Source organism: Nymphalis io, chromosome 7, assembly GCF_905147045.1.
Source record: "Nymphalis io chromosome 7, ilAglIoxx1.1, whole genome shotgun sequence".
Classification (NCBI taxonomy): Eukaryota; Metazoa; Arthropoda; class Insecta; order Lepidoptera; family Nymphalidae; genus Nymphalis; species Nymphalis io.
In genome coordinates, this window is record NC_065894.1 from 6,546,201 (window position 1) to 6,618,289 (window position 72,089).

Below are 72,089 nucleotides of genomic sequence, written 5' to 3' on the forward strand. Positions count from 1 at the left end.
TTCTTATAGAATTATCTTACGCCTTGCGACGCATAGTTGTGTTCGCGTCGCAATTCCAGTAACATGTAGCATTTACAGAATTATTATCGTATTTTTTTATTTCTTGCTACAAAATCTAGTGATTCATGTCTAATAAAAAATAACGTGAGACTCAACCAATTGCAATTTACTTAATAAACCCAGAATCAAATTCAAAGTAACAATTTTGAATTTACAAACAGACGCGCTTCAATTACTGTATATTATTATGTTGTGTTTTTTTACGAAATAAAATTCGATACACATCCGGGTTAAGCCGACGGAAATATAAATAATAAAAATACGCTATCACAACTGCAACCTACTTTTGGACGATAAGAGTAATTAATGAATAGTGTCGATGATAAGCTCTCTATTTATCCCTCGTATTATTGTTTATCTCCACGAAAGTAAAGATAAATAATACGTTGTTCTTGGAAAAGTATGGTACAATAAGTTTTGAATGAACTTTTGAATCTAAATAACAAATTAGTTTCATTCCAAAAGTTACTACATTTTTTTTGCCTAATATTATAGGTATTCATAAACAAAAGAAATAATTTTATAATTGTTTCAAATATTCATTATATGATTAATTATCTCATAAACCTTTGCTTTATCAGAAAAGCCGACGAGAAAATAGCTTTTATTGAGTAACTAAGAAATATATTAATTCGCATTGCAGAAATATTTCTAAAGACAATTGTTAAAGTTTCGTCTGCGATTCTGAGATTGCATAGAATGTTTGGGCCGCCTCACGATTATGCAATAGCCGTTGGCCGACTATTTCGCTGGAAAAAAAATCAAAAACACATTTGGCATGATGTAGGTTGAGCATCCACTAGCTACAACGCTATAAAACATTATATTTTACGTACAAAATGAGAACTGAATTAGTATTTTTTTGGCCTGACGGCTTTTTCCAATACGTAACCATAATAATAAATTATAAAGCGATTCCTTACTACGAATTAGTGTGCGATAAGGCTTATTGTTTCCACTCCCGCACGCGATTTATGTGACGGCTTGAATAGCCTACTACGGGTTTAACTTTACGAACATAACTTGTAGACGTTTTATTTTAAGACCATTCTGCGGGCACACTTTTTTGAGAGACCCTTTTGTTCTTAAATTATGTAACTCCGCATTTTGGGCGACTTGACAAAAAATTACTTGCAGCGATGATTGATAGTTTGTTTTGTTTTACGGGGTCGGGGTCCTATTATAGATAAAAGTTTGCGATTAAAATAATATTACATATTTTATATAATCTATTTTAATATTATTATTAAATGTGCACATGTCTTGTGATATAGGCTACTTGATACGTTTTGTTCCGATCGATGATGAAGTTTACTTGAGATATCGGAATTAAAAACAATGAAATGAAGCGTAGATAACGAAGCCACGTATTAAATTTAGTATGAATAAGAATTGTATGAAGAGGTTGATATAGAAAGCAAAAAACGGTTTGAAAAAGTGCACTTGACAAGATTAAAGAGGTCGTGGCTGTAGTACTGTAATGCAAATTATAATAATACATATAAAGTATTATTATTTAGTTCGTGTTGCGATTTGATTATTTTGTTTATTTTTGATCAATTTTGTTTTGTTATGACAAAGTACTTGAAGAAGATTCGCATATAATGGGAAACAAATAAAAATAGTTTTTGCTTGACACGTTGTACCTGCATTTTGTGATAGAATGTTGAACAGCTCGTTTATGTTCCAGCATCCCTACTCGTAAACTATTTACGTTGTGACCCGCATGTATATATCATTGTCAACCAAATGACGCACTCCTACATTTTGAAATTGTTTTATTTACAATATATCACGCAGGTAATAAATACAATTCTACAATGCCTCTTGGCACAACTTACTAAAAACAAAGAGAAAATCGGATTAAATATTATAATACTGACGAACAAATAAGCAATCATATAGCGATTATTATATCGATTTTCGTTTGTATAATGAAACCCGATTATTACACAATTTGATTATAACGAAGAACACTTTCAATTCACGCAATAAACTGTATTGGATATGATTATCTAGGGAAAATACTATCAACACGTTTTTCTAACTATAAAACAATTCGTTTCTTTGATTTCTTATTTTTTTATAAATGTAAGATAAGACGTTGCAAATTGACCATATGACTGTAACTACTGTAAGTGATCACCTCTGCCTTACACATTTGTATTCCACACATTACTAGTACGTCGGAGTCCGTGAGATTAAGTTGTAGTATTCTTTGTTTGTATTAAACAATTGATAAAAAAAAGGTTTAATAATCGAGTCTTAGTTATGCCAGTTACGTTTTGAAGATGCGATATGTTTAAAGATGTTTTGTTTGTGCTCTGTTTTAATAAATAACAATCTGTAATACCCTACGATGCGATTTATCATTACAAAAATATAGTTTATATTGAAATTTAATTTTTGTTTTTTATAATTTTTATATAGAAACATTTAAAACCGTTGATATATATGTATGATACCTAACAAACTATTGAAAGATGCGTTGATCACTGCAACTGGCTTCTGGGCTTCCTGTAGGTACTAGATATTTGTATAGTTAGATCATATTCGAGTTTATCACGGTCTAGGTAGTACTTGTCTTACTGTTAAGTTTAATGACCTTTGATATAGAGTATTTTTTCCTTGACTCGCTCGCTTTCCTGGATTTATGTGTCATGTAATTATTATTTTTTTTTTTATATTCGCCGGGAGGGCAAATGACTCTACTTCACCTGATGGTAAGTGGTAGTAGAGTCCAAACGCGACGACGGTTATTATTATTAATGTTATTTAGTGTTAATGCGCCATATGTATAATATTTTGAATCAAAATTACGTTTTTTATCATTTGTTTTAATACTCATTTTTGCAACACCTTTTATGTTATAAATAGGTATGTATATAATTTTCTACGTGCGAACTAAACTTAATCGACAATCAACGCCACATAAAATAATTACACGATCGTAACTGTTAGCTGTAAATGTAATGGTATCCATTTAATTATATTATCTAGATTATAGATAGGTTGAATATTACGTCATTGCTACGTTGTAGGTAGGAAGGGGCTATTACAGACATGCGTGCACGTTTGGCGACACGACGTCGGTTGTAAGAAACCGGTTACTGGTTTCCTCATGTGATCAACGTTATTGGAACTATTAGTGATTAGAGAACATAGTATTTATTGTTAACAACGGAGCTATAGATCTTCATAGTCCTCTCTTCTTCTTTAACATAAGATCATCATAAGATAGAAGAGGATAACTAAATCCTAGCTAGCTTTGGAGTTAAAACCTGTGTGAAGCGCTAATCGACTTGGTATATGCAGATTATCGATATAGACAGATGCGTGAAGTGGAAAATTCTAGTATAATTAACATGCGGTAAAGTGGTGTCTCTTGATGTAACGAGACGCTCTTTATTCAATATACACATTGATATATAGTAAATAGTTAATTGAAGACTGTTGATTATAAAAAATAGCTTTAATTAGAAAAAGCGGATGTAATGCTGACTGAGTATTCAAAAATGTGTTGACTTATTATCTCAATACCGTATAAAAAATATTATCGTAATATTTTTAATTTTTTAGGCCATTACTCGCTATTTTGAGGATGACTATTCTTTACTTTAAACGTTTACAAATTTCATATTCTATATATGTATTCTATATACTGCATTATTTTCCACATTTCATTGATCCGCTTAGAAGTATTTTAGTGTATACAACAAGAGCTTTTTATAACAATCTTTTGAGAAAATATTTTCTTATACAACTTTTATACCTGGGGGCTTTGTGCTGGCTGGTCCGGGTGGGTACCACCAGACGGGCCAGCACACTCATCAGATATGCTGCCGCTGCAGTGTAACTACAAGCACAAGGGACATGATATGGGTGGTGGTGACCACGTACCATCAGATGGCCCATTTGCTCGTCCGCATAACTATTACATATATATAAAAAAAAAAAAAATTTGGTATATGTATATGGACTGAATAACAAAGTGAACGATATTTATTTTTCTAAGTTTATTAGCACATTTTATTAATAAATTCACATCCTTTTAGGATATCGTTCCAGACATTTTTAATTACATCCGATTCGATAGCACAGAAAAATAGGTTAATGAGTAGTACTTTAATCACTTGTTTACAAAGGAAAACCGCGAACTAGTAATGAATAAAAATACTGTAAGTATTTTTTTCCTTAATGCCCTTTGGAGACGCTTATTAGTAAGTATTTTTTTAAATGTAAATATAATATGTAAATATAATCCATCATTTGAATCGTAATTAATCTTTTTTTTCTGCAAATTTTAATGGCTTTATATAAACTTGCTTTTGTAAAAAGTTACTCGTAATAATAACAGTATTTGAGCTCACTGCAATTACATTCAGAAAAGGAACAAATTTATTTTTACAAAATGTAAAATATAAATTTATTTTAAGCGCTTTTCAAACCTTACACACTAAACCTATTTGATTTGAGTATAAGCTAAAAACTTCCATTGTATTCGTGATAGCTATTACAGTGATGAATTATTTAAATTAATATAATCGTGATTGCCAGTTGTGGATTACAATGTCAATGGCGTAAATTTTATTTTTCCCTTCGTTTATTTAATTTATTGACTGGACTAAATTACTGGTGGTAGGACTTTGTGCAAGCTCGTCTGATAGGTACTACCCACTCATCAGATATTCTACCGCAAAAAAGCAGTACTTGGTATTGTTGTGTTCCGTTTTGAAGGGTGAGTGAGCCAGTGTAATTACAGGCACAAGGGACATAACATCTTAGTTCCCAAGGTTGGTGGCGTATTGGCTATGTAAGCGATGGTTAACATTTCTTACAATACCAATGGCTATGGGCGTTGGTGACCACTTACCATCAGGTGGTCCATATGCTCGTCCGCCTTCCCATTCTATAAAAAAAACTGTTAAAAAGTGCTTCTTCAATATACAAAATAGTACCTGGGAATTTAAAACAAAACTGCTGGGGATATTATAGTAGACAAACATAGGTGCATTCTGTGTTACCTCATTGTCATATTCCATTGGTTTTATGAGCTTCCTAGGAGTGTAACACGGCGATCCTACTTGTAGACTGCTGAAATAGTGGACTTTGTTCTTAATCCAGGGCCTCGGAATTTATAACCTTATAAACTAGTCATTATGCTAATGAGGCTGGCATTATATTTAATGGAAATAATTTAGGAGGAATAAGTATAAAATACTCAACATTTAATAGATAACGATTAAGATCATGAGATTTTCAAAGTTAAAATATTATTGATAACTAGTATATAAATTATATATATTATGGTACCTGAATGTTAAGCTAGTTTTATCATTATACTATTATTAATGAAAAACATAGGTAATAAAATAATACAAAACTTTTTTTAATATAGAAATATTTTACAAAAAAAATGATACGAAAGATTCATTTCAATTCATAGTTTGTTGTTTTTGTTTTGTTATGACGAAACGATTACGACTGTCTGTGCGTGCACGTGTAATTATATTCGGACACGTAAGCCTTTGTTTTTACATTGCTCTTATCACGCCTCTATTGCATTACGAACATATACTAGCAAAATAAATAAAAGCAAAGCTTAGGGTTCATTTTACATAAGATAAAAGTATAAAACATAAACATCAACAAATTTTTAATTTCACATTTTTTCACTAACGACGTTTAAAACTAAACACTTTTTTTTTAATCGTAAATGCTACACTAACTGTATTATAATTAAATATATTCAACAAGCATTTTTTTTTTTTTTTTTTTATAGAATAGGAAGGCGGACGAGCATATGGGCCACCTGATGGTAAGTGATCACCAACGCTCTTAGACATTGGCATTGTAAGAAATGTCAACCATCGCTTACATATCCAATGCGCCACCAACCTTGGGAACTAAGATTTTATGTCCCTTGTGCCTGTGATTACACTGGCTCACTCACCCTTCAAACCGGAACACAACAATATCAAGTATTGCTGTTTTGCGGTAGAATATCTGATGAGTGGGTGGTACCTACCCAGACGAGCTTGCACAAAGCCCTACCACCAGTAGCATTTATTATTATTATTAAAAAGTTCGATATTCAAAATAAAATTTAAAAACAAATATTTTTTACTTATAACTAGGTACCTTTTAAATATCGAACATCTGCTATGGAACCCGTAATTCTGTCTGTATTATTACACGATAAATAAATGCTATGTCGAAAATGTGTTTACAGGTCAATAATCAACAGTGTCCGTTTCAATGAATGCAGCATCGAAATCAATGTTTTGTATGGAGATTACGATACTTAGTTTTAATCAAGATTCTTTTGTACTTTATTATAAAAGAAAAAAAAGTCGCAAGACATATGGCAATGTATATGATAAAAAGGAAAGATAAATATTATTTCAATAATGTTGTGGTTACGATTATTATTGTATTGCTTATTTTATTAAATTTATAACGTTATATATATTAAACTGGTATATCTTTTAATTTTAACACGGATAATACTATTATGGCAAGGTCTCTTAATAACTAGAATATTCCTCGTAGTTCGAAATACAAGACCGTTTTACTGCATGCTAGCACGTTTACTTACTGTTCCTAGAATTTCAAATACATAGTTGTTACGATATTCTGTTTTCCATAGCATGAAATTGTAATTAAAATTCACAATGATAATTAAAAAAAAGCTTTAAAAATAAGCGAATAGTCAACGTACTTAACAATTATTTTAACATGTCCATAATTAAGGCAACTTTCGCATTATTGTGGATCGTGTTCGTCATTAAAATAATCGACATTATTATAAAAAAACCGAATTGTAATATCTATTAATCTATACATATTTTACTACTGGGTTTATTCTTCTTGGTTGAGAGTTTTTTCCACTACTCCAATTTGTAAATACATATGTGGTAGAATGCAGGTTGCATTTGTCGGAAGAAAAATGAACCATGTTTGCTGTTAACCGCCAAGCCCGAGATGAATTATAAATACAATTTAACCACATGAAACTCATTGGTGCTTGCCTCGATATGAATCCGCAACATTGATGAACATTTACATGTAACATATAAATATCGAATATATGTATCGATAAAAATCAAATTAATAATTGTAATTTATGTAAAGACAAGGCCTCTATTTAAAATGTGTATATGAATGTAACAAGAGTCATTCACAGTCACGTGTTTACTGCCAGAACCCGGCAGTGTTTCGAGGTGATCGGTGTGCAGCATAAAGGGTACCGACGCGGAATTAAAAGTGCTCTTCTGATTTCTGCCCTTTATCGAGTTAATGTTAAACAATAAATATCACAATTATATGTAACCAAGTCGGTAATAATTATTTCGTTTCTTGTTGAAAAAATAAAATTATTCAACGCATAAAACACTGTTAGAAGTTTGTTGCAGAGTAATTCAAAAGCGAGGGGGTTTTTTCAACTGTAAGAGGATTATTACTTATTGTGATAAAGCATGATCTTTTTCTTAAAAGAATATTAGATTTTTTTGTATTTCATCAAGGTATATAAAAAATATCGGGTTAAAAATAGCAATTTCTTGCAATTATTTAAGCAATTTTTCGTAAAGTTCAACTATATGGCACCAAGTTGCAATGATATCAACTTTATTATGAATGTCAATATTACTATGTAGCGCTATTTAGAAGATCCATTCGTTGCTACATAATTTTATTTACGTTTAGTTTTCTTAATACTTATAATAAAATAGTGTGATTTTTATAATTAGATATTTATGATTTATTTTAATTAATTACCACAAATGTTACAATATATTAATATACGTAGATTACCTCTTAACATTGCAAGGCAATTACAAAGTCTTATCATCCTTGTCATTGTTTTATTTTAAATTTATAAATATTTAAGCGTCTCAGTAGCACTTAAATATTATTAATTTAATATCACAAATAAAATAAATAAGTTTTAATTTTTTCTAATTATAATTTAAACATTTGAATTTTCGTATTTTTTTTTGTTTTTATTTCTTAAAAATGATAAAGAAATAAAAACGTTTATTGAACTGCAAATTTACGCAAATTAAATAAATTGTTATATTAAATTCTATTTCAGTCATGGTACAGAAAACTATTTCACTAGATGTCGCAACATGACTGAATTAATTTATATTCTTAAACGTAGTCTTCGTAATGAAATGTTGTAACTTTATAGCGCTAAACTGTAATGTAGGTAAATAAGCTATTTTGCAATCGTCGCCAACTTCCTGAAATAACAGTTTTGAGGTAAAAGTTTTGACGCAAATTTACGTACCGGAACTATAAGTAACCTTTATGTACTATTATTGGCTGAATTTTAATTAAAAATTCATCGTAATTTACATTTATCCGTTAAAAAAACTTACTAACAATTGAATAATAAATAATGCAAATTACGTTTATCAATTCTAATCACATACCTAAGTTTGAATGTTAGTGACGTGACTGTCATTGGATATAAATAAATATCATAAATAAATAAAATAAAAACGCCTAGTATTGTTTACGGATTTTTCATTTAGTTTTCACCAATAGATATTATAATTGCCAGTAAATATTAAGACATATGTACAAAGCAGCTGATTATAGAAATTGTCGAATTAAAATTATCATATAAGAGTTTTCTTAATGTTTTTTTTTTTATAGAATAGGAAGGTGGACGAGCATATGGGCCACCTGATGGTAAGTGGTCACCAAACGCCCTTGGCATTGTAAGAAATGTCAACCATCGCTTATAGCCAATGCGCCACCAACCTTGGGAACTAAGATTTTATGTCCCTTGTGCCTGTAATTACACTGGCTCACTCACCCTTCAAACCGGAACACAACAATATCAAGTATTGCTGTTTTGCGGTAGAATATCTGATGAGTGGGTGGTACCTACCCAGACGAGCTTGCACAAAGCCCTACCACCAGTAGTTGTCTACTCGGTAAAGTTTAAGTTCTGAAGGTGTATATGGTATATATTATTTAGCTATACTAAATAATTTTCAGTTAGGTACATATACTTTAGCAAATTATTTTAATAACTATTTCGTATTTTGAAGATCAAACGCACAAAAAGGTAATCTGCACAATAATTTAAGCGAATATAATGATGCATTTACTTATAAGCTTTTTACAATACTAATGTACACATATTGGTACGTTTTTCGTAAAATAATGTTGTTATATGTTTACGATACATTTTATGAATGACATTTACATTATGAGCGGGTTTTAACTGTACGGCTTCGCGACTGTTTCAGCTTCATTACATAAGTATTTGGAACAGTAAAAATTGTTTATCGCGTAACACATTGAGTTACATTCTGCAAAGCGTTCGTGATAAGCAACGTCCGCGCCCGCATTCGCGCCAAACACGTCTAATTATTTAACGATTGACTAATTATTATCAAACAGACTTACTAGTTGCTACAAATATAGTTAATAAAATAACTCAAACGTCGTAATAAAAATAACGTTACATTGAAGCTTTGGAATTGTATTCTATTGGTAGATATCGGCAATGGCAACTGGCAACAATTTTTTTTTAAGAATCGGTAGGTGAAGTAACATACGGGCCGCCTGATGATAAGAGGTCACCAACGCCCATAGACATTGTCATTGTAAGAAATGTTAGCCATCGCCAATGCGACACCAACCTTGGGAACTAACATATTATGTCCATTGTGCCTGTTACACTGGCTCACTGAACCTCCAAATCGGAATACAACAACACTAAGTACTGTTTTTTTGCGGTAGAATATCTGATGAGTGGGTGGTACCTACCCAGACGAGCTTGCACAAAGCCCTACCACTAAAGATAGGTCAAGACAGAGTAGCCAAATAAGCAGGACATATTGTGCACAAGTTTGTGCGCAAACACAGGTTCACTCTCTTTTCTCTCAATTTCATAATACGATGGGATGGCAATCAAAATGTCTACTGGAAAAAGTTCAGGCGCAAGACCAACGGCACACTTCCATTTTCCAGACTCAAGACTGGTACTGAGATTTTTCGTCAGAAAACCCTAATAACTCAAATCCTAAAATACATCACCTTTCAATGGTTATAGCAATGACACCTCAATTGTACAGTATATTAGTTAGTTTGAATTAACAATACCTAAACAGTACTTGTCAGAAATAACATAGCTAAGACTAATTAATTCAACATTTATAAGTAGAACGAAAATTAGTGTTAAATAAACCAACTTAAGCAGTAAAGTGTCCATCATGTTGATGTTTTTAGGCAGCCTTAACTTTACATTCAGGGACGTTAACCTCAGATATAATTCTTTTAACGAAGTCGTAAACATCATGGCTTAATATCATAAAGTAAATTTTTGATTTGATTCAGATTTTTTATGCTACCTTAGTATTATTTTTATTAAGTCGTGAGCCATACTAAATTAATGAAAAAAATACTAGAATACTGCTCATTAGTTGTAACCACTATACCACCGTCGGAGACATTAGAGAGATTTTAGGTTAGAGATCTTTGAGAATACCATAACATTCTTTAAAAAATAATAATCTAATAATACAAAATAATTTCTTAGCCAATCTCACCACAAATCAAATCCTTTGTGAAATGGTGCCTTCGTATATTTTGGCTTCATGTGCAAAAACACGAACTACAGATAAAGTGTCGTCTATAGATCTGAATCGGTAAAGTAGCTTTAAATTAGAAGCATCAAAGAAAAGAAAAGGAAAGGCGCGGGCGCCTGAAACAGCAATAGCGCCAACTTATGCAATAGAAACCCAAAGCATTGAAAATCGTCATCGGAATCAAGAGAACCGCGAAGCTTAATGCCGAGCAGGTTGGAATCAGTCTCTGCTCCATACATCAAGTCATGTAAGTAAATCAATTAGCAGAGCTGTTCTTGTAATACTACATAAGCAATCAATTGCAAATCAATTGCTTCGAAATTGAGCCTTACACAATGGGTATTTACATAATTTGTACATGTTAAACTACGGAAATACTACAATCTACGTAGTGGCATGTTCGCTAAAAATGGATATAAAATTTAACTGCACATTAACATAGGTCGTATAGTTGTAAACGTGCGCACCAATGTCACCTTTGTTGTCCTTCTATATGTGTTATTAAAAACATCATATAATATTAAAAGTATCTAAGTCAACAATGTTAAGTATCACTTTATTATGTAAATTTTTTTTATATTAGATCCGGGCACGCAGAAGTTGTCTGTGTTCAGAATTGATTATAGATAGAATCTGATTATTTTAACTCTGTACAATATTATACACTTATAATTATTAAAAGCAGTATTCATTTTATATATTTTTCATGTCGTCGTCATCGTTTTTTACTTCAGTTTTACTATATTCTAAGTTCTTCAATTGTTTATGTTCCAAAAATAAGTAAGAAACTCGTGCTAGCTCTCGTTAATTTATGATTCAAAAAAAATATTTAAATAATATTTTACCTTTGTTCATACGTCTACGTCTATACGTCTTTTGAAAAATACTGGCTATTGTCTCTATGTGCCTTAAGAGCATGGCATGACATGACATTAAACCATGAAAGTATCCTGTTTTCTATTACCTGACCATATTTACGACCTTTGTATTATTAAGTGAAATTATTAGTGTTATTTTTTTTCTTTTCTAGATAATTTTAATATCCTGTCATGATGTATTCGAGGTTTTAAAGTGTTATAAACTATAAAGTGGACTTAGGTATGTTGTAACTAAAATATAAGAGAAATTTTATAATATTGATTATAGCTATAACGTAGATAATAATATTCAATTCAGTTTTCGAAAACATTGCTAATATCCTAAATCAAACAAATATTATTAATGAATTTCTCTGATACTCTTATCTATTATAAGAGTTTTCCCTTTACTTAACAAGTATACAGAATATAAGTTATATTATAAAAAACACTAACCTACCTTAACTGAAAGATTCGAATAGATTTTAGATTTCTTATAAGCCCTTACTAACTAATTTACGATGACATAATAATACCTACATATTTTCGCACTTCATAATTGGTAAATAAAAATATATATGAGATATCAGCTTAGTCACAAACACAAATTGAATGGCATATTAATTGACTCGCAATAACCGAAGTCAATGTTTGGGCTTTCGAGTCAAATAGCTTGAATTACTCAAGGACTTGCTCTGTCTGGATACAATGCAATATTTCATACATTTACCCGTTTTGGTTCCGGACACAAAATTAGTTCTTGTAATAAACTAAGTGACCATTCATTTCTAACCAAGACAACCGTGCGATGGCAACTAAGGACGGTAATAGCATTCTGTACATTTGTTTACATGTAAGATGAAAGCCGAGATGGCCCAGTGGTAAGAACGCGTGAATCTTAGCCGATGATCGTGGGTTCAAACCCGGGCAAGCACCACTGAATTTTCATGTGATTTTTTCACCACTTAATTTGTGATTATAATTCATCTCGTGCTTTACGGTGAAGGAAAACATCGTGAGGAAACCTGCATGTGTCTAATTTCACTGAAATTCTGCCACATGTGAATTCTACCAACCCGCATTGGAGCAGCGTGGTGGAATAAGCTCCAAACCTTCTCATCAAAAAGAGGAGAGGAGGCCTTTAGCCCAGCAGTGGGACATTCACAGGCTGTTACGGTTACGGTTACGGTAAGATGCTTACCATCAACAGTCTAAGTGTCAACACTTATTCTTAATAATATTTCGTTTTATCCTTTTATTTCTCATTCGATAAACTAGATATTTATATTGTTTCTAAGCTAAAAGTTTAAAATTTACGTATCGAAATAGTTTATTACGAAATAATCAATTTATTATTGAATACTTTGAATATAAATTTAAATGTTTTAATTTCCTTTCATGTTGTTATTTTATTAGTAATCAGTATTTTGAACACAATGTGTAATATAACCAAGTGTCAATATAGGAGTAAGCACTACGTGACCGTTATTTGACACTGGCTTTGGATATAAATAACGTCGCGCAAACCTTAAATATATCCCAATGATTCCGCATAAATATATCATATATTTATTATCTGTATCATATTTTGCTAATAATTCTAATAAATTTGATAATGAATTTAAACCTATGGATAGGTACCTAATTGAATGACTTAGAAGGTTTTTAAAAAGACTAAATAAAAAATTAATTTGAATTTTAAGTTTTATAAATTGTAAATACACTCCTTGCACCGCTGAATATTCAAATGCCGAACGTGTTTTCAAATTAACTTATGGCTGGGCTGTAAAGAGTAATGGGCGGTTTTGATACCTGTGTGACTTGGATTAATTTCTGACACATTCATGAAAAAGTATATCATCTTGTTATCGCATGGTGGAAAAATCCTCGAATCGTTTTCTTAAAATCCTTTCAAACAACGTTTACAATGATGGTATCATTGTAAACGTTGTGATCATTGTTAAATCAATCTGTCTTAAATCCATAAGGAACTGCATGGCACAAGGAATTTAACTAAAATTTTACATTATTGTCAATTAAAAACTTAATACATTTTCCAAAAAGATTTAATAATCCTCTTGGAAATAATTGTTGTATGATGGTAATCCACATGTCCGTGACCAGAAAGGTGAAAACTAAATAAACCACGTGAAGGTAGTTAAATATTTGATTTAATATTATTTTTTTTACACATTTTGTGACGAAAATAATATTGACAAAGGGCAAGTCAAACCGATAACTTTTTGTAACATTGGGACAAAAAACAACTTGATATCATCCGTCCGTAGATAATATGCTTTACGTTTGATGTTTGCCAAATATATTAAATACAGTATTTTTGTGCATCATGTTTTTTTGCCATGGTATTTGACATAAAAACGCGTGCAAATAACAATACGAAACATGAATGTTTCACTTAAACGTTACATAATTATGAAAACGTTGCGTTGAAATTGAATCTTGAAGTTTTGGTCTCATTGCGTCTTCTCAGTGCGATCTTCAATTTAATAATAATGTTTTCATGCTTTTATGTTTAAATAAGGATCTCTAAAATTTCCTACAGTTTATATTTCAACTCGCGTTTCAGAATATTTCCCATGAGATGACATCGGACTCGCTGGCAATTTAGCTAAATAATAAGAAATACTATATTTTCTATTACGCAAATTAAATATTTCTACGTATAGTTGACGTCTATGTTTAATATAAATGTACAATACAACGATAAATAATTAAACTAAGAATTTAAGAAATTTTTAAACTATAATAAGTCATGAACAAGACCATGATATGCCTATAATAATAATTGTTCAACATGTCTTCATGAAACAAGATGTTTTTTTTATATTCTTTTTTTTTATAATTGTCACACAATTTTCGAGAATATTGCAAAACGGAGTGTTTTTATTTTTATTTTCTTCGTATGTTGTCATTTAACATGTAAATTAAATTAAGTTTTTCTTTGGAAATTAAAATATTGAATATGGCTGTCAATTATAACCATTTCGAGTTGTATTAATATCCAACAAATAGATGATATATTTATATTTAGGCATTATTCGAAAAAAAAAAAATTATATTTTTATTACTATCAAACATAATTTACGTGTACTAAATTTATAGATTAATACAATAAATGGTAGTATTTTAAACTTAATAATATAAAAAATAATTAGTTATAAAAAGTACTGTTAAAGTACTGTTAAATTGATGACGAAAATTGTCATAATATCTATTTTTCATTGAGCTACAGATAAGATTAGTTCGTTTTTTGTTCATTAATTAAAATCTATCAGAATAGTAATTAATAACTTCATTGTTATTGTTGTTATAGGAAAAGGATCCAATATTGTAATAGAACTTTTGTAATAAAACAAACCTTCGTATTTTTAAACAAAGATCGAGTAAAGATAGAACCATCAGCTTACTCCTGAATAGAACCTAGTTCCCGTAAGCTTGCTGCAATATAGCGCATTACACTAAAACCGTCAAACGGGTTTGCAAACAACGAATGCCATAATAAAAAGTTGCTCGAGGGACGCAGCGAACGATCTTTGTGCACTTAGTCATAAACGAAGCGGAAAAAAAATCAAAATAGGTTACATTTATTTATACTTAATAATATTATTTTATTTTTTAGATAATATTTGATTAATACAATAATATTATTTTATTTTTCAGAGAATATGCCAGAGGTTGTCAATGTTATTTTGTGAAAATTATTGTTATGTACTTTAAAATTTTTTCCTATGTGTTATGTAGACTGCTGAATAATTTTTATATAATCTGTATATAATTTCATAAAAACGTGTTTTAAGAAGTCAAAATAAACTTTTTAATTTGTTTTTTTGAGCGTTTGCAAAAGTAAAATAAATTGTAACAAATATGACAAGGGATTTTTAAATATATTTAAATATTATTTTTAATTAAATACATAATAATGTAATAAATGTTTATATACACGCTTCGTCTTTGCTTACCATCACAACCTTAGACAAGCGCGGGCGGAGGATACTCGATTGGTCGAACCAGCTCTAAAATTACAAGTTTTTGCGTTTGTGCACCGTTCTGGGAGTTTATTTTTTAGCACTTCCTCACCAAATTGTATGTGTCTATAAAAGTATAAAATAGCTGGCTTAACTTGTGCTATAGGCTATGTTATTAATATACCTTTAATTACATATATTTGCGTAGAAAAAGATATACTTAAGTGAAGTTTTTTTTTACACATAAGACATTTATCTTTTGCAACATTTAATGCAACCTATGTAGGTACGTACATACCTATAATGCACAGTATTATAGTCTTTAGGTATGTAATTGATACCTATACATTTACGAGAAGTTGAACGAGTAGATAACTAGTAGGTATTAATAGTTCATTAAGAATGTCGGAGTTGCGACCAAGTTGCTAGTTCGCATGATAATTATGTAAATGTATATAAATGTCCTTTTACTTAATTATGGAGGTTTTAATTTAAAAAAAAATAACAACCAAAGGAAGACTAAGATGAGGGACTTTTATCAGTTTTTATTATATGGCGGGCATACAACAACAAAACAGATCACCGAATATTGCCGACATAAGCCGAGCGTACCCGAGTTGAAAACGAATCTCGCTTCAAAACGTGATCGTGCTGTTTGATTTGAAAACAAAATCCACCCGCCCGCTGCCGGCTCACGAGTCACGGGCGAACCGAATTGCAGGCTCAGTGCGCGAGCAAGCGTGATACGGAATGAACGTGTGGTGCGTTTTGCGCGGACGTTGACACTGCGATTCATTTTTAACTTGCGACTTATGCAGCCAGAATTATAGACGTTTTGGAGTATAAAGTTGGACAAATAAAAAGTTTTTATTGTCTGAAGTTTACTTCGATGCAGTTCGCGCAGAGTTTTGACCAATATTTGTGAATTTCCGTATAGACGCGAAAAAAGTGAAGACATTTCGAAACAAAGGACTGTTTTGTACATTTTCGCATTAATTGCGAAATTGTGTTCAAAAAATTAAAAACTGGCTCAATTGTGAATATTAAAAAAAACATCGCCCTCAGCCAACTAGTTCGGAGTCAATCTGTGGTCACCGAACGAAAAAACAAAAACGCGTCGATTTAATAACATTTAATACACCAGTAGTATTTACAACGGTTTTCTAAAAATTCTTGTATCGTGAACTCTTCAAACTTGCTCAAATTATAGTGAGTCTGCCTTAAAATCGTGCATAAGTGAATTAATTGCACGTTAAATAACATAAAACAAGCACTAAAAACCTGGATCGTAACTAGTGTCGAGTTGATTCTACATAATGTCTACTGCCATAATGCATCAGTCTGCGCTGTACGACTTTGGTGATCTGTTCTTGAAGGTAAGCATAACTTATTTGCTTAATTAGTTCTCAAACCACCCACTAATAAAATAAATGGTTTTAAACGATGCTTTATAACTAAAAAAAATTTAAGGTCGCTAACCTTTATTTGACAACACAAAATAAATATTTATACAAAAATAAAAAAATACACTAAAAATAAATTGAATACCGTATCTCATTGAACGACTTATTCATTATTATGTTTTGAATCATCTTATGATTCAATATTTTATTATGTGTTATTTTTTTAGGTTATCACCAACATATACAAGTATCAAATTATAAAATAAAACTATGTCTTATATCTCTTTGATTACACACCTCTAATCCATTTATTTTACGTTATTTTTAAATATACGTAACACATATATTTCATATATTTGTCACAATAATTATTGCATGCTATAAACAACATTGTTATCGCGAACTTATATGTTCGTCTTATGGCATATGTTTCATTAGTATAAAGCGATTTATTGTAATTACTAAAATAATTTGTCAATTTCTTAGAAACGAAAGTTTTACAATATAATGTCAAGTTACAAGACAATAGAATATTTTTATTAAATACAACTTAAAGTTGTGTATGATCGACGTACTACGTATTAAAAAGAGTTAATTTGGAAGTACCTATTTAAAAAAAATACTAAGACTATTATGGATTTGTTTCTCTAAATTAAAAGCTAAGAAGACACCTTTATTAGGAGTTTAAAATTAAATGTCATTACGCTGTATTATATACCTCCATATTAATAATATATACAAAATTTGCTTATACATAACCTTCGACATTTGAGCTTGTAAAAGTAGGTATTCAACTAGCTGCATGTATACCTACATACAATAATAATAAAAAGTGGTGTTTAGTTACAATTAGATTTTTAAAGTTACTTTAAATTTCGGCATTGGTAATATATTAAAATCGTTTTATAATAAAGTAATGTTTAAAAATTACGATTAGCTAATTATGTCCAAGAATTTATTATTAATGAATTTTAAGTATCTTTAATTATTTGTGATAAACTATTCATGATAATGCGTATATTTAACTAGTTGAATATTTAATTTTCGTTTGACCTTGACAATAATATTACACATAACTAATATATAAATGTGTGTATTTCTGAAATCTGCCGTCATTTGTAGTTATGCAAAGATGTTATATACATTTTTCATGGCTTTTACGCTAATTAAAAAAACTGATATACAAAGCCGTTTAGCTGCGTATCACTTGTAAATATAGCTGATAGTTAAAAAAAGTTTATTTTCGACTCTGTGGCAAGTCCCGAAAAATACGATAAATAAATGGTTACGTTATATGTGATGATTATGAATCAAACCTATTTTGTTTGCTGCTGCTACTACTCGTTTCTTAGAGTAGTGGTGCATGTTTTAACTAACAGTACAGACAAGTAGTTATTTAAGAATATTATAAGTACGAAGCTGTACAAGGTAAGTTTCGCTCAAGCCTTTTACTGCAAAGATAGTTCCTACCGCCATAATTATAGTATACGTACGGAAAATCTGTTGAGTTCTTAGTGCGTGGTTTGCTGTTCCTGTAGTTACGACTTGTCTAATCTTATAAGCGAATGTAAAAGCCAGATTGAGAATCTAACTAAACTGGATATACAGTTTTTAGGTGTCATTTCCTTCGAAAAGTAAAAGTCAATCGTTTTTAATTGACTACGTCACTGTATCTGTACTATACACATCGTTTATTTTCGTTGTTTAGAGATAAAATAATATCAGGTAGTTCTTAAATTTGTTGTGGTGATATTTAAAATGATAAATTATACTATCTAATTGATTCACTGGTAGATTTTTAAAACGATATTTTCATTTTCTGATAGGTAATTCTTATTGTATTAAACAAAACTTACGTTACGAGTAGAGGCGGGTAACAGATTCAAACGAAAAAAAATTCCTTAGTTAATATATTAATCTTCTTATTTTTGTCTTAACCTATCTCGTTGTTATTGCTTGACAAATCCTTTTCAAATCTCAGCAGGGGTAGAGAGCAGACGCGGTTAAGTGGTGTGACTGGTGTGGCTCCCATTATATTCTATAACGTTCCACGAAACAGCTCTTATGTTGTTGTGTTTAAGATCATTATCGCTTAGCTGACTCGTTTTCGACCCTATACGTAGTGACGAAGCAAAACCGGTTCTAATGACTAATTCACATGGTTATAAATCGTTCGCTCTTTTCTACGCTACCTGCTCATGGGTTTTTGTGGTTTCTTTATATTGCGTATGCCACTTGTTGCTCGGGGCTGCCCTGTTTTGTATTCCGTTGAGCACATAATATAAGGGGTAGAGATGCAGGCCAACTTATGTATAAAATATAGGCACATGTTTTGAATATTCATAAACAAGTTTTTAAACATACTCACGCCGTCATCATTATTTATCTAATGTTAAACAAGCAAGAGTTTGTAGGTGTTTAAATAAGTTAATGTATCATTATCATGTTTATTTTATAAGTTATTTTTAACAAACTTAGGTATGTGATGTAAGTAAAAAAATAAGTGACATTCATTTTACAAAGTTTTTTTTTATTTATTCGTATTATAGACTTATATATACATATCAGCGTTCGTATCAATTAGGTATTGTGATGTGAACGCAAATGCAACTTAGAGAATGACTTACGATACAAATGAAATCGCAGTGGGAAATTTGAAAGGTGCATCGTTATTCTTTTATTTTTCTTTTCGATAGCAAAAAATCTTTTAAACCGTTGGGCTCGTAAATACACCTACAACCTTCATCTACCTGCAGCCTATTTACAAATACAACCGCTCAACATTCTAAAGTTTTTTCTTTTTGACACAAGATAAAGAGGCTTTTGTCCTACAATTCTCTTTTGTTCGAAAAGTGTATTGTTAGTTTCCAAATTTTTTATAGTATGGGGAAAATCGTTTGCAAGTGGGGTATTTTGTGAATATGTTACTTTCTGCGTGGCTCTTCGAACGTATAAAAAAGAAAATCGCTTATTGTATAGAGCAATTACGATTAAACATATATATGTATTTGTGTAAATGGAACATTTTAGTGTACATTTACATTAAAGCTTAATAGTATTCAAAATTTTAATAAAATGTGTATTTAACTATTGTAAACGGGGATCATTCAAATAATTTTGACACTATTTTATTTATATATAGTTATAGGGTTAGTTTCGTTCGTTGTTAGTTGGTCAGTAAGGCGTGTAATCATGTGCGGCGTCGGAGCGTACAATCGCGCTGTGCTCGCACGCAAAACGCACTGTAGCTGTCTATACTCTATAGTACTTGATAATTATTTCGAACCATGTTAGAAATAAATAATAGGGGGAAGTCAGGCGCATTATCAATGTTTTCGTCGAGATAAGTTTGTATTTTGCTTTGTTTAATAGCTGATACCGTGCACGTATAATAGTTGAGCATATTACGTGAATGAAACGTTCAAGTTTGAAATTAAATTCAAACTCAATAGAATCAACAAATCAACTTCAAAATCAATTAAATTCAATAGAATTTCGAGGAAAAAGGAAATACCTTCGGTTTATATAAGTGAGCTGTGGGTTTAGTATATAAATAATATTAACCGCGAGTTAATTACAAAGGCGGTGTTAGTTGTAATCGTTAGCGACGCGGTTAACTCTCCACGTACGTTTAGTAAAATTATAAAATCACACAAGTGTCTACCGAAATGAATTAACAAAACTTCACCAACAAGAACAGCTAATAGTTACATAACAGACTTGTAAATAATTATCATTCGCCATTTTGTTATTATTAGTCAAGATGTCCAGTTGGTAGTCCAGGTAACGCACGTGCTAACTAAGATATTCAAGTGCTTACATACGCGTTACTTGACAATATCTGCATGCAAGTAAATATAAGCTTTCTACACTTTTCGCAATCGAAACTCGAAAGGTTTCTCAAACAGCCTTTTCAGGCCTCAGTTGCCTACGTTTCTCAACACCTAGGCGTTGCAGAAACCTTCGAGTGCAACGCAAACAATAAGTGTCGATCGTGGGAGCTGAGGTAGCAGTTAGCGTTGTATACAATAACGACTCGGATTATTTCCTCGTACGCTGTGCTAGCGAAATAAGATTCCGCGTTTGTCTTAGACGCCATTTTCCTGACGATCTTATCCCATTCAGCTAAATTCACACCTTAACGATTTGATTTCCGCTTATACATAAATATAATTGTATTTTTTTTATCAAATACAGAAGCATCATTTTGTATTTAATTTCAAACCATACTCGTTTATCGCACTGTCTTTATCACGTTCACCTCTAGTTAGTTACGAAATAAAGCCACTGTAGTGGAAATACTTCTAACCGATTACGAGCGCTCGACGTTGCTTGATTACTTGATTAACGCCTCGAAACTTCAAGCGTATTTTACGTTATTAGTATGACTGATCAGGTAAACAGGCCATGCCTTAGAAGATAATTTTACGCGAGCGATTACTTGTACGAAAGCAAATACAATATTTTATCATAATCTTTCTTCAACGGCTCGTCAAGATGTTAAACCACGTCTCCTTTATTCCCTTTTAACCTAATGGCTTCGCATGAGGACACCACTCGACCTACATATGCATGTACTCTATGGTCAACATCAGTCAGCATTGCGCTTTCCTAACACGAATATTTGTTTAGTTTTTTAATAACTGGCTTGCCTTGAATACATTGCTTAATTTAAAGATGGCTTCGATACTTAGCTATTTGGCGATGAATCAAAGGTACCAAACTTCAGGTATCGCAATCACCGCAAAACCTAAAGAAACTATGGAATCTCAACTTACCATTAAAATAAATTAAAATTAAACAACGACAGCGAACTAATAGCATTTACAGCGTAGCAATATATTAAAGCGTATTTGTTTATTGAGAATTATGTATTAGTTATTTTATCTCACTGAATTATATCTTGAAAGTAATGTAGGTAAATATAAATTACATTGAATTGTAGCTGCAGGTTAAGCCTTGATTCTTGGCGTGAACTTATTCCCTTTAGACACGCATATTATTATGTTTATTTTATTTACATAAACGATTAACTATATTTGAATTATATTTGGGTTGAACTTCCTGTAGCAAATTAAGCATGTTGCGAAAAATATATATTCATTGATTTGAATTAATGTTTTTTTAAAATATTCATTTATCTTTAATAGAATGGTTCCTAACTTAACTAGAAAGTTTATTATAAGATCGAGATTGCCTTTTTAAAAATTTTACTACCTAGTTAATTCACAATGTCGAAAACATATTATTATAGCCATTTCGATGTTGCGATGGTCAAAAATAAATAGTGTTAAATATTGAAATTGTATCTGCTCGATTCATTTAATGGTTCGTGTTATTAAAAAGTTTTGTTTGATTCGCGATGCTCTGCTAATTGTTTCAGCAGAACAAATGCTAGGGTTCATTGCCGAGTAGGCGGTCGTCGGTATACTCGTTGGTATCGAAATAAACGTCTACTGTTGTTTATCAAAATTATACCTTAAATTATAATAAATAAGTATCAAAACTGCTTATATGATGTTTAAATATGTATACTAATTAGATTTTAGAGTAAAACGTACTTATACGAATTGGAATCATTCTAGATAACGAGTCATCACGTGTTACTAATTATTATCGCAACTTATTTACACGATTATCGTGCATATTTTATAATAAATGCATTAAAATATATTATAAGGGTTTTCAATTAAAATAAGTATCTTATTACGGGCAATAAGCTTTTGACTATATTCGACCACTAAGTATGTGTCAATCATAATTTTTATACTTATTTATAACCTTTGATTTTACTTTAATTCATTTTAATAAATATTGTCAATCTATCAAATTTTTGAAATAGTATTAGTACATCATATCGACGCGAGGATAACTAAAAATGAATGAGATAAATTAAGTAAATATTTATACATACGTAATAGAGACTGACATCTTTCAACTATTATTACTATCCAACGGCTTATTTATCTTAAGCAAACTCTCACCACTCTACATACTTTAATGTTTATTTACTTTTAGATTAGAAGTCATATAATTAGTTGTTTCGTATGAGTAACCAAACATTTAAATATATATATACCTAAATAGATAATGCCTATCTGAGGTCTTATGTTGAGTGTAGTGTATAAACAAAGAGTACCTACACTATCTTATCGCCTGGAAACATTATTAGTGTTGTTATTGAAACAATGTGTTATTACTAAACTTTCTTCGACGCATTTGCTCGTTATGTATAAATAAGTACCTAAAAATAATACATCACGTCAATTTCTTTATGAAATGTGTCATTATAATTTTTTGAAACTAAGATTCAAGCTAAGCGTTTCAATATATTTTTAAAAATAACTTTTTTTATAGACACATGCCATTTAAAAACAATTAAACTGAAGTATTATTTGATATAACCATCTAACTCACTTAATTGTTCTTGTCATTTATGAACAAACGCCCGACAGACGATCTACCATTAATAGGTTTATATACGAATTTCGGCATTAGGGTTACATAAACACATTTAATACATTTGAACTCGGACGTAACACTTAGCCTGTTCAGCTTCGTAGTCGACGTTGTGGGTTTGCTGCAGTTTTGGCACACATTGCGGTTGCGTCATTGAATCGAGCACAAGCGGCGCCGTGTAACACTTTTACCATAACCGCTGCGCCCGCGCACCTCTCCCCTTACCTGTATTAATCGCTTTACATAATTGCTTAAGAACATATCAACCTCACTTGCGTAACATAAAAAACATAGTATACGATTTCGGTTTCGAAGAGGGACGCCGTTTTTACTCCAGTTTATATATTTTGAATGCATATTAATTGTTAAGTTATGGCAATATAAACTCTTATCATATGAATTAATCGTACGCTTGTGACGTAAGTTTTGTGGAGTCGTTTTATTGCCATTATAATTAATGATTATAATAAAAACATATTTTGAGAATCATATTATAAACATTTTTTCATACATTTGTACGATGTAATTTTGCAAATATGATAAGTATGCCATGGTTAATTATGTATTTATTAAACTTTTAGACAAATTTGAATAAAAATAAAAATGATTAAAGTATATTATTATATTACATCACAATGAAGCGGTTAGTAGGACGGCCGGGATGTATTACAATTACAGCACAGTACTGCCGCAGTCCGCAAGTAGTTGAGTAGAGCGACATTCTCTCAGCTGAAACGGTTTTAACTTTCTTTTCTTGTTTCGTAATGACGCGGCCGAACGGAGAGGAGCTGCGGCGTCAGAATCAGCGCCGGCGCTATTTCACAACCTCCGCCTTATTGATTTTTAATCGACGATTTACTAAAACGTTTAAATAACTTAACCGCATTTCATGGCCAAGAAGGGAAACTTGATCGAATTTTATCTTATATGCTTACTTAACGATAATTAATTTGCGTTGCAATAGTTCATCGTTGAGGCAAGACTCATCTTGCAGTGTTAGCGCAGAATGCATCACACGTTGCGCACGATTCGCACGATTGCAGTTTGCATAAGAGTGTGTTACACAAACATGAAGCTATTACACTGATTTTAATCCACTCGTGCTGCAGGAAACAAACTTTCCAACCCTTTATAAAGATGAATCCAAACATTTCAACAAGTTTTTAAAATTTCTAGTAAAATAATCTCTCTATATACATAGTACTTCAAATGGCAAAGTAACTTGTTTCACATATACTTGAATTGAACTTCCTACATTTACCAGGTCAAAATTTACACCTGTTAAAATTCCCCTACCTGCCTACTCATCAATAGAGCCCTTCTTTACGACTCTGCTTTTAATATAATAATAATTTCGATAGAATTGGCTTTTGGCGTTCTACTTGCGTACAAATGAAGTTATGTGAATAATTAAACTGAACAAGTTGCTCATTAAGGTGCCCCCTTGTATGTACGTTTATGTAAATGGGGAGTTACCCCAATTTTAAAGTAAGCTGCGCAATTGGGCACCTGTAGAACAACCTCGCGAGTGTTGAATGTGTCATATAACTCGATACATTGTATTATAAACAACTAACGTATGTTTATTTATGAACTCGGGTTCTACTGACCTTACATCGTTTAGTCATTGCAATGACAATTTAAATGTCAAAAAACATTTTACACTAATTTTTCTAAAATCATGGTAATTGTGTTAAAATTACCGTATTCAATAGACGTGAATACGGTTATTTTAACACAATTAATTTATTAATTATTTTAATATTTTGTTCGTTATAAGTAATTCTAGCATTTTGTACTTAGTTCATTTATAGTGTTATTAAACACATGTATATTTCGGCACTACGTACGCTTTATTATAACGCTTTAGCGTTTTGCCTTATTACAGTCGTGCTTATATTGTGTTAAATTGCCGACAGTTTCTCATTGTTTAGATAGCTGTCAATTAATTGGGCGCAGTTGCATTTACGTTTATCACGTTGTTTATTACAATAGGCACTTAAGAGTACACGACACTTATCGGCAACAATCCTCATTGTTGATCTACGTCACGTCCTACGAACTAATTGCTATATTATATTCCGCAACGTCCATTAATCTATCGAATAAATATTTTACAAATATCAAATATCAAATTTGATAAGTTACTTCACCCAATTTTAAACTGTCTACGAAAATGATGATTAGTACATAAGATGAACGTATAATGCTAATGTTTTGATCGGTGAGCACGTTGTTACAAGCGCATTGGCCGCAGTGATAGTTCTCCGTTTATAGATAGTGTGTCAATAATGAAAGGAAAGTGGCACGCTGGCCGGTAGGTCAGTGTCGCGTTGCATAACCGCTGTCACACTCGACGTGCCAAATTGGGAACATATTTATCTGCACGTCCACTTCCTATTTAGTAGGACACCTGAACGTTTATCAACGCTGCGATCGCCTTATTCATACTTATTGTGTGCATTAGATCTATTCAATAAAGTCACACTTCAAGTGGTTTTATGAAATTGTTTAATTACATAACGAAGCATAATACTATTCACTGACATGAAGTAATAACGTCTCAATGTTAAAACATGGTAAAAACACTCCTGGATGTTTCACATTGGTTAAAGGTCGACTTTTCGTTTTACTCTATCTATTGTCATTTTATTTATATTAGGGCCAAAGCTCAGAGGACAGTTTTCTTCAAATGACGGAAGCGTAGACAGCGTGTAGGAAGAAGGCGTGGGTCTGTCATAAGACAGAGCCGTTGAACTCTACAAGGTCTTAAGTCTTCCTGAAACAAAGGTACTTCCTTAATAGTTAAAATAATTTAGTTTATGGACTTATTTTCCTTTTATAGCCTCTTAGAAACGTGTATATATTACTTGTAATTATTTAAGATTTTTTTTATAAAACGTGGTTGTTCTCGCTATCATCCGAGGCGTTGAACCTAACAAGTCTCACGATTACCTACTTCCTTCTTCGCAAACCGCGATATCGCTTCCCTGTGCTGGTTACGTGCGTGGTAACAAGTTGGTTATGAGAAAATTTCATCCTAATTTCCAAATTGTAATTAAATGTGATGACGTCTTGATTGAAAAATGACCGTTTGTGAGTAGAACATGGATAAAATAACTCTATAAATATTATTACGTAATTCTGTTAGCCTGTTACTTCTCCGATTCTTTTACCAAAGTTATCTAAGTATATATGCAACATACATATGTGATTGACGTAACGCAGACGTAATGTACAATTAATTTATTGAATGGCTGAGTAACCATCAATCAAAGTAATACTAATCATGATTACGCCTAAAATAGGTTTTTGTATCTAACATCCTTCGTCTCGCTCTCTGCAAAAACAATATAGGTTCTACTACCTATTTTAAAAAGCTTATTCTATTTTTACTTTGTGTATGCTCTACACAAGGGACACAGTAAATAATTTTTATAAGTGGATCTGTATAAAAACTGTAATAAATGCGTTTTGAAATCGCGGTCCAGTGCATCGTGCATCGATGCGCACGAGTGGACCGACCTACGCATTCAAGGACCCGTGAAATGCATGAAACATGCATGAATTATTGCCATGCAATTCTTTTTTGTTTTCGATTGCTAACATTTCTCTTAAACCTAGTCAACCTTTCTTACATCCCAATTAAATAGTTAAATCAATAATAAAAAGTATTTATTTTATCTGTACACGTTCTATTTTGGTAGTATTTAATATAAATACAATGAGAATGACATGACGAAGCGAATCTTAAGTCTTAAGTAAAATAAATAGTATGTATGTCGTACTTATCGTTCGTGTTACCTGTTACGGGGATCGTATACCCTTGGACGTCGGTGAGTGAGGAATCATAACCGTGACAAGTGGGGTGGTCTATGGCTTGTAAAAAGCCATGCTTCGATGCCTTGCAGCGATAATCATGGAAAATTTTAACGGATTTTTCTATTAAATACTGATAGAAAGGGAAATGTACGAGCAATACATACAATTAATGAAATTAAATTTGTTGTTTTAAATATTATCTGAAATAATATATGTTCTAAAAAAATCGCTACCCCGTGACGCAAGTTGATAAGCTATCCGAAACTAGTTCAGTTCAGAAGTTATCGCACTGACCCGCGACCTAGCTCGATAGTTTCCTCGAGCGCACGATCTGGTGCAGTTTGTTCAACTTATGTTTCGTCACAAGATTATTTACAACTAACTAGCTGCCGCGGCTTTGCTCGAGTACGAAATAGGTACAGTATCGCTTTTCAATATAAACAATCGCCGTCGCTGTACCTTAAGGCTTCTAATTAATTTAAATAACTCTAAACTCTTAAAATTATAATGATATTATTATACAATATAAAATTTATGAGATTCTATATAAAACGAACAAACAAATACTCTATTTTAAATATTTAATATTAGTATGAATAGTGGACGACTAATGGTAAAAATAATCGTCACGCATCCAAGTAAGTACTATAGTTAGACGCATTAAGTTTTTATAACATATTTTGCGAATTCGCATGCTTCTAATACTTGTTTTACGAGATTAAATTCCAAGGAATTGGAATTCAAGTGTGTAATATACATATATGTACGAGAATAGCATTACGTATTCATTGCGCGCGCGGTGATACAGTACAAAATATATGCTATTGTATCGCCAAAATTAGCCATTGTTATTTCATACACACTTTGAGTATATTACAAGGATTGTTTGCGCATATTTCATTGTGTAGACTAGGCCAAGCGAGATGCTATAGTATCACTGCACTGCGATGACCCGCATGCGCTCGGGATGAAAGTGAAACTTATGAACGTGTGATGTTGATTTGTTTCTATATTATATAATTTATTTTATACATATAAAAATATTTTGTATAATGGTGAAGATGCAAACAGTGATATATGTCATCAAAACAGTGAATTCAAGTTCAAAATATAATTTACATGCAGTTTGGTATAACTTTTTTATACCAAACTGCATTTGAATTATTTAGACTTTAAATTTTTAGTGAATAGTTTTTTTATAGAAACTACATTATCTAATCAGAATACGTTAAGGTCTTGAGTCAGTAGGTCGAATAAATGAAACATTTTTTGTGCATGTTTTATATAAATTAAAAACAGAGATATATTAAATAATTCAACTAAACAATTAAAACTTACTTATTTTATGAGCCTACGTGTAACAATAACATAATTTGGTTTTGAATAAAAATTACAATAAATAATGTTTATACCGTAAAATAACAGTACATAGTTGCTTTTCAGTTTATAGAATACGCTTACACCAAATCAAACCAGTTTTGCTTCATTTTATTTATACTTGGTTTCGATAAATACATTATTTAAATGTATTGCGCGTTTTCTTGGGTAATTTATAATAAGTATATAAAGAAACCAGTCAGCGCAAAGATGAAGCATATCAATTTGCGTTAATTTTGCGCTAAAAAAAGATGTCGGGATGTGCGTTTAGGAACGGATGTTGCACATCTGTTGCTTTGGAGACATAATAACAAGTAATTAGCAAAGGAAGATGGCGTAGTGTAGACCGCTGGAGACGCGGGTTCGCACAATGTGTTCCGCACATTGAAACGACTTCCGGACGTCTGCTTACCCTTTATGAACACTTCAATGAACTGATTAATTCCAAATATGAGAAAATTGTACTTTTTATTCAAATACATGAAAAACGTCAAAAAATCTTATATTAAGGCAAAAAATCTTATTTTAATACAATATCTAGTTAACGTTAACGTATCTATTTATCAACAATGGCCCGATGATATCAATTAGCGATACAAATTTTATGAACAAAATCATTTATTATCACATATGTTAAAATTGTAATAGACAGTATTCTTGTAAATATATTTTTTTCAAACTTTACATTTGTTACCAAAGTCCTCAGGGTATAGGATATAGGAAGTATCTTACTAAAAAAGCAAAAAAGTAAAAAAAAAAATTAATTTGACTATGCGATGAATAATGTTTTCAGTTAATTGTGTATCATAGGAGCAAATAAAATAAATAAATAAATAAATAAATAAATAAATTGCGGACACAACCTAACTCAAAATATAAAGACTTTGTAGGATATTTACGAAAAACTTTCGTGAACACAATTAATGCGAAAATCACCACGCTTAATTATTGTGATGCAAGGAAACGCAGTAGCTCATTATTTTGATAATAGTAATATGTGGTATAGCTATTAAGAGTGAGGTAATGATAAAAATAATGATAATTAAAGTTGTTCATAAAATGCGTGGAGTATTTGTTGATGGGCCCATTCGCCTCCCGCGAAGGTCATCCGCTCGCTTGCTCACCTACGCGACTCGCTCGACGACCGCACAAAGACAACTACGTCATTATTTAACATTTTCCACCGCGGATTCCTCAACAGAGCTAGACAAACACTTTAAATATCTTTATAAATAAATACTGGTCCAGAAAATCTTGTTTTTCGAAGCCGAGTGGACATAAAACTTAGTAATATAAATTTAATTTACATAACATCATGAAGTCGATGTCAAGTTGAAAAGATACGAATTATATAAAGTTTCTTTGTCCAAATGTAACCCATTCTGACTCTTGACCCTGTGAATGATATTGAATTTATCGCTAAATTATGACTGACTTCATTCGTTATTCATGTATCCTTAATCTGGTTTTTTAATCATACGAACTTGGATGTTTCGAAATTTAACAAATTAAATAAATGGTCATGATCGTATAAAGTATGTATGTATGTGGTATTTAATTTCACGACCACTCGCTACGATGAATTAACCGCATTATAAACTTGTATATTTTTTACTTGCTCATTAAAGGCCTTTATCTACTCACGGAGTCTTAATGCTTCCTTATTGTATGAGTTAAATAATGTACGTAGATATACATCCTGGTTCTTATTACAATTACACTCGAGACAGTTTTATTGACGTGTTTTCTTCATGTGTTTACGCGATAAGAAACTTTTACTTTTGTCAGAGGTCAGATGTTTCGGGGGGTGTTACTTTCACCGTTTCAAAAATAATACAGAGTTCCGAATTTAAATTTTAGTTAACTATTTCATAACATATCTAGCTTGAGTACTAAAACAGTACATATTTAAATTTGTAGAGAAACTTTTTTGTTAAATTGTAATCCATAACTGTGTGGGCGTGTCGACTGCGTAGTCAATGTTGTTAATCCAGTATTTCAGTCTTGTTGCCACATTGTTGCAAAACGCAACTCTGCGTGTTACTCGATGCAACTGCGGCAACTTTACTATCCCCGCTTCGAGACAACCTTCGATTTCCCTCGTTATGACATACTAGCATTTGCTCGTCAAAACCAATTTCAACCTCCGCATCAATATTTAAATACGTATTTTACTCAAGTTTGACACATAGTAGTAAAATTGCCACAGGCGTGTCAAACTACATCAAATCTGTTATGCGAGGAACTAAATTTTCAGTGACCTCAATAAAAACATAGATACATATTCTAATTCCAAAGACGAACAATCTATAAAGTAATTTCAAAATGCAAGCGTTACCTTACTACATTCTGATTACGAGTCAAGGATTGTGTTGACGAGCTTATTCAATTCCAATTGAATTAACTCTAAAGCAAACTTCTATAAATTCAATATGAAATTAGATATCTAAAACAAATTTTTTGCACATGATCAAAAGTTATAATAGAGTATTAGAAGGCGGTCGAAACGAGTGGCAATTTGTTGTAATGTAAAATAATTTATGTCTGCATAGCATCAACATCGACGTTATTATGAAGTGTTGCAACATAGAAGATACGTCATATTTTAATATTTTTTACTTCATAGATTTATTTACGTAAGCGATAAGATCAGTAACTTATGTGGAATTTTGAAACAAACTTACAGAATGTTATAACAATGAGTAGTTATGTATAAGAGTATGAATGTCCCGTGATCATAGTGCGAAACCAAGGCTCTTATGTAAACAATGCGCCAGAGCGGGGACACTTGAACAGTCCTGTTGCGGCAAATGTAAATTACCCTCCAGCTCGTGAGTAGAAACGCCTTCAATTCGGTGATTATGTGAACTGTTCCATAGACTGCGTTGGCGTATCATAACTTGTAGAAACAGAGCATTGTTTCGTTGTATACGTAACGCATGTGGGCTTAAACTGCAGCGGAGAAAGTGGCACAGCCAACGGCAAGGCCGTCTCGTCGCTCTTCGACCTTCAGCATCAATTTCCGGGATCCATTTATTCTTAAACATCTTAAAATAAACATGATTATAAATAAACCTCTCGGCAATTAAGGTGCGTTCTCGATGTCGGCCGGCTTAAGTAGGACGGTGGTCATCGACAAGCCCTTTCCTATTAATCTCGTTGCGTAAACGCTAACATTACCACTTTATTGCTGATTACTTCAAACTGAAAGATATTTTTTTTTAACAATTAGATAACACAATATTAAGGTTAATTTAGACATATTATTTATTTAAGCGTCAAACTTTGAGTGATACATAACATAATTATTTTACTATAATTTTTGTTTTTTAACTCTGGGTTATAACTTCTTGAAATATTTAGCATCAAGGCGATACTTTCAAGGTAGTGCAGCAGGGTGAATCGCGTGACAAAGACAATATGTTGGTTGCGACATCGTGTGCAACAGTCGGCTCGCGTGTATCATGCCGCAACAAACTTAGCGTAGATCCGCAAAACGTAATGTCTCTATGACATATCTATTACTACTAGATACGAGATTATGATAATTGACAACTGGAAATTGTAACCCATATCGTATCCAACATTTTGTTAATGTTAAATATCAATTAAATCACTCATTAATCCAGCAATCAAAATACATTGATGTTTTATGAACCGAATTCGCAATATATACTTTTTACTATTTACGTTCGATATAAGAACATTATTTATTGTTCTGATATGAAAATCAGTATTTTATTGTCAATGTAAATGTCAAAACTGCTGCTATATATTCACTTTATATTATATACATATATTCGTCATCATCGCAATGTTAAAATGAGTCGACCTAAAGTTAATTGTACTTTATTTTACTAAACATTAAAACATCACGGAGTTATTGGCTTTCCGTACATGTTGAATCACATAAGTACTTTAATTTTGGTTAACTTTAAATTAACTTCTACTAAAGTACTTAAAGCTTATCTCTAAAAAAAAAAAGAAAAAATATTGGGTATTAAAATTAAAAAAAAAACAATGCGGTTAAATATATAAATAGGTAAAACAATAATAACAAACCAAAGGCATATTTTATTTCATTATTTGATTAAATTTACTGAGCGTTCATTCTTTTATTTTACCCAAATAACTTTAATTAATATTCATTAAAATATAATGTGATTATTAATGTTAGCCACTTTACATTTCACGCAGCTTTATTAAATAACAAAACACATTTAAATAAATCATAAGAGGTAAACTCGTTATTAATTAGATTCATATTTAAATTAGACATTATATTGCAATGTTATATTTAAATACAAAGCGATATTTGTCTGTTATTAAATAACAAATAAACCTTATCCTCATTAATGTTTACCTCTCAATATTTATAGCTATTTTTAGAATAGTAACTGCACTGTTTCATACAAGTAATAATGGGGCACTGAGATGGCTTTATTGAATCGCTCCATCATTTTCAATTCACAACGTCATATTGATCACTGATAGCTTCGAGGTCGATTGCGAAATTAATACATTTACATGGTTTCGAATATTGTATTTATCAAAAAATATTAGGTTAAATAAAATGCACTGAATATAGAAGACCAATTGTATACAATATACTTATAACATTTCGTCGTCATTTCGTCGTCGTCATTGTTAACGTAGTTTATTGTCAGTACATTTTTGTTAAGTTGTTTTAGAATACAATATTAAAGTACATTATTAAATGAAATTAAATGATAAGTATGTATGTACAGTGTAGCACTAAAATTATACACGGTACGTGTTTGAAATAGCGTTAAAAATTTAAATTCATACGTAACGAATCGATACGAACAGTAGTTTTCCATATGCAGTGTTAACTATTTTTTATTTAGTGGCAATGTAAACATTGGCGATACGGCCGCTGAATTAATGTCCCCAATTCAATTGAAGTGTTTCATTAGCACAAGTGGCCCCGATTGCTTCGTTGATCGTACTCGACAATCGGCGAGAGACTGACGACACTAATTTTATATTACACATATTGACTATATGTAAGATTTTTTTATTTTTTTTTGACGAAGTATAAAACAAGTATAACTCTCATCCATTTCCTAATATTAATTTTACTTATTTGTATAATGTTACGGTTACAAATACCAATGTTAAATAAATGTCTATAAACTCCATAAAATATTGCTGATACATATATTTTTAATGTTTTATCAATATCTAAGGCCTGTTGTCTGAATGCTGCAAAAAGAAAATAAATAAACTTAAATAAATGTGCTGTGCTATACACGGATCAAATACTTATGAATTATTTATAAACAAACCAGTTCTTTAATAGCGTTGTGCCGTGTTTATCTCGTGCAGTGGCTTTAATTGCTATGTGTTTTCATATTTTTCGTATTATATGATCAATTTATACGCGTATTTCCCCAGTACATAAAATAACCTAACCTGCCTTTTAAAAAATATATTGTAATTTAAGAAATAGTTGTAATATAAATTAGTTATTACATAAATTATATTATCAATACATTATTTCCCTGGTGACGTAGGAACTATTCTTAGAAATATAATGGCCGGCAACAGTCTTATTACATAGTTACATAAGAGAATTATTACTTAAGTACCTGTACTAGATGATAAATTACGAACGAATCTTAGTTTTTTAAATCATAAATATACCATCAATATTAAGTTAAGTTAAAGATCCTGATTACTATGAGCGAAGCTATATCCAATAACACAAAAGCAATCGATCGTATTGAAGTCTTAAATATTTAAAACTGAACACAGCAAAGTCGACTTTCCAAGTAGAAATTTTAAACTCCCTTAAAGTTAATTACATCTATAAACAAATGGGGTAGAAATTGATGAGCTAAAGCCAATATAAGTTTACTGTATGTTAGACAAACTTTTAAATTGTTAAATCTATTTATACATGAGACACAGCTCAAAACAAATATTGGATTTATTATCATCAGAATATATAGAATTTTATAAAGTCCGATCGAATATCACCCTCCTAATGAATTGTTACTTCATATATATTTAATAGTTCTAAAATTTTGCAGAACATCAAGGGTTAAAACATAATACACATTCCAACATTTATGTCTGGGCCGATAAAATATCTAATATTCACACGACTGTGTGTTTAGGCTCCAAGTCTGGGCTTCAGCTGATTAGCGAATTATATTCGCAATAAATCTCAATTTCAAGCTTCACTTCGTTCTAGTGGATACCTAGAACGCTCCATCAGATTTAGTCGGTGCAAATTAATTACGACTGCCGTCTCCGAGTTTTCCAGCTAGCTGGCTACGGTTTTACTTTCTTGTAGGAAGTGCTATCGCTTTCGACGGAGACCGGTCGAGAGCCTACTCGCCGACTATTCATTTTAGTGAGGCTAGTTGGGAGCGTAACTACATGCGGCTAACATTCCACTATTAGTGACAGTCATCGTATTGTGTGATTGATAATGTAATGTTACAAGATAAATACATGTATTACACTAAAAAAGCACGATTTTTGTTCCTGTTATAAATGAAGGTTGATCTAATATTTCTTAACGCAAGTTTTATTGTTATTATTTGCTTATAATTCCAGCATACTAATGTTTATATTTTTGTTGTTTCAGGTGAGCCCCGACTATATGGTTGATGATGGAGTATTGAACTCTGTAAGTTGAATGTATTGAGTAAGCCAAATAATCATTTTTTTTTTGTAAAATGATGATATAGCGTACCGCTGACTGTAGGAAACATAATTGTTTCCGTTACTTTTACGTGTAGTAATTGTTTATTTATTTTAATATATATGAAAAATATTATTACTTTATACTACTATCTAATTATAATTTAAATAATAATAAGTAAATATATACACAACATAGCCCGACCAGCACAATAAAGGTAACAGTATATATTTACAATATAAATTATTATTAAAATTTAATGGACGCAATATTTTTTAAGCAATGTTGACAGCTGCAAACTATTTTTATCAAGGTTAATAAGGTTAACATTAAGTAGCTTATTAAAATGTTTATAGTTTTTGGACTTTGGCTTGAGGTCAATGTACGTAAAAAATTAAAACTAAACTGGAATGGATGATAAACATATATTAATCATAATTTTATAATAAATATATTTAATTAAAGATCGATTGTAGATAAAACTTAATGTTCCCTATAAAGCTCTACTTACAAGATTATATACGAAAACTTCATTTTTTCATTCATTTCAGAATTTAACTTTAATTAACAATATTCAAATTATTCATGATTTTTTAAAATTTCAATAAAATATAAGTAATCGCTTTAATATTTTACCCTATTACATATCTGGCAAAAACTCCTTACACGGAACCCTAAAAGAATCTTTACATAATCTCCTACAGATACAACTTCGTAATCGTAAACTACTAGCCGTTTCAAAACTTTTAAATGTCATGTTAATAACCTATATGTTTCGAGTGTTTTGATGACTTTCTAAGTAACGATAATGATCCCTGTCATACTTAAACTGGTCGAGAAAACAATAAGGCTAAATGTGTATTAGTCATAGAAACGTTTTTCCTTTGTATATTATCTCTGTGTGAGTCACATCGCACAATTTGCAGGGAAAGCGTAGCCCGGTAGTGTGACGCAACAATAAAAATTGAACGGACAAAGGAATTGCTGCTACTTGATACTAACCGACGTAAGGTCTAGTGTAGGTAGACACTGAATAGCGATGAAACATCTGTCATGAGGAAGATCCTCACGATAGACAAATATTTAAGATAAGATTATCAGCTCAGTGTTCAATATCGAAATTGGAGCTGATTTTAGCTTTTAGCTAAGCGATTAATCGAATATATCATAGATAAAAAGCTAAAGTTGAAACCAATTCTGTGGTCGATAATATTATAAAAACATGTTTAACATCTTTTATTTTGACATTGCAGGTAATTTCTAGAAATATATTTTTAACTACTTTATAATTGAGTTTAAATTAATATAAAAACGAATAACACTTATGAGGAAATTCATAAGATAAATGCAATCCATTTCTAAACACGACTATTCTTACTTATGCTTCTCGACTGTTACCAAGATCGTGAGTAACATTGTTTACTTGTTTGGTTCTGCAAATCAGCTTCGGGCGTTGGTGCTTCTATAAATAAGGAGGTGCTAAAAGCGGACTGGCCGGGGGACGTGCTTCCTCCGCTTTGAGCGACCGAGGGGTAAACACGCTCGACTGCTGGGCCCTTTGTTGACACTCGCTTTACGGTCGTTCTACCTCGCGAGGTTTATGACGTGCGCAATAAACTCGTGCGTACTCTGACGCCTGCGTTTACGTCTATCCGCTTGTATTTCAACAAAGGTGAATGTCCATAACAATGTGCACCTAGGCTTTGCCCAAGCATAATTTAAATAAAGGCATTTCGTAGTCTTATATCTGACATTTCTGTCCATATAGAGTGGTATCTATGTATATACAGTCTGTTCTATCCTAAAACAAGCTTTTGTACAATGAGGAGTATTAGTTAATACTTGTATCAGTAGTATTAGTTAATACTCCTCATTGTTAGAAGACTAATTAATATTATTGTAACAGTTACTACAATAATATTAATTAGTCTTCTTAAACTATGGTTTTTTATTATTGAATGTGTCAACGAACCCTATGTGTATTATGAGAGATCTTCATTAATGCTAGTTACGATATGAAGTCGTTAAATGACAACCATTTAACAATTCTCGAAACATCGCCCCCTACGTGATTTCCTGTTTGCTCAGCGTTTTGCCTGGGAGTCTTAAATACATGTTTCCATTGTTTCTTATAATAACAAGAAACAATTGATAGGTATTCAAATGGAGGTGAGCGATGGAATTTTTACCATACCCGTCGCGGTCTGGCATGGCGATCACGAAGCTGGCCCATCTGCATGCGCGCTGGCCGACGCGCGTCCGGTTACTCATCTAACAGGCGCTTGCTTTATGATTTCTTTATCATGCCTACGCTCTTAACCTCCCGATTTGAGTCTTGTGATATAGTTCTTAATTGCACTGCAATGTTGCTATTAAAAATTATAAAACGCTTCCGCTTATGCGGCTATTCTGTAGACTGGTCGACAGTATCTAATTTTAATTATTCCCCTGCATATGTAATTAACAAATGTAGCTCATTTTTTGTGACTGCTATTCTCAGCGGGGGTATTATTCCATTTAAATCATTTTTTTGTCTATTCCAGTGATATTTAAATATATAAAAACTGTATTAATTAACATCCACATGTTAGCAGGTTACTATTTGTATTGCTCAATAATTCGTTTGTGATGAAGAACTATATATTGCCAGCTTAACATGAAGTAAGATCGTACTATAAAGTTAGTGTAAGTATTTGAATTTCAAAACCTGATAATTTTTAGTTGCTAAAAATAAATTCAGTATTTGAATACATTGTGGCTACAAAGAATAACAATAGGCAAACAATGCGCTTGAGTCTACCGCAGCGTGTTATTCGTAGCTCGCGACATCCACCCTTTTATGCAAATCAAAATAAACAAAGACGTTTGTTTGAGACAAAGGGGCGAGAAAGATTGAAAGGTTAATGATTGCCATTATTGGGAGGTTGTTGGTAACATTGTGAGGGGGCCGCAGTATCTCGTCTTGTTATTTTCGCGCAATCATTCAATAAACTTGATGGAAGCAATCGACAAGACCCTCTGCTTGATCCTCAGAGAAATGGATCATATTTGATAGCCGGTCACTAAGTACCGTTTTAGACTTCTGTTTATTTTAAAAAGTAACTACATAAGTTTTTTACAAGATGAAACATTGTCAAAGTCATATAAGTTAACAAGTTGAACTAGATAGAAAATTTAAAATGAGAGAATTAAATGAATATTCGGTAACCGTTCGTTACTCTTAAACTCGTAATTATTAAGTAATTAATATAGAAATATTTCTATTTAATACTGTCACAATGACCGAGTGTTTTAAGTCGTTAAAAGTTCATTTAAATATAGAACGCATTTGATTAGAGCCAATTAATCTTCAATTAAGCAACGAGTGTTCTCTTGTTTGACTCTGTCGCAGGATCAATTGTCGCGAGACAGTCTTCCTAATGGTTTAAGTTCATGCTCCTCGTATCATGTTACAGGAAATAATGAATAAAAGACGGTACTAACCATAATAAACACAACTTAAGGAGAAATTAGTTAAAAAGGTTTAATCGAAGCACAGACCACTATTTTTACTTTTAAAAAACATAACAATATCTATGACATTATGTAGACACATAGTTGTCACACCTTGTTTGATTGATTAAACCCGTTTAAAAATTTAGGTTAGCAGAATATTCCGCTTTAATCTATTCACGTAAAACAGAGACTGCTCTGACTATTAAAATATATTTGTTGAGTTTTTCTTATTTAAATAGTTAAAAATCGATATTTTAACCGTTTTAAAACCAGAAACCTCAATTCATTTTCTTTGTTGTGTAAAGCCGTTGCCCTCTTAGGTTATCTGAAAAGATATATTTAGCAGAACTTGTACGTATACAGCACTGACAACATCGAGGTGTAAATTTTACTGATTGCGAGAGCAAATATACGTGCTGTCATGGGAGTGTTTGAAAGTTCGATAACCTGTCTAAAATAGTTTTTCTTTTTCTAACCTTGGGAACAATACTGATATTTAAACTTATAACTAAAAAAACATTTTCATTCAAGTAAATTAATGTTATTACTGTTTGTCAATATATATTCTTGTAAACATTTCAAAGATCTGCAGTCCATACATATGAGATTACGTCGTGCTGAGTTTAGACGTTTGATGCATACTAACAACATAACCTATCTTGTATGCAAGTTTCGATTGCACCAGGTTGTGAGTTGTTGCAAGAAAGACTGTGATGTCTAATCTTCAATACAAAAGATTATATAATTAAATATTTTAAAACCAGAAACGAAAACCAGCTCTCGATAAATATCCGGCCATAAATTGAGTCGTTGGCCTCTGTTTCTACAAATATCTGAATAGGCAATTAATAAAGATTTTTTTTTATACAAACTCATAAACACAAAATATAAAGTATCCCGAAACTTATACTCTAAAGGCCTAAAATATTAGTTTGGAATAGCTAGCTTGGCTTAATTTATGTAACAATTTTGTTGTATATAAAAAATATTTAGGGTTTATGTAACCGTTCTTAAAAATAATAATGAAGAGAACAAACTAAACAAACATCACTGGAGCAAGGCGCGTGTTTACCGCGTTGACACAATCGAACGCTAATTTACTGAACACACACTTAACAAGAGACGCAATCCGTACCTGGTTCTTCGAAAACTTTATACACCTTCCTTTATAGGTCGATGGGTAGAAATATTTACAAAACACGTATGCTACTAGACGTTTACCCTTAAAAGTGTAAATGGTGAACGTGCCGTTCGGCTAATGGACACATGTTATTATAATAAACTGTGGTAAATACGCCATGGCCGCTCACGTTTGATTGCCCTTAGTTTCGAACGCAATGACCGCGGTCGCTCGAAATCGACAGTGATTACAAATTTCCCTGGAGTTCGTTCGCGACGCAATGTCCGATGGAAAGCGCTTAACCAATGTTCCGCTCTGATAACTCTCTAATTACAACTTCGCTACTATTTTCCATCGTCACTTGCTATTGCTGATTTAACCCTTGCTCTTTTCACTTAACATTTCATCCGCAACTAAGTTCATCTACCACACGCTAATTATCCTGCTACACTTTCATTGAATTAATTTCAATTGAATATTCTTATATATATTTAAGTTAGTCTTTTAATTGTATATTCATACCGAGAAAGTTTGTAGTCCGACTTAAAAACTATTCGTTGAATTGTTTACTTACCAATTATTACAAACCGAACATATATCTAACGAGTCAGTGACTTAAGAGTAATAGAAGGATAATAGTTATATCCATGCAATTTATGTATTCACTGCGTATTAAGTGCATAAGCTTCAACTTGTTTAGCTAAGAATGATAAAAGGGATTCAAACAAAACCGTCGAGAACAACATCCGCGGCATCAGCTTAACAAATGTCGTGGTATAATTTGTCGTTGTATTCAAAAACACAAGTGTTTGCGTGTTTACGATCTTCGGTCGAGGTACAGGCGTATAGAATATACAATGATATGTCATTCACATCGATTGAGGCCGCCGCATACAAGATGTGATCTATCATACATAATGTATAGAAGCTATGTTCCGCGTCGCGCGCTTTGCTGACCTTCGCATCGCTCTCAGTTAACCAACAAATTGTTAAAATTATTTAATTATTATTAAGCAATAAATACTTTATTAATATGTACTACTTGAATCATTTTTTTTTATAAACAGGTTAATATCTACCATCTGCTTTGTTTTTAATGTTCCTGTTTGAAAAATATACATTGTTTAATGTGTATTTTGTGTGTGTATTTAACTGGCAATACATATTGTTATTTGTTGCATAACTAAAGCCTACAACAGGTTGTCAAGTGAGCTATAGATCACAGATCGATCATTGTGAAGAGTACTGTTACTTAACACGACACACGACCATTGCCCCTCGGCCGAGAGCTGGCGCGGCGACAATTATTCCTCATTGCGCTGACGCCACGAGGCGACGCCTGCTGAACAATAGTGTACAATCACTGCGATTGTGCCGGCCGAGCGCTAGTGTCAACTACCTCTTACTTGAACACCACTATTGTTATGGTGATGTCTTGAAGCCAAGTTAGCCACCTCACAAAACAAAAGATATTTAAATCATTAGCATTTTTAAACAACCATTGGAATTGGGAAACCAAACGCATAAAGGGCTGGTATATTTATCAAATTAAATTATTCTCGTGGGGAAACAGCCCAGCTATTTAGTTAAAGCTATTAAAAATTCGTTTCACTTTAAGAGTGCCAGTTAAGGTTCAGTTAATTGGAAATATTAAACATTTAACGTTATAGCTAAGGGCTGCTCAAGCAGGTAGGCGAAGGCAAATCAATGTGCAGGGTCCTTTTTTTGTTGCCTGTAGCAGGTATCCGACCGTTCAAGCAAGATTGTGGTCCATTTTAGGGTAAAAAAATATCGTAATAAAAGTATTTTTCTTTTTCGTCGTATAAAACCTTTTTTAAACTAACACTTTTTATTCTATTTTGAGAAAAAATAAATATTTATTATATTTAGGAATAACGTAAGCAAGATTAATATCTTGCTTAAGTTATTATATATTAATTATATACAAAATATTAATTGATTTCTTTTATCTATTTCAGAACCAAACTCGCCCAGTGCAGACGATGAACGCTACACTAAGCAGCGCGCTCGGTCCCGTTGGCACCAACAACGCTTCTACCGTCGGTTGGGAACAGCATCCTGTCCTTGCACGAGCTACGTCCGTTCCAGCACAACGCGCTCTTGCTGGTTTGTTAAACAGTCTTGGTCATCGACGCCTTGAACGTACTACAAGTGACCCAGCTCCCCCGCCACCTGCTACTAGCAGATACAAGACGGAACTTTGTCGACCATTTGAAGAAGCAGGTGTTTGCAAATATGGTGATAAATGCCAGTTCGCTCATGGAGTGCGTGAACTTCGTAACCTTCAGCGACACCCTAAATACAAGACGGAGCTTTGCCGTACGTTCCACTCTGTAGGATTTTGTCCATACGGACCTCGGTGCCACTTCGTCCACAATGCTGAAGAAGCGAGACGCCGTGAGCCAACATCTCCTGGTGGATCTCTTGCATCATTGTCCTCCGGAGGCTCGCTCGCGTCATACATGAGCGATGGTTCCCGCTCTCCTAGATCGCCGCACTCGCCGCTAACTCCACAGTCTCCATTGGCACCGCACTCGCCGCCAGCAATGTCGCCGCCCGCACACGCCACGTCCTTTGCTTTTCGTCGTGCGCACTCTCCTGATCCAGAAGAGGAACGGCTGCCTGTGTTCAACCGCCTCTCTTCCGCTTTTGGCGATATCGTGATTGCTTAAATTTGAGCGGTTACCTAGTCCTAAGTTAACAAACCGAGCGTAGCGTATAAGGATCGTCCGTCAACTTAGTGCCTATTCGACGTCTTCCAGACCGCGCCCGAGCGCCGTCCCGCTCGTCGCGCTTCGCGTCCACACCCGCTCAACGAATGATCTCCAGTTTATCGACGCTCTTACTACTTCGCCCTGTAATATTGTAAAGCTAATGAAGTGTTCACTGGCGTCTCGAAAGTTTGCGGTGTGAATATATTAGATATACATCATTTTTAATTATCGGCACGCACTTGTAAATGGCACCTTATATTATTAGATATTTATTATGTAGCTCGCGGAAGTCTTCCCGATGCGATTCTCCGCCGAGCGGTGGTCTTTGTAAAGTTAGCTTATAGTAACATTTTATTTATTTCGTACTGCCTATCCGCGCTCGGTACCGTACCGCGAGAAGGCGCTCGTGATCTATGTTTAAGGATATAAGATAATAATTTATTATTTATTTCGAGTCTCTTTAACTTTAATTATTATTATTTTGTAGCTAGCAGTTGCGATGCCACACCGCATACGGACGAGGTACGCGTCGACGGGACGTGGCTCGTTATATAGACCTCAGCTCGACTGATTCGGCAGTTAACACTTCGTCCTAACGATTGTCTTAGACTAAACAGAATCAGTCGACGCCGAATGGAATTCGAGAGAAAGATGGGCTTAAATCATGCAATTCAATTTTATTACTTTTGAAATTCGATCAATTATACCCTATGGCATGCTATCTTGACAATCTTGAGCTAAGCAACACCGTTAATCATATCAATAATCTGCAGCTCATTTGGGAAGTATCGGAACGTTCCTGCGGCGCGCCGCCTCAAGCGGCTCGCCTGCGAGAATTTTTCCTTTTTGCGCCGAGCGAGCGAGCAGCGAGCCTAAACCTGTTTGAGACTTTTGGTGATTGTTTTTTTCGTCCTCGCAACCGCACTCGACTCCCTCTCGCTCCAGCGCTCAAAGACATCGCGCTCGAACGCATGCAAAAAATGACAGGTATCCAAGTTTAAGCCCGTCGATCTCCCGAGAATCCATATACCAATATACCTGTATTGTATAAAGATATAGTGACGACAATAGTATATAAAGCATGTTGATAGAGGTGGATGCGTTGCGGAGCGGCTCTCTCCCCTCGCGCTTCCACGCCGCGCCCGCGCACCCCCTCCGATAAGTGCCTTTTACTTTATAACAAAATAAATCGATTATAATATTTAATTTTTAGTTGATCGAGATAGATTGATTTTTATTTATTGTCTCCTTTTGAATGTAATATTCAAATAGGCACGGTTATTACTTTTGTACTTTGACAGAACTAAGTGATTAGTTTCGATGTAGAATAGTTTTTTCTTTGAATTTAAAGTGTGATATTTTATAATATTTATATAACAAAGTTTAATGTTTTAATTAAGGGACCAATTAAGTGATTAGGAGAAATTCTGAAAGAAGATACGCTTTCGAATACCAAGAAATTGTATCCTCGTGCCTCGAGTTCATATTTTTATACATGTTAGATCTACGTTTTTGTACTGCATTAATAAAAACACCTTTGATCCGTTGCTTTTCTTTAATTTGTCAATTAGTACCGAGGTTGGTAGTGTTATTGTGTTGTTATTGTCAAGTATTTAGTTTCAGTTTTTCTCAATCTCATGGCGAGTTGCATGGAATCAACGTGCAAACAGAATGATAATAATTTTGTACCTAATGTTAAGGATTAGATTTAGGCGTTTTTCATAAAGTTTCGCGAATATTATTTATTATCAGTTCATTACGAATTATAAACCATTAAAGCTGATTTATTTAATTTCTTTTGTATTTAAACAATCATTTAAATACTACGATTACTTGTAACTTAATGTTTAGTAATATATCATCAGTCATTTAATATAACAGGCATTAGTTTAGATACTCTAGTACCTATGTCAGTTGTAATTAAGTATTTAATTTTTTTTTTTAATTTAATCCAATTGTAAGTTAATCTTCCAAAAAATTGACTACATTATTTCTGTTACGGACAAAAAAATAAGGCTAAAGCTTGTCTATGACATTTTCTTGTAAGTTTTCCTTATTTCCAACTGCATTTTTATTGAATTATAGTCAAAATATGTTAATTTTTTTTTTATTTTTGTTTACCCTACCCTTTTACATCAATCCTTTTTAATGCTTCTTTCGATTCAATTTATGATTATTCTTTAACTTTATTTTGTTATATTTTATTTGTAGTTTTATTTAAATATTATTTATAAATTTAAAAAGTATCAACTTAAAACAATTTGCATTATATTTAAACAAAATATCTTTTCTGTTTGCTTAAATATATTTTGAAGAAATGAATATTCGCTATAATAATATAATAAGTAAAATGCGCTAATGCACTGAAATCTATAAACTAACCTGGAACCTCTCGTGACTTATTCCACAACAAAATATTTCATAAGAACGCAACTTATGTAATCTGCACGAGAAATAAACAAATGTCGGTGTGATGCAGTTTTGCTGTCGTAAGTATTAGAAAGGTTTTTTAAAATAACTTGGCAAGTAAATATTTATTACCTAACCAGCAAAATGTTAACTGTTAATGATTAATGCTTGTGTTTGTTAATAATAGCTCAGCGAATGGCAGATGTTACATTGCTGGTCATATATATATATATATAGTAATAAAAATATAACAAATTAAGAGTCGTAAAAACTAGACAAAATTAGTAGGTATGGATCAAAAATCATCATTTTGTAAAATCAATTTAATTTTAGTAGTTATGTACAAAAATTTCTACCGTTTGATTTATTCAATTCTACAATAAGTTAGAGAACAATTTCTTTTATTTATCAACAGAAGTACTAGGTATTGAAATTAACATTGAAAAGATATATATATATAAATACAAGGGACGTGTAAGCGATCAGTAATAAAAATATAACAAATTAAGAGTCGTAAAAACTAGACAAAATTAGTAGGTATGGATCAAAAATCATCATTTTGTAAAATCAATTTAATTTTAGTAGTTATGTACAAAAATTTCTACCGTTTGATTTATTCAATTCTACAATAAGTTAGAGAACAATTTCTTTTATTTATCAACAGAAGTACTAGGTATTGAAATTAACATTGAAAAGATATATATATATATATATATATATATATATATATATATATATATATAAATACAAGGGACGTGTAAGCGATCTTATAGTTTGGAATGCTGTTCTAAACTTCTTATCTACTGATTCATACTAATTACAACACAGCAAGCTTACTATAAAGAAACAAGCCAAATAGGGGTGAGCAGTGTGTGTGTGTGTAACATACGAGATGGAAGAATAAAAATAGTTATATTCAATTTTAAAAGATTTTCTAGGAAATACAAAAACGTTATGATTAATTGAAAATTTATTTAAATAAGGAATATCGGGTAAAGTTTTTAATTAGTTAATTACAGGAACAAAGCCATTTATTTGAAGACAAGATCTTGACTTTGAGGAAACGTCAGGGTAACTTTAAAAATTAATATATATATATATATATATATATATATATATATATATATATATATATATGTGTAAACTCATTAATTACCTAGGTACTTATATATCTAATATATATGAGTACCTAGGTATTTAACGAATACTTTATTTGAAGTGTTTTGAAGCCGATTACTATATAATAAACATGTAGGTAACTACGTAAAAAAATTTATATTGAATAAAAATTGCAACAGCAGATTTCTACGTTCAATATAATATGAACATTAATAAAGCTTTTTAAAAGTAATCACCGTTCGAGAAAACTGAATAAATATATTTTGTAATGGCACATAATTTAATCAGTTATAAAATGCTCCAGTTATAATTAAATGCTTATTAAATCGACTTTATGTGATATCGAATTTCAATTCCTGGAGCTGCGTCGGACACTCTAGTAACCCAACACTGAGATAAGGCGGCCTTGACAAAACGACTCGACAGTTTAAAAATGACTATTGAAAATAACGTCAATACAAATGGAAATACACTGTTATGTCCATAGTGTTTAAGTTCTAAATGCCGTCAATGCGTATAACGCTATCGGTGCAACTTTATACAAATAAATATAAAGCGGATGTTATAATATGGGACTTACTTTGAACTAAATATTAAATATCATAATTATATTCAAAAAGTTTTGAAATTTGTTACAGTTTCATTAAAAAAGCTGATAGTTAATATGCTTGATACCAAACTAATTAAGAGGAGTTAAAGTTACATGTTTATTTTTATTACGCATAACTTGTAGATTATTTTTAAATATTAAGGAAAACGAAAAGAATACATATTGATTATAGCGTGGAATACGACGTATTTTTATTTATTAGTTAATATAAATTTTATTAATATTTAATTTATGTATATCGGTCGGTTATCGAATTATTATTGCTTAAAATATAACGACCCCGGTTTGAAACACGTAGAGACTACAACGCAATCAGTTGTCACGGGTCATAACTTTTTCTCCTGCTATTTACTTATTGATTCCATATTCAAATTAAAAAAAAAATAGGAATTCGTGTAATATTAACGTTCTTTGGCGCTCCTCAAATTCAGACCTGTATACGATTGTGGAAATATTAGTATATAGTAGTAGCATAATTAATGATAGTAAAGTTGTAACTAGTAATAATTTTTTAATCATGCAAAAAGTAAGCTAAAATTATTAAACCTGTATTCTTATTTTTTTCCTAGTACTTAGGCAAAGTCTGATAAAATTAAGTTTTGTTCTATAACGCGAATGAATATACATTATTTGTGTAAGTGCTGTAAGTTTACGAAGTTTCAAAACAAGTGTAACAAGTAAAATCGAGAGCAACAGCTGCTGTGACATATAAATAAACAGACGGAGAATCAATTCTTAAGACAAATGGCCTTAATTGAATTTTCATTATTCGAACATATATAATTTATATTTTTATTAAAAGAAATATTTAATAGAATTTTAATAGAAATATAAATGAAATCCGTTTTATTTGGTATTTTCTAAGATTATTTTGATATGCAGGTAAATAATAAGCCCTTTGCGATGGACGTCTTAATCGGTACTCATACTCGTATTTATCACATATCAAGACTAAGAAAGTAAATACGAGGCGCAGTGTTAGTACAGTGATAATAATAATTGCTGCTGGTGGGTGATAACGGACCCATTATCTAATATTTGTACATTTAAAAGCGATTAGATAACAAGTAAGATGTAAATCGTCAAGTTACCAAACGAGTTACATCGTCACCAAAAGTATACTTTATAGAGAGGGCTGTTGAAACGAAAATATACATACAAGTTTATGTCAATAATATTGTAATCATGTCTTTATTACAAATAAGTAATACAAATGTATTGAATTGAAAATGTTTTTTTTCTTATTTTTACATTTGAGGGCGATATAAATCTTATCGCATTAATGTTCCTGTTATTTGTCAAATGCGTTTGACATACGAAATTTATATTTTGTTTTTTGCTTATTGACGGTTTAAGCCGTGGATAGCTCTAAGACAATGAATTGAAAAGTAAAATAGGTAGAAATATATTAAATTTACAGTATTTAAGGTTAAATAATGTTTATTTGACATTAATAAACTATACCTATAGCGATATTTGTATATTTTTAAACGCTATTATTTTAATAGTACTCGTATATTAAAAGTAAAGTAGAAAAGCTCTATACAATCAGTTGGTAAGTCGGTTGTGTGGTTACGACAGTTTCACTATATTTAAAATATATTATATATCTACAAGTTAACTGCTGTTTGTGATTTTATTAATTATCGCAATCTTAAACAATATAACATAAGATTTGTGGAGATTACAAGAGCGTATATAAATTCCGTACGAATATGAAATTATATTTATTTAAATCAGTATTTGTGCCGTACAAATTATTAACGTATTATACAGTTAAATTGTTGAGTACGTTGATAAAATTTGTGACGAGTAATAGTACATAGGTACTAATACTATTTACTATATTATGATTGTCATTTATTACACGAGATAAAATTATTTTAATTGAGTCATTCACGGTACCAATAAAATAACTAATAACAGTCCAGTCATTATGTAGATATTTACATAAGTTCAATATTAATCAGGAAACTAAATTAACTATATTTACTTTCTGTAGTAAAAACCCTGAACTTTTTTATCTTTACTGAGTCGAATATGAAGCTTAGGACTCTTATGGTTTCAGCATCGTTTATAACCTTACGACTTGTACGAAAATAGTTTAGTTTTGATTGCTTATATACTGGTCACTTCTTTAGTCCTTTGATATCAAGATTTAATTGCAAATGAACTGCTTGTTTACTCATCTGTAATATTTTTTGTTACTTTTTTTCAAACTGGTATAAATAAATAATTTCGATATTACATTTTTTGTCCTCATTGCCATTTATTAGTTCTACGAATAATGACAATTTATTTGTTAAAAACAGCTTTAATAGTAAATACCTAACAAGACATTACATATTTAATTAATAAATTTTCCACCTGTTAGTAACACAAAAAATAATTAAAGTATAATATATTATGACCATATATTAATTAAACTCAAATATTTTAGTATGAGAATTTGAAACTTTCATTTTTTAAATAATCCATTATTTAGTAGATCCTTCATGTTGATCACACAATAGTCGCAAAAATCTTAGCAAAATAAATGACTATTTATTTAAGCTTTACTCATATTGTTGACACAACTAAATATTAAAAGTCACGTTTCCAAGGATAAATAAAAGTAGAAAAAGGAAGTAACAAAGTTTGCATTTCGCTTACCAGTGAAACCGGTCGTTCCGTATTTATTTATGGGATTATTTGAAATTCGAAGGGCACGAGATTCCTCATTACAATCGTATGTTCGTAAATACGTTCGTCACTTAATATCTTTATAAATAAAACTCAAAAATAAAATTTCAATTGCAAATGTTTTAGATAATTAACGGTTTTTCTAAATAAAAATGTAAGGATATTGTCTGCTTTTTAAATAAAAAAAAATGTGTAGCCAACTGAATCGTAATAATCAAATAAATGACATATTTTTTAATAGTAGCCTTATACACTAAAAACATTTAATTTAAAGAAAAAAATTTAGATTACATTTAGAATATATCCAAATGGTAACGCTGTTTCGCCTTTAATATTATTTTGATGCTATTGAATAAAAACTTTTTTTTCAATAGCATCAAAATAAAAATAAAAACTTTTTTATATTTGCAGTAACTACACACAGACGCTACAGAAACGACATTAAATAATTCTTTGTGAAGTTGTTGGGTAAGTTCTAATTCTTATAATTTGATTGATTTGATTTTGAAAATACAAATATAGCCATGTATAATGTAGCTTTAACAATTATTTAACTACCATAAACCGTAAAATATATAGAATATAAATCCTATATAAATGCAAGAGTATCGAGTTTATCAGCTAGAGCAGTATCGCTAGCGAGTGACCCGCTACCGGGTGCCGACAATATAATTTTTACTGCGTGTACTGTCGCAAACGTAACGCATAAACAAGGCAAAAACACAGCACTTCCGTGGACTCATGTGACTCGTGTTTCGAATCGCCATAACGTCCTTAGGACACGGAGAGGAATATGCGATAGCAAAACCCTTAAATGTACTTGTGTTAACTTATATATGGTTTCAAAGTAAAGTCTTACTTAATTTTATATTCTCTCGAATATTGTAACCACATTTATAATCAAATGAGTAATTTGTATGTTTTTTAAGCTTGAAACACGTTTATTGGTTGTCGATGTACATTGACGCATTTGATTTTCAATATGACCGCATTATGTGCTTATTGCACGATAATTTTTTGTGAATTTTTTCATAATAATATGTTTCACAATAATGGATTTTTAATAAAATGTAGTTTTCTCGAATATTTTTATTCGCGTTAAGGTAAGTAATCGAATAATGAGCATGTTTATGTACTGCGTTGTAGGTAAGTGTACTCGAGCAATACGGTTGGCAGCAATCGAGACAAAGGATCGTAAAGATATGTAGCGTGTCGTAGGCTTTACGTAACACAGCACACACCTGTGATATACGCACACGTACTCACCGACGCAAATAGAATATCCTTAAACTTTAATTCTATATTAATTAATTCAAATAAAAAATAAAACAAAATTAAATCCACATACAACACGTAACTCCACCTAATAAAATAGACATTTTAATATTAGTAATATAACGTTATCCAAGCTCTAAAACATATATTTTAATTGGTAGAGATAATACTTTATTCACCCAAAAAATGTGCTTAAATATGACTACGATTCTCAAAAATTCCAATCCAGTCCAATATTATTATTGGGGTTATGAACGAATATATTTTGCATACATACAAATAAATATAACTATTAAGCACTTAAAAGGACACATAGGTTATCGCGAGGGATTGTTTAACATGTCATTTGTTTACGTAAATTTAAGCCGTAATGCAATTTTTTCGCTATAATTACAAACATTATACCGACGATAAATCTTAACCGTATCTTTATGCTAATAGTCTAAAATTGCATTTACATATATTTACCCATTTTGGATACCAGTTACATATATCAATGTTTGTTTGTTCGGCCAGTTTATTCGTGAAGAATGTTCTGCACTAGCCGCCTTCGCCTTGCCGGCCCGTAAGATGCCTCTTCACGCCTCGTTTGAAGGAACCCGGGTTGTAAGAAAAAGTCTTTAATTATATTTTAGTGATGACATTTAATATTTTAGTAAGCCAGTTAAATAGAAAAACAAAATCTTTAACCTTATATTCACGTAAATCGTATAATTAATTAGTCTGGTTTGGTGTTTTTATGTGTTGTATGTTTACACGTTTACCTCGCCAATGAAGCCTTATTATTGGAATTTTGTACTTATTTTAAGTTCTTAATAACTTAACATTGCACACTGCGTTGCGTAAAAATTAATAATTATCGTTTATTATAACGGTGTACATCTTGAAAAATATGACCTACAAGATACTAGTTTGATAAATATATGAATCGATAAATTTTAAAATGTTGGTGTTATTTTTTTATTAAATTTATTCAATTTGTATAAAGTATTTATAAGTATATTGTTATTGATAAAAAAAAAACATTAAGCAACTTTATTTTGTTTGCCGGTCCCGTCATTGTTTATGCCCGCCTGGTGTAGGGCCCTTGTAAATAGAGAAAAAAGAAACTAGACTAAACTTACGGAAATTTTAATACCGACAATAATTTCGAAGCAATTCACTCCTGAACATCATCATGTCCCGCGAGCTCTAAGAGTAAAGATGGATGAGTTTCTGTGTCCAAGACACGGAAACCCGTAAACTTTGGCGCCGTAAGAGATATTAACCATTCCTTACACGACCAATGCGCCATCAACCTTGGGAACTAAGATATTTTGTCCCTTGAGCCTGTAATTACACTGGCTCACTCACCCTTCAAACCGGAACACAACAATACTAAGTATTGCTGTTTAGCGGCAGACTATATGATGAGTGGATGGAACCTAAACAGACGGGCTTGCACAAAGCTCTAACACAAAATAAATTATTAAGAGTTATAGTGTAAAATATCATGAGGGCAGGTTAAAAGTAATAAAGTTGAAGAAGTTAAAGCATGCGTTAAACTATTTCACTGCCTGAAAAGTATAGGGACCCCTAGGATGAAAGCGTGCCAATCCCAACAAGCATGTAGCAAAAAATAGGAGTTTTCGACAATTTAGGGTTCTTCAATTGAACAACCGCTGGCGGAGTCGCGGATGTATACGCAAGTGTGCCCGTAACTTCGCCCCCTGCGGAGCGAAGACTGCCCGTGGTGATTTTAGTCCGTAAGAGTCCGACATAGCCCTCTATCATCATCATCTGTGATAGAAGGTATACATGAGAATTTCCCCACGTATAAAAAAATGCGTTTAACTATTCTTCATTGACTACGTTCGAATACATTGTGTCATATATTTTTATGTTAGTTACTCCTACTCCTTAAAATAATATTTGTTTTTAGTTTTCGAGTCCTGAGTGTTATCATCTTTGCCCACGATATAAAATTTAAAAATACCTATTTACATGCAACATATCTAATGTTTAATTGAAATAAAATCAATTAGTAAATATATGAAAATTATTTAAAATATCTTTAATAATAGAAATATAATGTGCTCGCTATATTAAATGTCACATTTATTCTGAATTGCTTAATAACAAAGTAAATATGTTATGTGAGACAAAAACGGTCAGTACTATAGTTTTCATTTCTTATTTTAGACTAGCTTATTAAATTTACCGATAAAATCATTGTGTTGTCTTCAATTATAATAAAAATTAAAATGTATGTAAAGATTCATATTTTTAGGACTTCCGGAAGTGGGTTCAATTCTAAAACACCGTTTAGATACCTACTGATCAAGTTAATACAAGCGAGTGTATATGTATATAGACACATACATATATGCACACATATTATAAGTTATACCATATCACAAGTGTTAAAACGTCGTGTTTCGTGCTTTATCTATATACACTTCTAGGTGACATTCTAACTACTTTGTAAATAGTAGTGGAAGTAATTCAATTTACGTAAAACTTGTATATAATGGTTGCATAAACTAATTGAATAATAATTTCCTGAACTAAGCAGGAAACTAGATGCAACATATTCTAGATGCTTATAAACTTCTAGTTTCTTGACACGTATTTTTCCGGTGTAAGACACTTCCTATAAGAACTGATTGTGACCAATTAGGATAAAGCGTTTGAAAGTTTAATTCGACTTGTCTCAATGGATATAATGCTAGGCCTTTAACTGCTTAAGTCGAGGGGGTGCGACCGTTTAATATTTTTAAAAACCAAACAAGTAACAAAAATTTGTAAGTGCTAAATTTGGGTTTTAGATCATATTATCTTCTTGTCGACTTATAAACCGTTTTATGGCAACATTCATAATTCTAAGACGTATACATATGTCCTATATATATATCCTTCCCACCCGGAGAGGAAATGTAAAGTTGAGTAAGTTTCATATAAAAAGCCTTTGCCTAAATTACATAAGGGATATTTGTTAATGTGGATAATTCATTTAAATATTGGAAATATTCGAGTTGTAGGGAAACTAAAATATATATAAATAATTCTACTTTCTTCATCAGACAATGATATCGTTTAATTTATTATTATTTCGATAACGATAGATAAAATTGTATCGAATGAAGCGATAGACAATGATAACATTGATGCGTGGACTCAAATATAAAATATAGCGATCCCATTATAGAATATATTGTAGTTATCTCATTCATTTCGTTGTGGATACTATAATAAACTTATATGACGTAGTGATATCATTGAATCTATTGCATATACATATAAAACCATTTTTAAGCAGACTTAAATAAATAAATGTCTTTAAATGTATAAAGTATTATATAAATGGAAAGTTTTATTGCTGTATAAATCGACTGAAATTCAAATATTGTCTCATATTTACGGATATTAGACGGATTTTAAATAGTTAATTAATTTAAAAAAATCATAATAATTATATTTAACGTTTATGTAATAAGGAAAATATAACGTCTTAAACAAAAAAAAAAACGTCAAAAGAAATAACTAAAAAACACTCGTCAAAACCAAAGAGTTCCACTATCCACTTCCTGTCTCTATTAGCTGGATGGTGCCAAAAAATTGTAGTTATCATTCGAAATAACCATACTTGCTATGTCCTTAATCGATACGACAAAAGTATTTTACATGTGACAGTTAGTTGCATATAAGTGAAGCATGTAATAATACTTCTGGATATCCGTAATTACTTTAATTGACTTTTGAAATTAATATTTATTGCTATTCATATTTATTAATCACTGTCTGTACCTACTACCTAAGGCTACGTAAACAATACATATAATTACAGAATTATCCTTATTTATTGGTGTATAAATTAAAATACAAAATATTTATTTTACTTAAATAAATAGAAATAAATTAAAAGTAAAGTAAGAACTATGCAATGTTCTATTGTTGGTCCTCTTTTCTTTCTTTTGTAAGTTAGTTATATGTAATAGAATCATCTGACACTGATCACATCCGAAGTTATATAGCCTATATACGATTCAACCCATCGTATTTATATAATATATAATGTATTTTTAAGAGATTTCAGGTCCTCGTTGTTGTCTTTCAGTTGGCCGCTTTCTTGTACTCCCACTTGGCATTAAAGTATCATGTAGAAAAATTATCAAGACCTTCAAGTTGTACCTGTCGGAAACTTTCAGGACAAAATACGCAACCCGTTTTGACACACGATTTACATAATGCATTTAATGGTTGAATGCACTCCTTTAACATCCGTAATAGAACAGCTGTCTTAAGCGAGAGCATCAGTCAAATCGGACTTGTTGTTCGTAAGTTTAGAGCAGCGATACTCAACCTTTTCTTTATAGGGGCCACAAACACGTATTATTCATGGTGGCCGCAAATAAAAAAAAATTGGTAAAGACTTTTTAGGTTTCGGAATTGTTATAAATTATATTAAACAACTATGAACCGATTTTTCGCGTATATTTTAACATGTTTTTTTAATATTTCATGACGTTTCGAACACTTTGCAGTGTCCGTGGTCACAAGCAGTTGCTTAATTCAAATTATTTAGGTGTTAATGAAAACCTTTGAAATTAAAAAAAAGCTCAAAATAAAGTAACATCAAGTGGGGCAACCACAAAAGGGCCGCAGGTTGTGTGTTGTGGTTTAGAGCAATAAACCGTACAACCTCTAGCTTCATGATATTATAAATATAGGAAATGATTCCATTGAAAATTAATCATTATAATTCTTTATTAAAGTTTGTTAAAATTTACAAGGTATTTTTCGAAGTCATTTGGGATTGATAACAAAATTATATATGGACTAAAAATATATATATTGGAAAATTTTTTTAAATAAAAACAAAAGAGATAAAAATAATAGGGACTGTATGTCTCGTCGACAAAAAGCCGAGATGGCCCTGTGGTAAGAACGCGTGAATCTTAACCGATGATCGTGGGTTCAAACGCGGGCAAGCACCACTGAATTTTCATGTGCTTAATTTGTGATTATAATTCATCTCGTGCTTTACGGTGAAGGAAAACATCGTGAGGAAACCTGCATGTGTCTAATTTCACTGAAATTCTGCCACATGTGAATTCTACCAACCCGCATTGGAGCAGCGTGGTGGAATAAGCTCCAAACCTTCTCCTCAAAAAAGAGGAGAGGAGGCCTTTAGCCCAGCAGTGGGACATTCACAGGCTGTTACGGTACGGTACGGTATGTCTCGTTGTTGTGTACTGATTAACGTTTTTATTCTTAACCACCTTAAAAAAGGATGATGCTCTTGTTTGTTTGTATGTGAGCGATTTTTTCTAAAACATACGACGATAACTGGGTAATCTATATAATTATAGTTATAGAATCGTCCCATAAGTATATAAAATATTATGATATCATTATTATTTACAGATTTATAGATATTTTAAAAAAAAACTGTATTTTTTAAATATTATACACAAAAATGGTCAATTCTAATAACGTTGATCGTGTAATGTTAAATTAACATTTATATAAAAAGGCAACTTCCATGTTTTAAGCGATGCCATTTCCGAGATTGCCGTTGGCGCATCCAGTTATCGTAAATGAAAAAACTAAACTAAATAAAGTTTAATGGGTCCAGTTCAGTACTTGCCCGATGACCACCGCTAAGATGGCCACTTTCGAGGGCTTAATCACACTGACTCAACTTCTTGGACTCTGAGCTAAGAATACTGCAGAGTTGAACGACCTTACAACAAACACACATTTTTAGTATCGCTATTGACTATTTATTGCTTCGTTTTATGTAAAAAAACCCAAGACTGATATTAATAAGATTCAAAAAAACAGACGCGTGTTTTATTGTATTTTTAATAACGTATCGATTATTTTTCTTATAACGTCACACATAAAAACGGTAATTTTTATATTTGTGTCCTCTGTATACCAAAGTCCTAACCTTACAGTAATTCAATTAGTTCTATTAGTTATGTATATTTAGTAGTTGCGAGTTATTACTTCCTTCTTAAGCTAATCGAGTTTATATTTATCAAAGATTATTAAAAATATTTATAAAAACATAATAAACCTATATAAGAAAGTTTGTTTTATGTACAAGTACATCTAATTCGCATTTGTCGATTATTCCTACTATTGTGATTTTTAATATTTATTTTATTTTTATTTTTCTGATTATTTATTTAATTGAGTGCGCCAGTATAGTTATAGGCACGAGGGACATAACATCTTAGTTCTCAAGGTTGGTAGCGCATTCGCGATGTAAGCGATGGTTAACATTTCTTACAATGCCAATGTCTATAGGCGTTGGTGACCACTTACCATCAGATGGCCCATATGCTCGTCCGCCTACCCCTATATTAAAAAAAGCAGAAAATAGATTTGATAGTATAAGATACATTGTTTTCAGTTCCAATGGATTACATTTCATTTTTGATAATGTACAAAATTCGACACCCGTTTAGATTGCTCGCTACTAACCTTATATGACGTGTCAATAAGCTTTAGCTGAACAGAACATTGTCATAATTACAATTAAAAAAATCCAAGCTGTTATCAAAAAAGTTTCGATAGGTTGTTAAGTTTGACGAGCAATAACCTAAAAAGACGGGTAGAATGTTGTCTTAAGTATAGTAAAACGAATATACGAAACGAATACTAGTATTTATGTATTTATTAAAATAGAGCTAAAAGCTAGAGTATTCGATTTAAGGCGAATTATATCTGACGTTTAATTTCTGTCACAGATAAGCAACATTGCATATACTCTTTTTTAAATGTTTATATTTACAGTTGAAAACAACTTAAGGGCAGACTGTACCTGACAACTGAATAATTTGGAATACTATTTTGATAAGGTTATTTGAGGTTAATCGAAGAATACCAATTGAGTTTAAACGACCTTCACTTATATCAAGAACGTTCATGATTCTAAAACTGAACTTATGAAATCTATATACAAAATTACAAATACACTGTCGTGTAGTCACATCTGCTTTTAATTAGTTTCAAAAATAAATAAATTATAGCTATTTAAAAAAAACATCCTAAATAATTTTCTTAATAAAATCTTATTAAATTTTAATTCTTAATAATTTAATTTTAAAATATAAATTCTAATAACTGATTTTGTTACACGCAAACTAATCAATTGATTTTTATTAATATCGGTATAATTATAATATATATTTTAACGAAACATTTGCTTTTTATTCTAATAAATACGATTTGCATTATTAGTCAAAATAAGTATACAAAAACCAAGTAAACAAAGTCGTGATCGCAACTCGTTATTAAATATGAATTCAAATCGTTTAACGCGAAATACGCTGATATGGTTACTATAATATTGGTAATAACAGTCATTATTGCTCAAACCGCGTATTTGATGCGCCCATAAAGTAACATTATAGTTTTGATGTGCGTAAATGAATTCATATTATTAGCGGGTCTGGTTGGTTATCGTGTAACCCACATAAAGCGATATCGGATTCCGCTGTAGTGCGCTGAAAGCGAGATATGTCTTTGTGTTCTTTAATAACAACATTTGAAATACGGTTTGAAATCGTGATAATATGAATTATTTAATAGTTAATAATCTGGGCCGTTTGGTTCATAGATTATCTAAGTTCTTTTTTATTATATATTTTTTTATCTATATCTCTGCAATCCACATTTGTATGTCAAACGTCTCAATAACCCTATTACCGCAGCCTTGTGGCGCTGGTAAAGGGGTTAGCCAGCCAACAAAATTAGTTGGTAATTATTTACAGATAAAAATTAACGAAAAATGAATTACAATTACAAAACAATACGGTTTTAAAATTGCGGGATTGTATCAAACTTAATGAAACGTGATGATGATGATGATGATGATGAATGATGGTATAAACTAAAAGACAAACTAAATGCAGTTGGTTGCAAAACACGATTTTTACTGCAATTATATCTGTGCCATTTTAATTCAGCATTCTATTTTTCTAAGACAATATACAATTAATTTTATTGAAATCAAACATAAAAGAAGTCTTGTAATTTATAACAGGAAATAGGCCTACCTAGAATTCGGTCCCTCATAGGAACTGTAGGTAGTTATACTTCTTACTTCTGATCATCAATCTGACAAAAATCATCGAACTATGTACTTATATTGTGCCTGTAAATGTTAGTTTACTCATCCTTCAAGCTGAAACACAGAAATACAAATTACATTACATGTATTGATGTTGATGTTTAGTGGTAGAATAACTGATGAGTGGGTTGTACCTACAAATACAAGCAAGCACATTAGTGCCTGTAGCTTTATACAGTATCTTTATAAAAATATAGAAAGACAATACTGGTATCCTTTTTCCGCTGTTTATCAATAATGTTATCAATATTTAAAAAAACTGAAATAAGAGTAGAAAAAAATGTTTAATTAATAATATTAATAATTAATTTAATTTGTATGTCAAATTCATGCAAGTTTTATCTTCAAATTTACTATAACGACTAATAAATCATTTAAAAAAAATAATAATGTTATCATTCTAATTGATTATTGTTCAATTTCAACCAGTGTGCGAACACTAGTAGGTACGCTTGAACACTGAAATGTTGAAATTATTTAATAATCTGAATATGTTACTTATCTTAATACACTACTACTACAATAGGTATCGTCTTTTTAGGTTATCTGTGTAGTGTTTTGACTGATATGTAATTTGATAATAAAATTCTATTATACGTACATTAATTGATTAAAATTACGACCAACGATATATTAACAAACTTAACAAAATATAGATATGAGTATGTAAGCAGAGGTTAATCAATGGATAAAATGTGAAACTAAGAAAAGCATTATCATAAACGTTGTGCTAATAAGCGTTGAAGGAAATATTATGAGTAAACTTGCAAGACGCCGTAAGAAATTTTGACATGTGGTATATATTAGCAACCCGTTCCGACTTCGCACTTTAAAATAAGGAATTTTCGCATATTATATTTTAGCAATGTATTATACATTCGTCAATAATTGTAAATTGTAATCATCCTTTACCAACAAGTCTTAATAAGAAATAGGTAGCCAGAAATAATTGTAATATAAAAGATAAGTTCTAAGTTTCTTAAAGATAACTTCTCTTTAACATGCGGCCTACAATGTCTCATATTAAGACCTCTATAAAATTAATATTCGAGGCTAATAAATTCAACTATGTAGGATGTGCTTAATATTAATGACATAGGTAAAATTACTTCCCTGTCAACTTTGACCTTTGAATACATGCGAGGCGAGTCTTGTAACAACTATCGTCTCTATTGTCCTCAGCCTGGGGCGTGGCCAGCGAAACAATAAAATATCTTGAATTATTAAATGTACATTGTTTTGTGAATTAATATATTAAATATTTGCATTATATAACAAATTTTTAAATTCATTTATGCAAAGTAACATCTCGTCCGTAATTAGACAATAGACAATATTTCAAGCATTTATTATTTACATAAATGATTATTGTTTAAATTATTCACAGCTTTTTCCAAGCTATTATTACAGTCTTTCAGAAACACCCAGGTAACCTTACAATGTCCTTGTTAGGTAGAAATATTGTCAACTTTTAATGAGACTGATATATTTAGAAGGTCCTTATCCTGCTTTGAACTCGCGACACTGGACAATCTTGTTATAAAACAACAAGACCTTATGATTTTGATTCAAATATTATTATTACTACCTCCTCGTGGCCATCGAAACTACGAAAATGCAATATTTAACATGTCAAAGCTACATTAACTACATTGATATATCATATACATGAATATATATAAAGTTTATAATAAAAAAATTGTGATCTTATTGATAAAGGATTTGTGATATCATATGAATTAATCCTGAAATTATTTAAAAAAATTATCGCTTGATTATTTCGTTACATAAATATATAAAAATATGCTCTTTATTTTTTGGACTTTTATTCTGTTACAAAAGTTTTTTTTAAAATAGAATTTGTGTTTTTTTTTTATAAATTGCTGGGAAGGCAAATGACTCTAATCCACTGGTAAGTGGTAGTAGAGACCAAACGCGACGAAGGCCAGTACAGTCAGAAAAAACGATCTGCACTAGGTGTTCCCGCTTTGCCGGACTGCATGAGGCCTCTTCACACCTCGTTTGAAGGAACCCAAGTTATGGTGCGACAGAGAAATGAGTTGCCAAATTTCTTCGCTGTACTACTGCGCTTCTTAGCACTAAAAAGACCGTCGTAAGTAAAAAACCAGACGTCTGGCTGATAATCTTTAGACGAAGAAATGTTTAATAGAATTAGTAACTATATTTTGAAGATTTTAAATACATATATAAAATAAAAAATATATATTATGTTAGTTTATACGGAACCGTCAAAGTATTAGTTCTACATGTTTTTATGCATACCACACGTTTTGTAAAAAAATGTTTATGATCTAAACTTGTCTATTATTTAAACTATTTTTTTTTTGACTATTTAACATTTATGAGTAATTTAAGTTATACGATGGGATGAATCGATGCCACTAATATATTATTTTAATCCAAACATTATTAGCTTGGTGAGAAATATATCTTATCAATAACATATCGTTTATGAAAAACAAACATCAAATTGATATTGATTAAAAAAATGTTATTTGTATAAGAAAAATATAGAATTCTTTCAAAATACAAAGACACTGCTGTTATCAAAAGACGTACAATTATGCATCTATAGGATAACAAAAGACTATATGAAAAAATGTTAACACATACATACGAATATTAACATTATCAACATTTATGAATAAAATGATACATGTCTCACTCTTCTGCTTAGTTCGGGGTTAGCTAACTGGGAGAGCAGCACAACTGCATCTTTGATAATTACTTATATGACAAACATAACGTCTCAAGGGTTGCCTTAAATAGGAAAGCAAGCTATTAAATTAAAGGGTGCCTCCCAAAGAAGAAAGCTTCTTGCTTAGTTCCTTCAAGTTTATAAAAGGGTACTAGATTACTTATTTGTCATATACATCAGTGTATATGATAAATAAGTAATCTAAGTACGTAGAATACAATAGCATTAATCATCAAATGATTACGTATAATTGGTTAGTTGGTTTGACTTTCATTGTTGCACTTTAACGTTTTATTAAAATGGACAATTTTGTATCTGTTTCGCTCTCACTTCAAACCAAATAATTTCATTACATACCATGCACCATTTGTATAATTAAATAAATATGAATATTTGATCAACTGCTTTTTGTTTGTCTAACCGCCGTGTCCAAGGAAATATTTAAAGGAAATGTTGGTAATATAAGGCGCTACATATACTTTGACTCAGTGCTGAACAATTTAAATAATATGTAATTAAAACTACATACGAACTTAAAAAAAATAAAAATATTGTCTTTACTCAACGTATATCATCATATCTATATTTTTTCATTAGGTATATTTATATATACATACATATATGAGAAAAAATATTTTTTCGAGTCTTGTTTTGACTTTCTATTACGTAGTTAACACTGTTTACATCGTATTTTGAAAAATACATAAATATATTTTCATAAACATCCGACCATAACATTGCAATTAATGTAATGTATATAAAAATTAACCATCAACCATTCAATATTACATATATATTGCGTAGTAAATACATTATTATTTATTCAATAATGTCTTACAATCACATTAAGTAACTGTGGTTATCAGAATGTGCGTGTTTAAAATGCAACAATATAAAATAGCAACATTAAATGATACTAATTCATTAATAAACGGTAAAATGTCATCGCTTCCGACCACTTTAATACTAAATTTATAAGCAGTAGATTAACATTTATTATAATAATCTTACGCGGCTAATATAATAAAGTTCTTACGATGTAATCTTCAGCGCTCATCATCAAAAATATTTAATACCGAATAAACTACGCTAACTTCAATACTTCCAATATTAAATCTATTAAAATATTAATAAAGTATACTAAAGACATTTCACGTACAACAATTATAATTTTATGAATTTTAACCCACAGTAACAGCCTGTGAATATGCTGGGCTAAGGCCTCCTCTCCTTTTTTGAGGAGGTTTGTAGCCAATTCCACCACCGTGCTCCAATGTGGGTTGGTGGAATACACATGTGGCAGAATTTCAATGAAATTAGACGGAATTGTACGAGAGGAATTATAAACACAAATTAAGCACATGAATATTCAGTGGTGGTTTAGTACCTAATAAAATTAATTCTGTATATAAAATTATTTTATAAAAATGCTTGCAACTTAAATGTTTTCTGATTACGTTTTACACTCTTATATATCTTTATATCTTAAATTCTGAAATGTGCGGCATTCCCATCCACTGGCAGCCGCCAAAGACCATTCAGACATCCATCCCCGGGCCATGTGCTGTTGTGACGGCAACCCCATTATAGTTAACCCCATCATGTTGTGTATTTTTTAAGTGTATGTAGAACCATGTTTTATTTACCTAATTATAAAACTACCCAGCTGAACCTCTTAATATGTTAATAAGCCATTTAATGATTAAATGCTTGTCTCCTTGCACGTCAAGCATCCGTAACCAAATACAGCATTTTTGTTCATCACGCCATAACAGCTTAAAATGCTTTAACCGGTGATGGAGGCAAGAGCCTATTAGGTGACAAAACAAAACTCTGTAATTTTATGCAACCTATTAGGGCGATTTCGTCTTTTTACCACATATTTATGGTGCAAAATTCTGTGTCGTTAATGTAAAGACGTAAGTATCCATCCAATAGCAATCAGAACCACTTTTCGTCATTTGGCATCTAAATTAGCATGTATAAATATAGTTTCTATCCTTAGAAAAAAAAAACAAACAAAATACAAGTCCGTTCTGAAAGTACGCTGTGAAGCAGCGATACATTCTACTCTATTCTTTAGATAGGACAACTATACTTAACGAAGTGTCATCTTATCCATTCATTCAAATAAATTATATCTGGCAAAACTACTTTCACCACCAAAACTACTTTTTGGTGAAAATACAATTATTCTTAATATAGCAGTTTGTCAAGGCCATTCATTGCGATCCACCCTCTAGATGAAAAAAAATCCTGGCCTTACCAGTTAAATCGAAACCACCTGAAAAGATCGATGATTTGATGACACCTGGACTACTCCATTCTTTCTGTACGGTGGTGTTGACGTGAGGGAATATTCAATTTGAATTTCCGGCGTTTTTTGCTTCTGTACATAGAATTACAGGCCTTTGTTTACAAAACTTATGTCACATTTAGGTAATCCAAATCATAAATGTTGCGGAAGCGATAGAAAACTGGATAGCGAAGTTTCCGGATGACAAATATCTATAAGAAAATTACTATGCATTAACTTTGCACCACGCATAAGCATTACATTTGTTCATACAATATAGCTTAACACTAACACGAATTTGATATGTGAAAAAACCGTTCACAGCTTCGAGTTTTATTACCAAAAGAGCCGGATCACTAGTAAACCCTCTAAATATCGCTATCTATCGACAGTTAGACAAATCATGTTTTTGCATAACAATTGTTTCCAATTGCGAACACCCTGTGTTATGAGCATCACGTTTCCACATGGTGGAAGATAGTATTTTTTGGCTTTCAAGGTCTTTCTAGCTAAAGTATTTCCGGTACGCTTCTTCGCCACAGTTCTCTTAATTATATAGCCACCATCATTGTTCTTGTTCTTATTGTGACTTTTTTAAATAATCGTGAAGATGACAAACGACTTGACGGACTGACACTGGTGTATCATATGCTTTTATAGGCCCCATCTGGTATCAACGTAACAGGTTAAAAGCCGAAACCGCAGCGAAGCGAACAAACGGCGCAAATATTTGTCTCTAATTAATTATATGCTTATTGCTATTTGCAGTTGAAACACCTTAACCTACAGTATTAGCGTACACTGCGTCTTATGGCCTACACTAATCTCGGGGTGAGGGCTGTTTATCGGGCACAAAATTGGAATTGAGAATCAACGGCAAAAAGACGCTCTAATTCTTGACATCAATTTACACGGTCATGATTTTTACTGTAGCTATTTTTAATTTAAATTTGTATATACTTATTTACATCCTCAATGTCAATAATACTTACGTAAATGAATACTTACTACAGTAACAGTAACAGTTACAGCCTGTTAATGTCCCACTGCTGGGCTAAGGCCTCCTCTCCCTTTTGAGGAGAAGGTTTGGAGCTTATTCTACCACGCTGTTCCAATGTGGTTTGGTGGAATACACATGTGGCAGAATTTCAGTTAAATTAGACACATGCAGGTTTCCTCGCGATATTTTCCTTCACCGTCAAGCACGAGATGATAAACACAAATTAAGCACATGAAAATTCAGTGGTGCTTGCCCGGGTTTGAACCCACGATCATCGGTTAAGATTCACGCTTTCTAACCACTAGGCCATCTCGACTTTATATTTCCACTAGGCCATACTTACTAACTATTCTATAATTTACTAAAATATTGGTGAATAGAAAAATATTATATATTTATAATACTTTATTTTGTATTAAAAATGGCGTCATTGAAATATGGTTAAATGAATGCGCATGTAAATAACTGCAGAGCACATCAACATCGCAATTTAATATTCTTGTGACAGAATACTCAGAAGTATATATTTGCATTTGTTTCATGATTTACGTATAAAGCGCTAATTGGGTGTGTTCAAAATATCTCCAGTACGAAGAAATTGAGCAGACACTAGGTAGTTTTTATGTATAGTAAAAATAATGCAAAATTCGTACAAGTAAAATAAGTTTTAATGTTCGTCATTTTTAATTTTATTTTATTAGTTTTTGTAGTTTATGAGCGACTAAAACTAACCGATAACATAGCTCAACGAATGAAGCTGCAACCATAAATCATGACTATCACTGTTGTAGTAGGTACTCAATTTTAGCATTACTTTTGCTTTAGTCGCAAGCGTAACTCACGTAATAAAAATATATGTATATATTATTAATATTTTATTTTAGGCCAACATATTTCCAGTAGTGTGCACGAGATCTTATAATGAAATGCGTTGCGTTTACTATAGTTACTTTTATTGTCGTTATTCTATTGTATTGTTGTGAGTGCGTTCGATAAACTTTGTTTAGAGCTAAATGAGCGATACAGTGGTCGTTGACCTCTTCCTGAAATAGCGCGGTGCGTTGAGATTATGCGTTGATAGCACCGCAAATTGAGATCGCGGTACGGATAAATGTGCATTATTAGCAATAATTACACCAAGAATTCAAATATACGTGCGCCATTTTACTGTCACTTTTGTAAATTTTTAGGTCTGTATTTATATTGAAAACATTTCCAACTTTTCATGTATCGGTTTTATTTTTATTAGTTTCAATATTAAAACTCATAAGTGTCTATATAATCTCTATGTAATATATACTCACCTTTCTAGTGATCTGGGATTGATTTCAACCAATATAATAAAAAAATATTTTAAAGATTAAAAATAAATTTTGCATTTAATATGTTTTAAATATTCTTAGAGAGAGACCAAATTGATATGATTATTTTTTTAAATATGAATTTGTAATTACAAAATTATTCGCCAATAAATCATCAAGCACATGAAATGATAAAAAGTATTTTTATATAATACGAAGAGACGATTAAAGTAAAATCAGGGGACATTGTAAAAATTGCATCATAACGATATAACGATAGGAAACCACTTTCACTGTCGTTACAGTAATAACAGAATTATTACAATAGCAAATTTGACATAATCTATTTCTAAGTTTTCTACGTATTTTTCTGCTTAGGTTAAAAAGCGAAAATATAAGTCATCCCATTAAGTTTAGGGTGATATCAGACACATTCACTCACTAGAATGTCCATTGTGATACCTAATACCAATATCCAACATTGTCGGATTGGTTCACTCATTAATTAATTTATCATTTTTGTTTCTTTTTTTTAATGTAACTTTGAGTGAAAGAGTAAAGTAAGAGATGCAAAATCATGCTTCAGTACGTAAATAGAAATATGGATATTAGCCCAAGATTGCGGGACCTACGCAAGCCATGATTGAATAGGTAGATAAGTGAATTAATAAGGTTTGAAGGGTGAGTGAGCCAGTGTAATTACAGGCACAAGGGACATAACATCTTAGTTCCTTAGTTAGGTTGGTGGCGCATTGGTGATGTAAGTGATGGTTAACATTTCTTACAATGCCAGTGTCTAAGGGCGTTTGGTGACCACTTACCATCAGGTGGCCCATATGCTCGTCCGCCTTCCTATTCTATAAAAAAAAGTGAATTAATGGACAAGTAAATGGGTAAATAGTTGGGTGGATGGTAGATATAAGTATGGATTGTTAGTTAGTTCGGCAGATTAGCGTATGTGTGACTTATAGTCGTTGATTTCCAAAAAACTAATGACAAAAGTAGTTACGTATGTGCATCACTCCTCTCTAACAACATACGGAGCCAAGACGTGTATGCTCAGCGCACTAGATATATAGCTCTGCACGGTTTCTAGTTCTGAAGGATATGATTAAGGTAAGGCTGATCACATATGCCTCGTCAGCGACAACTGGTGGGGCAGATAAGTTCTTAAGTGAAGTAAACGTCTTACCAAATGTAAAAGACAGAACCTCAGATCCTCCTAGTAGGTAGAGTACATACACAAAAACCTGCTGTTATTAACATAATATGCATATGCATTTGTGAAGAAATCTGACGGATATGTGCATATATTTTAAAAATAAACAAAGCTTACAATATTCGGAAACGAGTTCCAAATCATACATAATCAAAATAGACAAGATTTATGAATAAATACTTAATAAAAGACTAATTGATTCGAAATTAAGACTCCTGTATAAACTAAAAATACATGGACAAAATCGCGGGCTTAATTTTTGTGGTTATAATTTATCTCGCACTCGGAGGTGAAGGATTGCGTGTGATGCGTTAAGAGATGAGGAGGCTTAGCTCAACAGTGGGGCTGTTTACGTTGGTTAATTAAAGCTATTTTTTTAAGTATTTGTTTATTTATGCAGAAGATTTTTTGCCAAATGAACGTATACAATACACAAAGTAAAAATATTTAAGCAGTAAAAATCATTTATCTAGCAGCAGTAGTTTTGTTAAACAGTTTTTACATAAATACTTATCTTATATGCAAAGGTACATGAAAGTTAATTCGTTTATTTCTAGTGTTATTGTGTTCAGTATTTGAAATACAAATACGTTTTCGCCGTCGTGGGCTTAAATATAACCATAAAAGTGGGTAATGTTAATCGTACGCATATTTTCCGCAATCTATCTTCCTAATATCTAATCACTTATCGCGGGGGATCTAATTATTTGACAAGGCGAGATAAAGTGTATAACTAGTGTAGGAAACTTAAAGCCTAGAATGTACATAATAATTTGATTAAGGTACAGAAGGTACTTCTTTTTGTATTTGGGAAAGAACGAATAAGTAAAAATAGTTTAAGTTATATGGTAAAGAAAAATGTATACTGCCTAATATCTCCGTAAGTATATATATATATGTATATTTTTGTATTTATCTATGAAGTACATCTGTATTGACTAGACGATAAAACATCTTTATTTTTATCAAGCGGAAAATTAAAGTCAACGACACTACAGATTAAAATGTTTTAATGATCGATTATCTTGCTGGAAATTTAATTATTCCTCAACCTGCAATTTTTAATAGATTCCGAACTAATCAATCGTAACAACAGACCGACAGTGACTTATCGTTGTTGTTTTTGTGTGTGTATGCATAAATGTGTGCGTTAAGAAGATCGCAAAGATCTTTGAATTTAAAAGTGAAATCAATATTATTATATGGTATAATATGAACCTATAAGTTAACGACCACTATTTAGTATCCAATCAATAAAACGTTTTCGTTTCTCACATAAAAACACGAGTTGGATTACAAAACACATGATGATATAAGTACGTACACACCAGGAAAATACTGGGAAGAAATATAATGACTTCAGTGTAACTGATGAACAAGAATAATCAACTCAAAAAAAATATCTTAACCGAGGATCGCGGGTTGCCAGCACCCATGAATTTACATGTTTTAATATATATGAATAATTATTCATCTCTTATTCGGCTATGATGGGCTGGATGTACAATTTATGTATTTACTGGAGCTGGAGAGAGAATCTAGATGTCTTGGAATTTTTTTCTATATGTAATACTAATCAACTAGCAATAGCAGCCATGGTGGAATAAGCTGTAAACTATCCTTCAAAGTATATTTCTGTTTCTCTCATACATAGATATATGTATTTTCGTATAACAACTTAATCGATATATATGCTTTTTGTTAGTTAGTTTACTGGTAGTAGCTTTGTGCAAGCGCGTCTGTGTTCTATGCCACGCCAGCCTGTGTTATCTATGCAAGTGAATGAAATGTTTCTGTTTTTATTTAATACGTCAATTAATTCTTCAAAAGTAATTAGTATATACACTATATTTCTAGTCTAAAGATGTATGTCTTCGATTAATAGCTACTTACGATCGAAAACAATGTGCGATTATCGTTGAATTTTATTAGCTTATAAAACATTATCGAACAACCTCTGTCTTAGCACTATCAGTCATTGTAATGAGATCATTGTTACTCACTGCCTCTCCACTACTCACTCTATTTTTATATCATACTATTGATAAAAATATGGCTTAGTTTTATTTTATAATACTCATTCTTTTTTCGAATTGAGTTATACAAAATCAAAAATCTATATATATTCTTTATTCAAGTAGGGTCTTATAAGCACGTTTGAATCGTCATGTAATTGTTTTAAATTAAATATTTTTACCAAAGGTTGAACTTGTAGATTTCTGAGAAGAACCGGCAAGAAACTCAGAAGTTACTATTGAGTTATATATCTTTATTAGTTAAATTACTTTTTTCGCTCATAATTTTTTTGTAACCATAAATGCTTACAATCATAGAAGGATACATAACAGACATAGATGGCGGAAAAGTTCACTACATTATACATACATAAATTGTTCTTTTTATATATTTTATTTAATATTGTTTAAGTACAAAAGAATGTTTTAAAGTGCACAGCTTGGTGAAGTAATAGTTACAGTAACATATAACTGATAAATAAAACCCATATAACTTAAGATTCCACGTTGAATGTTCGTTATAATTCTTTAAACGTGGTTGAAATGTTAAATTGCAGCCATACAATGAAATTGTATTGCAGACACGTCCTTCGTGTCCAATTTCAAAACGATTCCAGGCTTTATTTTTGAAGGGGAAAACGTAAAAGTACCTATTTTACGCCGTTTAAGGTGCTTAAATATTAATTATTATCATTTCATTTAAAATAAGGACTAAAATAGTGTAACGCAAGTAATAACAAAATTATAGAGCGGAAATTAAAATTAATTATTTCACAACATTTTGCAACAATAATTTCTAAGATATAATATAAAGTGTTTTATTTTTAGGGATAAATACTATTCAGTATTCGATTACGGAAAATGCCTTCCTGTAAAATTAAAAAAAATGGGTTAGTTAAGAAAGTTGCATATATCGCGTCACGATACTACTAAATACTATATTATGCTATATGCTGTAATAAATCCAGACACGCCGTAGCGTGTCAAGCTTAGTTCTAGCTCACAGAACTAGCGAGCAGCAGCGTTTGTAATATTATATGAAGAATTTGGAGCCACTTTTGACCCCTTTATAACTGAAAAACTATTTCGCATATACATGTCAAATTTGGCTCATATATTGAGACTTGCGAGATACATTTGTGCTCTAAATTTTACAAACACGCTTCAAACGGTTAGTTAGATATTAAAATCGCCATTTTTATTACTGAACATAGGGCTCATCATTACAGTTTTAGTAGATACTTAATAATAATTCGTATATGAAAGCTATCCAAGTCAGACCTTAGGCTTTAATATATTATCCTAAGTTATAAGAAGAAATGATATTTTAAGTTTTTATAAAATATTTTATGTTGTTTTATATGAATTTCAGGACTGGCCATTAACTTGGCTCTCATTTCACATTTATGTTTTTGATGGGATAGTATTCAAACAGCATCCGTCAAATATTCTGACATACTCCAGAAAAGAATTGAACTGATGAATAGTCTTTCGTAAATTATTAAAATTAATTGACTATTTACGAGTCTACATATTTATTGAGACTACTTATACAGGAGCGTTTTCCAACATTTAGACTTAAAAAATGGTCAATTGATATTTTTAAGCTATAATAACAATATGACTACAGGAAGTCACCGTAATATAAAGTAACAGAAAAAATAATATTTGATGGTTATTCTTATCATTACGAGTGAATTCAACGACACGGACGAAGTCGCTTATATTCCTAGAAATGGATACGTGCAGTGATTACAATATTTATACTTTTATAACCTAGCCAATACATTGAAATTTAAAAACCAAACATTTAAAAATTTAAATTGTTCATCATAGAAAAGTTGATTAATTTGTATATTGAATGTAATTAGTAATTATTTATGAATTTTGATACCCAAAAAAAAATCCTAATTTCTAAGGAAGTATAACTTTTATACTTGTCTTTCTTTTCTGTATTGCGGTGCTTTAACAAATAAAAGACTATTCTATTTATTGATTTAAAACTTTACTTTCCTACCAGAAATAAAAAAGACACCTCCAGTCACCTAATAATAAAAAGGCAAAACCAAAATTTTTAATAAATGCTACTTATAATATTATGCCTTGGTACATAAGCTTACCAGCTTATAATCCATAAATTAACTTATGTTTATGTTTGAGTAATTAAATAAATAAAATTATAAATATTTAAATAGAAAAAAAAAACAAAAGAAAACTTAATATAAAAGGCACGCTTATCCCTTAAAAGACATTTTTTCCACAACCAAGAAGAAAACTATAATTTAGACAGATAAAAAAATTAGGTTAGAGTACAGTCACAATTTAAGTTACAATGTGCAATTAAATAAAATATAATAATATTCTAGACTATTCTATATTATATATAAACGTAAACAAGTTATACTTAGACTGAAGTGAGTTACAGTTTTAGCGTCACAGATTTACGTTAGTGTTACATCATTGAAATGTTTCTTAACAGTATTGCACACTTGCATACAATATTAAGGTAGGTTACGTGTGATAACGTTAATTTGAAATCATTACATACTTAGGTAAATACAATTACTAACAAAGTAGATGTGTAAACAATGACTTAACTTTTAAGTTATTGAAGTTAAATTATTGGACATTTAAAATGTATATCCTAGTATATTTAAATTTTCATCACATTAAAAAAAGAGGGAAATTCTAAATTTAAACTTTTTTTATTTGAAAAGAA

General features: G+C 31.4%; 1 protein-coding gene across 3 annotated transcripts; it reads left to right on the plus strand.

Moving 5' to 3' along the window:
- Nucleotides 1-16,180: 16,180 nt before the first annotated feature.
- LOC126769702 (protein TIS11) lies at nucleotides 16,181-44,699 on the plus strand. 3 transcript variants are annotated; one of them, XM_050488616.1, is made up of 3 exons: nucleotides 16,181-16,889; nucleotides 35,194-35,235; nucleotides 41,845-44,699. In XM_050488616.1, exons 1-3 carry the CDS (start codon nucleotides 16,830-16,832, stop codon nucleotides 42,556-42,558), a joined length of 816 nt encoding a protein of 271 aa, XP_050344573.1. In that variant the 5' UTR covers nucleotides 16,181-16,829; the 3' UTR covers nucleotides 42,559-44,699. The 3 variants fall into 3 exon arrangements, with proteins under 3 accessions (XP_050344573.1, XP_050344574.1, XP_050344575.1); XM_050488618.1 differs by lacking the exon at nucleotides 16,181-16,889 and adding an exon at nucleotides 33,583-33,601; XM_050488617.1 differs by lacking the exon at nucleotides 35,194-35,235 and having other exon boundaries at nucleotides 16,188-16,889.
- Nucleotides 44,700-72,089: the final 27,390 nt, after the last annotated feature.

Coding starts and splice junctions, on each gene's coding strand:
- LOC126769702 (XM_050488616.1), top strand. CDS start 16,830: ATGTCTACTGCCATAATGCATCAGTCTGCGCTGTACGACTTTGGTGAT. Junction 16,890..35,193: donor TTGGTGATCTGTTCTTGAAG/GTAAGCATAACT, acceptor TTGTTGTTTCAG/GTGAGCCCCGACTATATGGT. Junction 35,236..41,844: donor ATGATGGAGTATTGAACTCT/GTAAGTTGAATG, acceptor TATCTATTTCAG/AACCAAACTCGCCCAGTGCA.